The sequence below is a fragment of the Pseudochaenichthys georgianus genome, chromosome 3, assembly GCF_902827115.2.
Source record: "Pseudochaenichthys georgianus chromosome 3, fPseGeo1.2, whole genome shotgun sequence".
NCBI lineage: Eukaryota > Metazoa > Chordata > Actinopteri > Perciformes > Channichthyidae > Pseudochaenichthys > Pseudochaenichthys georgianus.
The window spans coordinates 22,785,117-22,857,205 of NC_047505.1; the positions used below are offsets into that span (position 1 = coordinate 22,785,117).

Here is a 72,089-nt window from a genome sequence, read left to right on the forward strand (position 1 = left end):
TCAGGGTTTCAAATAAAACCATGTCATCTTTTTAATTCATGGCCCTGAAGCAGTGACGGCTTAATCTAATGTGATGGTCAAATTAACATTATCTCTGCAGAAGAAGTTCATACCAAACACATCCTCTCTTCTGTCTGGGTTTCATTTGGAAATCAAAACCCTATTGTCCTTTTAATTATTTTTGCCCCTTTCTAATTAAACTCGTTGTTTCTCTGACCTTGTGCAAAGAAGCTTAATTAGTGTAATTCTAGCTGAAGAAGCTCATTGTACTCTTCATAGGTTTACGTCATAAAGATCAAATAAAACCATGTTAGTGTTTTGTTTCTCTGGCATGGCAAAAGTTGTCTCCTGAACTTACATTACATAGATCCATATCAGCATAACATTAATAAAATAAATATATATATAAGAATAATAATATAAATATTGCGATTCAAAAGTCCAGAGTGATTAATACAACATGTGTTGAGAAAGGTCAGCACATTAGTGGTCTCTCATACATGACTTGTCCATCTTGAGATCTTGAGTAAAATTCTAAAATTACACCTAAACAATCTGTTGCATAAATATTAGTAGTGTATATCCAAGTAAGGGGCTCCTTTGCTTTTTTTCTTCATCTCCATTGGCACATACAAGGCCATGGCCACCTTCTTTTGACTCCACCATAACCCAGAGGACACACCCACACAAAGTTATCAACACCCTAACAACCCAAAACATACAGTCCAGCCCCTGGAAGAAAATCAAAAGCCATCTGGGGAAACCACCTTGGAGAAGGTCTGAACACCTCAGGAATCATGCAGAATGTGATGTGACCCGGAAGAGGAGGAGGATGTCGAGCCAGATGTTGAGGCACTATGCTTCAGGGAGTCAGCTCTGGGCAGCTGTGAGCCTGAGCGAACAAGTGAGTGACAGGCAGGGCGACGTATGTGGACGATGTTACTGTATTCATATGCAGAGGGATAAGAGCCATGTGAGGCCTGTTGTCAGCACACTGGAGCTTTACCCTGATGTGCATCCTGACAGGTGCTCCTTCTTTCTCCCCCCAACAGATGCACCAATGACATGTCTTAAGAACTGAGAGGCAGCTCAGAGAGAGGTTTTATTTCACACGGCTCCTCATAATTAATCAGAGGGGAGCTTGAAAGCTATACCGAGGCTCAAAGTATCTAGGTTCGCTGAGCCAGTCACTCTTAAATTGGAGGAAATGTAAATGACTTACATAATCAGCACACTACTTCTACACCCCTCCCCAAAAAATGTGAAGTTAGCGCTTAACAACCCTGTTGATAACTGGGTAAAACATAGTCAGTAATGTTCTGCAAGTCAATTTACAGTTTAACCAAGTGAGCAGAATACATCTGACATTTCATCTGGCTCCTTCTGCTGCATAATGAGGCTCATCCTTAACCCAGAGTCATCAGCATCACTCGAGTGAAGTAGACGCTGTTACTCTGTTTTATTGCATTTCAGCATGTTAACGGCTGCTTCTTAAAAATGTACATTTGGCCTGTATATGTGCACAGGTGGAAACAACTGTTCCTGGTAAAGACTGTGGATTTATTTGTTCCAACACGCTGGATTATCCCAATTAATTTCAATTTCAGTTGGCAGCCCTTGACCGCCAAGACAATAGACTTTTTCCATTTTATTGAGACAGATTGACCAAGAGTGTTGCTGCCATCTACAGACTCATGATTAGATCTGTTAACCCCCCCCCCCCCCCCCCTCCTGACACAAACACACACACAATGTAAACAGCCTTGAATGAAAATGACCTGAGGTGTCTGAGTCGGCTGCAGAGGTTTTAATGCAGAGCATTCATACAGCTATACATGAGAGCAAGATATTTTTCACTTCCGTTATTCACACCCAGTCCCCGGTAAGCTGTCTGAAAGTCACAGCTAATTTCTGCCTTCAGAATAACCTGTGGCGCTTTCCTGATGTAATGTACAGTCGCTCTGTAACCTTTTTGGCATGTGACCTCTTCACACGATGCAATGTCTATTTTCGGACCCATGTGAAAGTTTGGCATACCTCCGGACAGTTATCAAATACATACAGAATTATTTAATTGTTGATGTACTTGAGGAAGTCAAATAAACCACAGAAAAATGGCAACAAATTGGAACAAATAAATAAATAAATATGCATATTTTTCCAATTCTATTCATCATCAGGACTCTTTAGGTGGTCCTGACCCACAGGTTGGGAATCACTTGTGGTGTACAGTCATTTCCATATACAGTAGGTAACCCTAAACTAAACCATAACTATACTTACCTAACCTTAACCTCTACCCGACCCGGTGACAACAGGAACCGTTATAGCTCATGATAAATGTGACTGTGAAACCAAATCAGAAACAACAAATTCTTAACCTCAGCAGCTGACGTGTCCTGCTTAAACTAAGGGAAATTATGCAAACTATATCTAAAATAAGACTCATGTCCCCTGCCTTTGGGTGACCCTGCATGTTCCTGCAAGGGTTACCAGCTGCAGATGAAGCACAGCCCCCTGTTTGTCGGCACATAAATCACCTGTCAGGAAAAGAAAAAGCTGGAAGGCTGTACTGGATAGACAACTGAGCATTGTGGGAGATATTTTGAAAATGTCCTCCTTCAACAGCAAGAGCGGCAGGCAGGCCCGCACGGCCAGCAGGGGTCAGGGGGATTTATTATGGCTTCCATCAGCGGGGCACGATTGGTCGGGACTCACTGGTGGATCAAAGGCTCGTCATAATTTCTGTCATCTATTAAAAGTCAAATTCAAGCAACTCCCGAACCGAAGGCGACGACTGTGTCAAGAGCAGGACTAGCATTCCGCAGATGTCTGCTACATGGAAAAATGCCCTGTTAACCTCTTAAAATTGCCATGTGCTGAACTACTTTCACTCCAATGGAAACATTAACTACGGAACCCCCCACCTCCCTTGTGAGGGGAAAATAAATTAAAACGCGACTCTCTCGTTTTGAGGGATGACTCAGCTTTCACACGGTGTGCTGAGAGAGCACTTCCAAGGGGTATTATGACAATACACACAGATTTATGTTGTTTCATTTTATATTGTGCGCCTGTTACACAGAGGGGAAATGTTTTTTACTCTGACATATTCACGCACAGAGAAATAGAAACCAATATAGGATCATGCCATTTCATTTTCCGACCATATTTTAAGATGAACATATTCAATGTTTTTCACAGATTACAATCAGATGAAGTTCAATGTCTAAGTGACCTTTGTTATTGTGACCATGCTTACAAATCCCCATTCCCCCCTCCCCCTCCTGACACTTTGGGCGACCACATTAAAGCTTTTCTGCCGTTTTGAATGAGAAGAGTGTGTTTAGGGAGGGGGTAATCCTCAATAGCCTCTGGGTGTTATTGCTCACACTCTTACCAGCTGTTTTCATCAGTGTGGTGTTGTGGTGCTGAAAGCCTGGCGGGTGCTGCCCCCCTGTGTTTGCACGCCGTAACTGCTGCGGCTCACAGTAATGATGCACCCCAAACAAATACAAGGGGTCAAATGAGGAGGGCTTGCACTGAACAGCAGAATAACTCCCATTACAGACTGTATAGCTGTCATGCTATAGGTAATACACTCCAGTAGTAGCCGTGGAGAATATGGCTCACATCCTAAACCTCCACAGTACAGCAACATTAGGGAAATGACTTTGGGTTAATACACTAATGCACCTGTAAGCTGGTACCAATTGTGTAAGGGCCACTGGTTACAGACACGGGGGGTTGTCTTTACACAAGTATTGTATAGAGTTTTTGGGATTAATTGCCCTGACAAGGTGAGGTGAAGGACGTTTGGGCAGTTACGATATTGAAAATAATATCAGTTGTCTCAATGAATGAAAAATGGAGATGCTGTTTGTTACACCGTTCATGTTGCAAAATCCCACTTGACTTTTGCTGAGAAAGCACCACAGAAGCTAAATGTTATTGTTAATCAATGTTTATTCAAACTAAATTACATCCAGGATTATCACAAAGACAGAAATACAGCAGATTAATTTAGTGTCGTCTTTGAGGCACATGGGAAACAGTGAGTGACTATCATGTGTCCTTTAAATACAATCATATATTCATGGTCTATAGAAAAGTGAACAAATGTTAATTTATAAAAACAATCTAAAAAGAGAGACATCAATAGAAATGTGAATAAGGCTGAAAGAGAGACAGTAGGTCTTTACACAAAGTTGACAACTTTGGCATCAGTGGATAAATCCCTTGTATAAAAAAGGCGCAAACATGAGGCACTTCCTTATGAGCAATATGAGTGGCGCTGCTTGAATGTAACATTATCATAATGACTTTATTAAGATCAACTTGAGTTGTCTCACAGAGTTAAAGCAGGTCATTAAGGTGGCAGAAATGATATGATCAAACATGATAGGACAATATGAAGACACATAGGTAACAATTATAGCTCACAAGAAAGCACCTCTAATGTTGAAAACAACCATTTACAAAATATAAAAACAAACAGTGTAAAAGTTTAAAAGCCACTAATGAACAGATATTTGAAATGCATGACTGGCTAGTTAAAGAGGAATCAAAATGCTGTTGCAGTTTAGGGGGCTCCAGAAGGTGGGACTCACTGCTGGGACCAGGGCTTACATTTTGACTGCACTGATCCCAACAGCACTCTGGGGTGTAGCTCCTGGTCCACAAACTATTGCACATCCAGGGGATCGGAGTGGAAGAAAACTACAACGTTTCAGTCCCTAAGAGGCTGTCCCACACTCATTTATCTCTGCTAGAAATCCCATCAGTTTCTCTCTGAGGGTTTCGCTGTGATCTTGAAGATGGAGCTGAGGCTGCAAATGGTGTGCCTAATTACTTCAAAACCTTGTAGTGTTTTCCACCCTTTGTTTACTAAAATGAGTTCCTCAGATGTGCAATTTGATCCCTCGCCAAAATGTTCCTTCCCCTATGTGCAAGGGAAAGAGAAGTACCTATGGGCTATTTGAGTATGGCATGTGTTGTTGGAGTACCTCCCTCTCCCACACGTTTCTTCTTCTGCTTCTCTCTTTAGTACGGCTCTGCCTTTAGACTCGATATAGGCAGCATGTAAACACCATCCCTATGACCTGGGGGTTGGATGGTAGAGAAGAAACATTTAGCAAATTCTCCATGGATATACGTTTATTGAATCTCTATGTATGTTGAGCAAACTGTAAAAAGAGTTGACTTTATTTCTCACCTGTACGCAGGCTATCCCAACACCCACTGCTCCGATGATCTTCAGATGGTCCAGGATGAATTTCTCCAGTTTGGAGATGCACCCCCCCTTAATGAAAACAAAGAGTCGTCATGTTGATGAGGGAGTCGCACTGCAAACAAATGTTGTGTATACTGCTCAGATATTACATTTCTTCTAACTCTGTTGTTCTTATACAATGTTGAAATGTTGCTAGGTACAAGTACCTACACATACTACTGTACACATTGAGGAAATACTGTACTTTTGCATACTATACTTCTACTGCACTACTCCAGAGAGTGATATTGTACTCCACTACATGTATCTGACAGCTTTAAATGGAGATTTCTGCATTAAAAAAACACGTAAAACGTTTATAAAATGTATTTTGTGATGATTTAAATTATCCAACAACAGCACAACCATTAGTTAATAATGTGTCGATTGATCAATCAGTCAACTGAGGGTAAATTAATTGTCAACTATTTAGTCCATTTATGTTATTTTTCAAGGGAAAACATTTTATTTTTTATGATTTATTATATAATAGTATATTATGCACATACACAGAGGACACTTTTCTGCATTAAGTATTTATACTTTAAATACTTTAAATACATTTTCCTGGCTAAAATTGCATATTTGTACTAATGTAACATGACTCCTATGGTGTGGTATTAGTACGGTTATTTAAGTGTAGGATCTGAATACTTCCTCCATCACTGCCATCACACCACCCATCTCAGTGCTGACATGCTGAGACATGACAGAAATACTGATCCCCCCGCTGTGTAAAGCCCCCATCCTGCTCTCACCTCCACCTTGTAGATGTTGGACGGGTGGTCCCTGCGGCCACAGAACGTGGTGAGACTCTTGCAGCAGCTGTCAGGCACCACGCGGCCCTCCGCCTCTCTGGAGCGGATCCACACGCTCTCAGCCCAGTCCGACGAACTGTTGCTGCCACAGCACTTAAACTGAGGGAGACACACGAACACATTGCCTATCTTTAGACCACTTTGATGGTAGCAAAAAAGTATACAAAGACATTGTTCAATTCTTTTTATACAAAATGGGTATTTTGCTGGAGAAATAGTTTGACATTTTGGGTTAATTAGCTCTGAGATCTGTATGGTTAATAAAGAGCTACAGCGAGCAGTTGCTTAGCTTAGGGGCGTGAACCCTTCTGTATCTCCAGAATCAATTTCAATCCTTTGGCTCATGATTCATAAATAACATTATTAAGCTTGTTAGTGTTTACCTAGCTGCCTTTTAGTTTATCAGAAACACTCACACTGTAACCTTGGACAAAACGAAAGACTTGTTGAGTAGGATTACTGTCCCTGAGTAGCAATATCTGGGCTGTTTTGTAGAAGAAAATAAACATTTATTTAACCCTTAGATGCACGAGTGACTGGACCCTACACTCTTCCATAAGTGGGTCAAAAAGGACGGGTATTAGAATAATGTGTTTTTATGCCATTTTTGTCATTTTGGTTAAGAAAAATCACTTGTATAATATTCAGTATTATATTTTGGATCACACTAGAAATATTTTATATTTAATTTTTCACTATTTTTTTTTTTATTTATTTTTTTTACATTTTGAAAAGAAACGGAATTCCATAGAAAATGCATGCGGGTCATTTTTGACCCACTTATGGAAGCTTGGGGTAGTAATACAAAAACTACAATTCTTAAAATTTAAAATTTGAATGGCATGATATCCAAAACATGTTTTTTGAGGAATAGCTGGAATATGAAATGATAAAAAAATGTAATTACAAAGATACTCTAAGAAAACCACCTCACCGGGTCCAAAAAGAACCACTTATGCATCTAAGGGTTAAACATATTTTTTGGGAAGTTGTGAATGGATTAGGAATCACAGAAAATAAATCTGGATTCTTACAGTAGTCTATCTTTCCCTCACCCCTAATTTATTGGAGTTGGAGTAGTAAACTTCCTTGACGTCTAACAGCCCGGGGTAGCTCATATTTTAAAACTGAGAATAATACATGAACCTAACTGAAGTCTCGACTGCTGCTCACATTTATCCGTTCCTTCATGTGCTGTCGTCTTGTATAAGCATCGAGAAGGTGAATTACAAAACAGGATGAAGACAAGTCCATCATGCTTAGCTGAAGACTGAGAGACTGGAATCGGATTTGTTTTTGACTCGCCCTCATCACCGAAATCTCTAATCTGATGGGATGATAGGGTACCAAAACCAATCAACAGGCCTCAAGAGAGTCAATGAGAATCTCACACGTAAGCTGTTCGCTAAAAATAATGATGGTGACCAATGTATTTTGGGCCAGAAAAAAACTGCACTCTTTACAATCGGTTATCATTTAAGAGCTTATGTTAAAAATACAATTCAATGTACCTCAGCTACAGACGCTATGACACATTCATAGTAAAATTGCAAAAAATGCAGTTTTCCAGCCCCTCCAATAAGGAGACTTCCTGCTTCGTCTGTTGGGGAATGTCCTATTTTAAATCTGGACTGACAAAACGAGAAATTTGAAGCTCTACTTCGAGAAACTTGGATGGACGTTTTCACGAATTCTGACCTTTTATAGACCAAACCATTAAAAGACTAAATGATAATGTAAATAATTGTTGGCATCAGCCTGAACCTCCACCTTGTTATATTGTTAGTTGTATCCACGCCACTCTACATCCTGGTATTTAGACTCTTACCTCCTCCTGCAGCTTGTCCACCGCACTGGTGATGTGCTCGTGGGTGCTCTGCTGATACTTCTGGGTCATGGTCTCCCTCAGGTTCTGCTTCAGCTCCTGATTCAGCTGCCACACAAAACACACACATTATATTCACTAACAGCCAACGACATAGCAACACAGAAATCCTAGGCCAGCATGGAGCATGAGCAAGTGATGAAATGAGATGATGTAATTGTTGACTGAGGAGATGTATCGCACACAGGATTTTAAATTCCCTCCTGACGATACACGTCATGGACAGCAGGTTAACAACACAGGAGCAGAGGAGAGTCTGTATGTTTCTTTGTTTGGTCTCGAGACCAGCGGCAGACACTCCAGGAGCGGGAGGTCTGGGGGGGCTCAGTTTCTATGGCAACAAGCCAGCTGGGAAACCACTGTAAATCAAAGCATGAAGGAGATATCAAGGGAATGAATGATGAAGGGAGGAGGGGAGGGCAGAGTGAGATGAGAGACGGGAGGTGAAGACAAAGAGGGAGGGAGAGGACGAGGGGAGCATTTCACTTCACCTGTTGATAGTCTGGGAGACACTGCGGCAGTGTGAAATGGCTCGGTAAGAAGAAACAGCCAGAGTGTGAGAGATCAGCTTGATGTGGCATTAACCATAAATACATGCTAACCTGAGTTTAAGCATCTATTAGGAGCCATCGCCCCAACACTGCAGCTGGCCTGGGAGTCTCAACAAAGTAACAGCAACATTGTGCACCACCTACAGGTAAGGAAGGTAATAGCATCTGCTGTGTTTAAAAAAAGAAAGCTATTTCTGGGCTACCACGAGTGCCTTTAATCGAGTGAAAGGGGAAACAGAGGGGATGCAACTCTGCAAATGGTCCAAACAAACGGAGCTATACAGCGGCCCGGCATCTGCTGATTTGACTTCGACAGCTGCAGAAATCTTCTATATGGCTGCTACTTGACCTCCTTTTTTAAACGTACACATGTATTACTATTGAAATCTTTTTACATGCGTTTCAGGTCACCAGAACTGTACTATAAACAAGCATTTTTCTACACACACACAATTGGCGTAACTCTGTAAATCAAGTGTGTGATTAAGTTGATCTCAGGCCATACTGTACAAAGATAGAAGCACTTTTAAAGAAAGCAAACCTTACACATGAAGAACAGCTTCATGACATAGATGTAATTGCAGATATAGCTGTGATTGCCTTCAAGTGATGAAGTTCAGCAGCTATTACTTTCTTTCCTAAAGGAAGGAAATGTGTTAACGTTTGCAAACTGCTGCTGCTGTCGCTTCCCTTTACTCTAGGTGACGAGTGTGGAGAACCTGCAGCTTCAATAAGTGTGTTTGACGTCTCGCAATTAAAAGCAATTGTTACGTTTTCACGACGAATTAAGAAATCAGGATCAGTTAACAAGGGAGGAAGAGTAGAGGGAGGAAAGAGAGTGGCTTTAAAGCATTTAGCAACACAGTAACAATCTGTTGAAGCTGGTAAAGGGTCTTTAGGAAACAGCAGAGAGCTACTGAGAGACAGCTCGTGTTCAGGAGATTGTGTATTATGAATGAGGATGTTACAATGAAGGCAGTGCAGCTCTAGACTGAAAAGTCCTGTTGCTGAGCTACAAGCCACCAGCCTTAAAGACAAGTCGAGGAGGGGGTGACGCTGCTGCAGAGCCGTGTCAGATTAATATTACACGAGAAAAAAAACCTTCTCATTTGCAACTACCTGCCCTGCAGTCAGTCATAACTCACACGCTGTCGGATTTAGTCAACTACAGCACATGAGAAGAGACAGTTATCACACATGTGCATTTTGTAGTGGTTAGTACTGCAGTTAAACCTGTGGTAGAGAAGTAGAGTTTAATGAGTTTGAGTGTAATTCAATCCAAACACTAATAAAAAGCATCCAAATCATCTGACACAGTATTCATTAGATGTTCCCAAAGTAAAATAGTTCAGTGTGATATTTGTTTGTTATAAATCCACACACTCATTTATCATGTTGGTTTTGTGGTGGTTCAAATCACAGCAAAGGCCACGGGACTATAATCAGTCTTGAACTCTTCTGACTACGTGCTCAGATCAAAAGGCACGTAACAAGTGTCAAGCATGCTCTATTGATTTTCCAGTAAAGTCCTTCACAGCTTTTACACACATAGACATGTGATCATTACTATGAGGACAGGCGGGTGTCCACCAAGAGGTTAAACAAATATCAGAAGTCAAAAAAAGAGTAACGAAACAAACGCAACTCAGCGAAGACTGTATGTGACTTCAAATATATCCTAACATCTGTGTCCAATTTAAAATGACTTTTTTTGTCATTTGAAATCAATATCTAATCTTCCCATATCTGTCAGCTGCTGTTCCATCCTTGCAACCACCTACCAAACAGATCAAATCCCCAGGTGCCTTGCCAAATATATTGGAAAGGACTTTTTGGATCGTAAAGGGGATTACCTGCTGGTAGTAGATATAAGCCAGGACGCCAGCCAGGATCTCCAACAGGAAGATACACAGCAGCAGGACGAAGTACTGAGGACAGAGGGAAGAAGAAGAAGAAGAAGAAGAAGAAGAAGAAGAAGAAGAAGAAGAAAACACAGTTAGTGGAGGGTAATGTGATGAGGCGACAGGTGGCTGAACAAAACCATGGGGGAGTTTAAAGTCTAACGCTGCTAGAAGCTGGTTTGAACAACATAAAACACATAGTGGCTAAAGTCTGGTCCAATGATATAAAGACCTTAATTAGAGATTGAAATATGCGAAGGTCGATCCACTGCAGAGCAGGTTTGTGAAGACAGTCGATAAAAGACAACAAAATGAGAAAAACAATGCTCATCAAAGTTAGACTGCCTGGGTTGTTTCTTTTGCTGATGGCACAAATAAAATAAAGGAGCTCCTGACAGCGAGAGAAAAATGTGTTAATTGTAGACGTGAGCTTAAAAATGATTTATTACATTTCATTAGGCTGATGCTTTCATCCAAAGAGGCTTACAATAAGAGCAGAAACAATAGAGAACAAGAAGGAAAGTGCTGATATATTTACTTCAGCAAGTCATACCATTGGAAGTGCGAGTGAATTAGTTACAAGTCATAAGTTAACTTTGTGCTGCTTTTTACAGCTACAATTAAAAACAGATGCGTTTGCAGTTTGCGATGGAAGATATGCAGAGTTCCTGCTGCCCTGATGTCAATGTGGAGCTCATTCCACCGTTCAGGGGCCAGGATAGCAAACAGTGCTTCTGAGGGGTACCTGGGTCCCACTCGCAGAGAAGGAGCAGCAAGCCGATTAGCTGACGCCGAGTGACGTGCACATGCTGGAGAGTATGGTCTCACCAAGGCCTGGATGTAGATTGGTAGATTTATAAAAGTAAGATTTATTACAGGGCTGATGTTGAGGATTGATTAACTAAATGTGTGTTAATAGTATACAAATACTCAGAGTTGTTGCTCAGTGGTGGATCTCACACTGTATAATAATAATAATATATAATATTTTTATAGCGCCTTTCAGGAAACCCAAGGTCGCTTTTAGTGAACTTAATAGTATAACAATAACAATATAATAACATTGCTAACACAGATTTAAAAACCTACATTTAGGCAACGCAAGTAAAGCTGCTCCGTGATATTTATGGTTGTAGATGAACATCCAGCTCTTTCCCACAAAGTTGATTTAATAAAGCGTGAAAGTGCAGAGCTCAGAGTTGTTGCTCGGAGGTGGATCTCACACTGTGTGCCCTTTGGAGAGGTCTGCTGTTCAGAGTTTATCTCCAGTGTCTGAGTCGTGACCGTGAGAGCTAAGAGTGAAGGTCTGCAGGAGTGTCTGCAGCATTAAAGACAAGACCATCTTCTCAGAGTAAAACCTTGACCTAAATTCCTCCGGCCCGCTGCGATCAGAGGGAGGAAATCAGGCCGGGTAAAGTGGACCTGCTCTTTGATTCGATCGCTCGGCTGATTCGATCTCTCACACGCTCTGAGACACACTTTGATGCCGTGTTGACATGGCAACAGAGAGAGATACTAAATTCATACTAAGGGAAAGATTAACTAAACTATTTAACTTGTGACAGTAAACATTATCTGTGAGGTTTTGATCTGATCAGTTGTACTGGTTCCTCCAAAAAGCAACTTCACTGATTAAACAAAACAACATGACTCACAAAGGGAGATTGTGGTTCATACTTACACTTTGATGTATCGATATACACATATTAGTTTTTTATCTAGTTATTCAGAATAACATGAATTTCTTGAGACAATTTCCATTACAACTTTATCACAACTATTTAATTGTAATATTATACAAATATTTATGTTCATCAGCAAATTTGGTATAACACGTTTACTTGATATTTACGGCCTCAAAATCGCATTTTCTGTCGGGCATGAAATGTGTGTTTTAGAGATGAAGCAGGAGGACAGTCGACTATACTGCTATACTTTTTTTTGGTGCAATGTATTGATTTCAGTATGACTCAACGATTGTTTATTTATTTTCGCTATTTTTTCTCAGTAAGAAAACTTCTCATCTGTACATAAGATATTTTCACTTGTAGCCAAAAAACAACAACTGGGTGAGTGAGACACTTTTTCTACCGTACTTGTATTTTTCGCCCACGCTTTCTCCTTCAGACAGTAACGCTTGCTTCTCAGACCGATATCACACGGGCAGTGGTGTGTACAGAGCGTGGCAGAGAAAATGTTGTTGGCGGGTGGAGAGGTGGCTGAGTTTCAGACTGCAGTAACTCCAGAGGACTCCTTCTGATCTCAGGCACACACTCTCTCTGTGTCTCTCTCACACACACAGACTTATTATACGTCTGAGCTGCTCCCAGGTGACTTAAGACCACAGTGTAATTACTGCCATACGCCTCTCAGCAGCTTCATATGTACAGAGTCTGCATTGACTGCACTCTCCCTGGCTGAACTACAAAATGTCTAACATCCCATGGTAAACAGACTCGTTTTGCTGAGGTTGTTGGAAGATATTTGAACAGTTTCTATGTCCGTCTTTCATACCACAGTTTTCCCTCCAACATCAAACTGCAGCACGATTGCCAACACATCAGTATGCAGCTCTGTGTTTGCATTTCTGACTTCATCAGAATTGTCCCGCCGCCTTTAACAATTACTGAGCGAGTAGAAGTCACGCTGAATGTGACTTTGATCCGACAGAAAACAGTTGGACACGTGTTGGCTTTTGAGAGGAGTCATCCTGCGACCTTTTTATGAAGCACTCTTTGGCCACATGCAGCTCATCAAATGGAACTTTAAATTGACTTCAACTTAAAGCAGACTCCATTATCCAGCAGCTGGTGATTATCAAACTAACTTCAGCTAAGAGTCCGTCTGATGGGCAGTGATGCGTTTCTTCACTGCAACATGCTGCTCTTCATTACATGCGAGGAACGTGATCAATCTGTCCCCTGCTGGGCTGAATCAGAACTTCTCAACACTTGAAGTTAGTGAAGGAGTGATGGTTTCAATAATCACATCACTCCTCAAATACGACTCCTTTGCAGTTGGTCCTATCATTTCTTTAAAGACTTGTGTACAGTGCCGTGGAAATGAATTTCCCCCTGGGGACAATAAATCTAATCTAATGTGTCATAAAAGCGTATTCATTTCTTCAGACATTGATATTAAAAAAAAAACAATGATTTTTTACGACAATTATTCTGCTGATCATTTTTTTTTTATATTGAATAAATTATTTTGTGTATTAAAGGTGGGGTAGGTAATTTTGGAGAAACCGGCTCGAGTGCGCTAGAATTTGAAAATACCATGGATGAATAATAAGAACTGGATACAGCGTGGGAGGCAGGGCCTCATTCATTCCTATGAGAGTTGCTCATTAGCGCATGATGATTAAATGGCCCAACTTTTGAGAGAGTGAAACGTCACAGATTACCCAGCATGCCTGAGAAGTACCCGTATGTGCGCGCATAGAGCATGCGCAACTTTAACCAACATGCTCGTTCACATCAAGCACGTCAATTTGCGTACACGTAACAGCACCGTGCGTTCATGACAGCACGGTACTGGATTTATATTAACGAGGCGGCAGCAGTTAGCAGCTAGCTAGTAATTATGCTAATGTACACATCAATCGTTATGTACTTATATTACGCTTCAACCGGATCTAGAGATATCCAAGCAACAGAGCTTCATTTAGCATGAAAGAATGATTGCACTGTGTATATATATATATATATATTAACTTTATTTAATACAACATTTACGGTACAAGATTTAATCATACAGCCCATGTAGCATGATAATGAATTACAGCAAACGTGTGCAATATATCCATTATTACAGCTCTGTGGGATGGCAGTAAGACGATATGGGTCCGTTCTTATTGTGCATCCATGGGTAAAGATAAACGCAACTCACATTGGTTTTTCAAACAGCATCTCTGTAAACTACGTGTATTCACTGAATTTCACTCTCTGCCTTTAACGGCTCGTTGGAGCTCCAATAGCTCCAGCCCCCACCCTCCCTGTGAGCACAGTGTGCTCCGATTGGTCGGGACACGTAACATGAACGTGCCGGGCGGCGCGGTCCCGTGTGTTAGATGCGCGTTCATAATGCAGAGGGAAATAACTCAGAATAACGTTATTAGCACATTATTACAACTTGAGGAACGAATGTTTTTAATAAGGGATATACAAGTGTTCATACTGGGTAGTTTATTTAGTTTAAAAAATCCAACGATTTACAGACCACTCTTTCCCCATGTAAGTCAATGGGAAAAAGTGTTTCCGGGCCTGGCAACCAAACGGAAGTGTAGTACCGCCGTTTGGCCAGCACGAATATTTTCATCTGAGTCCGGCGCACTTCCTGGGGGCTTGGAAAATACACAGCCGGAAAAAATCTGCCACTTCCTTACAGAGCCCCTCCTCCAACACACAACGCGCACATGACCAATGAGGGCACGAGATAAGTTTGTGCACAGATGGAAGGCTGACAGGCAGGTAGGCCATCCAGTTATTTTAGCCGGGCCGGCTAAAATGATTGGTCGTGCTTTTTACAGTGCTACGGCTTCCACAGATGGAATTTTTTTATGGATTTTTTGTCAAAGCACTTAAGATATTCATTGCTATCGGGATGTTAAGAGCATTCCATGAAATATAACAATAAGTGTATCTCGAGCCGGTTTCTCAAACTTACCTACCCCACCTTTAAATAAATAAACAGTTAAAGAATTGGACGTCACAATTTCCTGATGTCAAAGTAAACATTTCAAAAATATATATAAAACATAGAAAAGCAGAAATTAAAGTGTCCTTTTTCAGTCTGTATGAATTCTATACTTTGAATCATTTTAAAAATAGAAAAATAGACAAAGGTTGCAATTAGGCGTGTGGCGTAGTGGGTTGTCCGTAAGTGTTGGGATCAGGGGGTCACAGGTTCAAACCCCACTGCAGTCAGCATGTCGTTGTGTCCCTGGGCAAGACACTTCACCCCAAATTGCTCCTGTGGGGATTGCCCACAGTATTGAGTATGTAAGTCGCTTTAGATAAAAGTGTCTAACCAGTGACATGTCATGTAATTAATTATCGTTTTTTTTTGGGACATTTACATCCTGCAAAAGTTGAATATTCTATGCAAATGACCTAATGTACTTCATTTACATTAAGTCCTAAATTAGAACTGAAATGTTAAGTCTATAGATTTACAAGTTATTCAATCCAGGACATTTTTATAAAGTTGAAAACCTAATATTGTCTGATTTAAGACGTTTGTTTGGACAAAGCAACACATCGAAGACGTCACCATGGGCTTTACAAAAATATGTTTCTGTGATAAGTTAGTCTTAAATATTAATCAGTTTATTTAATAAACAATATTCAGTCGCAGCTCTGTTATTAATACATTCAATTGTAACTTTATTTAATATGAATTTGTTTCATTAAATGGCAGAGAAAGTGAAAAACAAATACAAAAATACAGACTTGACAGACGTTTTTTTTTATGTTATTCGGTTGATTTCTTTTATGCAACAAATGTCCGTGTGAATGAACAATAAAGTTTTGTATTATGTCTTAACAAACGGATAGTGTGAAAGACACAGAGATATTAAAAGATTCAAGCATATTCTTATCATTCTTTATGAGCATAGTAACGGTAAGGTATCTAATTACTTATTTATTTAGAATTCCATAACTTAATAACAGAGATGGTCAAGCTAAAGTGGAGACAAGGCAGAAATCCTACAATAAAGCGGGACAGTGAAGTGTTCTCCGTTAGACGGGCAGGAGCCAGGGCAGGCGTTTGGTGTGATCACCATAGCCATATGACGTTGGACTCGGAGGGCTTTCCTTTGCTTCCAGCTGTCAGATTGTAAACAAAGTCACGTGACTGGGGGCAGGCGGACAAGGTGTGTTTCCCGCAGCGAGACGCTATAATACTAATTGTGGGCTTATCATGTTGATTCGGCCACAATGGAAAACAAAAAAAACTCTTGCTCTCTCCAGAGGGGCAGGTCAGGCAAAAATGGCCGTACCTGTTAGCCCGTACCTGTGAACGTCCCTGGCCGGTAACCTGTCCCATGCGCCGAATACTAAGGAATTAGCCACAAAACAGGATTATTCCGTCAATGTCCTCCTCAATGTGATAATTGGAAAACGCTGACAGGTTCTATTTTTAATCCAAAACTAAATGACAGCAGCTCAGTGGAGTTCATCCAACAGCAGCAAAAGTTCAAACAGCCCGCCATTTTGAAAAAGGTGCGTTTGTTACGTTACAGCCGGTGGAGCGGGTGGAGATCAACAGAGGTGGGAGCCCAGCTAGCAGGGAACGTTCTCACAACGTTTGCTAACGTAACCTACAGGTTCTAATAAGGTTTTAAAGATTTTTTTTAATCTGATGTTCAAATAACCTTTTTAGGATGTTTATTTTTTCAAATAATGTTCCTATAAGGTTTAAGGTTAACTATAACGTTTTAACTGCAACATTCAGAGGATGTTTTGAGGATGTTATTAAGGCCTGAGATGACAACGTTTTTTTTATAAACATTCCTTTAATGTGATATGTTAACAAAGGTGGAACGTTTTGCCTGCAACATTCTAAAGATGTGTTTTGGACGTTGTAACACATTAAAGATGTTCTTTATAAAATGTTCCCTCAATGTTACATGATAACAAATGAAGAACATTCTCCAAGCAACATTCTGAAAATGTTTTCAGGATGTTATTGAGGCCTGAGATGACAGAAAGGGTTTTATAAAATGTTCCTTTTTAATGTTACATGATAACAAATGAAGAACATTCTCCAAGAAACATTATGAAAATGTTTTCAGGATGTTGTTCTTTTTTTATAAAACGTTCAAACGTTATGGCAAATATTAACACGGTCATGGTCAACGTCAGATTTATTTCTAGAGCGCTTTAAAAAACAAACTTGTTGCATTTGTTTGAAAATGATGTTTTAAAAAAAATCTGATGTCACTATATTTTCCTTTTGAAAAAAACAAACAAGCACGTAATTCATGGTAAGCTGTAAACAGATATAGCATGTTTGCGGTGGCATGTGTGAGTTCCCAGCTAGAAATGTTTGTTACCATCCGTTGTTCAAGGAATGTTTTCAGCGGGACGTTTTATTTTGGTTCCCAGAATGTTCTTCTGAAAGGTAGGATAACGTTATTTAAAAACATTGTTGAAATGCTTGGTGATAACCTTCTTGAAATGTTTTTGATAACCTTCTTAGTATGTTTTTGATAACCTTCTTAAGATGTGGTTGATAACATTGTTAGAACATTATGCCCTACTATTCTTAAAACGTTTTTGGCGGGAAGTTTTATTTTGGTTCCCAGAATGTTCTTCTGAAAGGTAGGATAGCGTTTTTTAAAAACATTCTGGAAATGTTTGGTGATAACCTCCTTAAGATGTTTTTGATGACTGTACTGTTCTCACTAGATGTTCCTGGAATCTAGCTATTCAGTCAGCATAAACATGAACTTCAAATAATTCCAGGAGAACGGGATTCTGAATTGGAGATTACTGAAGCTCCTGAATATTCTTATATTCTTTATTGTAAAACTGTAACACACAAGAAAAATACATTGTTTTACAGTTGCAATGAGATAAGTATACATGACAGGTATACAGAAACACAACTTAAATGACCATGTTATGGTAATGCTAGGCTAGTTAGACAGTTTAGAAGGCTAACAAACTAATCTATTTTATAAGTGAAGAGAAAACAAGAGTTTAGCTAAATGCTAACAGTGCTAAGCTAACAACGAGCTAATATGCTACGCTAACGACGAGCTAGTATGCTAAAGAGGCTAAGCTAACGACGAGCTAATACGCTAACAGATTACATTGTCATTGACATGAGGCGTTAGCTTAGGCCTAGTGGTGCAGATGCAGTTTAACGTCACATAATAAAGGTATGAAATACGATCCATCCATCCATCCATCTTCTCCCGCTTATCTGTGGTCGGGTCGCGGGGGTTGCAGTTCCAGCAGAGAGCCCCAAACTTTCTTTTCCCTGGCCACATCAACCAGCTCTGACTGAGGGATCCCAAGGCGCTCCCAGGCCAGCGAAGAGATATAATCCCTCCACCTGGTCCTAGGTCTACCCCTTGGTCTCTTCCCAGCTGGACGTGCCTGGAACACCTCCCTAGGGAGGCGCCCAGGTGGCATCCTTACTAAGTGCCCGAACCACCTCAACTGGCTCCTTTTGACGTGAAGGAGGAGCGGTTCAACTCTGAGTCCCTCCCGGATGACTGAACTTCTCACCTTATCCCTAAGGGTGACACCAGCCACCCTGCGGAGAAAACCCATCTCGGCCGCTTGTATCCGCAATCTCGTTCTTTCGGTCATGACCCATCCTTCATGACCATAGGTGAGGGTAGGAACGAAAATGGCCCGGTAAACAGAGAGCTTTGCCTTCTGGCTCAGCTCTCTTTTCATCACAACGGTGCGCGAAAGTGACTGCAGTACCGCTCCCGCTGCTCCGATTCTCCGGCCCATCTCACGCTCCATTGTTCCCTCACTCGAGAACAAGACCCCGAGATACTTGAACTCCTTCACTTGGGGTAAGGACTCATTCCCTACTTGGAGTGGACAGTCCATCGGTTTCCTGTTGAGAACCATGGCCTCAGATTTGTTCCAGTGAGTGCTGAAGGTCGCAGACCGATGAAGCCATTAGAACCACATCATCTGCAAAAAGCAGTGGTGCAATCCTTAGTCCACCAAACTGCAGACCCCCTCCCCCACAACTACGCCTCGAAATCCGATCCATGTACATTACAAACAGGATTGGTGACAAAGCGCAGCCCTGGCGGAGCCCAACCCTCACCGGAAACGGGTCCGACTTACTGCCGAGGACCCGGACACAGCTCTCGCTTTGGGAGTACAGAGATTGGATGGCCCTGAGTAGAGACCCCCTCACCCCATACTCCCGCAGCACCTCCCACAGTAACTCCCTGGGAACTCGGTCATATGCCTTTTCCAAGTCTACAAAACACATATAGACCGGATAAGCGTACTCCCAGGCCCCCTCCAGGATCCTTTGCGAGAGTAAAAAGCTGATCCTTCGTTCCACGACCAGGACGGAATCCGCATTGTTCCTCCTCAATCTGAGGTTAGACAATCGGCCTGACCCTCCTTTCGAGTACCGTAGAGTAAATTCTCCTGGGGAAGCTGAGTAGTGTGATGCCTCTGTAATTGGCACACACCCTCTGATCCCCCTTTTTGAAAAGGGGAACCACCACCCCGGTCTGCCACTCCTTCGGTACTGTTTCTGACTTCCACGCAACGTTGATGAGACGTGTCAACCATGACAGTCCCTTAACACCCAGAGCCTTCAGCATTTCTGGGCGGATCTCATCCACCCCCGGGGCTTTGCCACTGTGGAGTTGTTTGACGACCTCAGTGACCTCCCCCCGGGAGATTGGTGTTGATCCCCCGTCATACTCCAGCTCTGCCTCTAACATAGAGGGCGGAGTTGTCGGGTTCAGGAGTTCCTCAAAGTGTTCCTTCCAACGCCCTAACACTCCATCAGTTGAGGTCAACAATGTCCCATCCTTACTGTACACAGCTTGGATGGTTCCCTGCTTCCCCCTCCTGAGGTGTCGGTCAGTTTTCCAGGACAACTTTGGTGCCGCCCGAAAGTCCTTTTCCATGTCTTCTCCGAACTTCTCCCACACCCGCTGCTTTGCCTGGGCCACGGCTGAGGCTGCTGCCCTTCGGGCCTGTCGGTACCTTGCAACTGCCTTGGGAGTCCCCCGGGATAACAAATCCCTGAAGGCCTCCTTCTTCAGTCGGACAGCTTCCCTGACCACCAGTGTCCACCAGGAGGTTCGAGGGTTACCGCCCCTTGAGGCACCTAAGACCTTGAGACCACAGCTACCCGCCGTGGCTTTGGCAATAGAGGCTTTGAACACCGACCACTCTTGTTCAATGTCCCCAACCTCCACAGGAATGCCCGAAAAGCTCCGCCGGAGGTGTGAGTTGAAGGCCTCCTGAACTTGGGCCTCCTCCAGACGTTCCCAGTTCACCCGAACTACATGTTTGGGCTTACCAGGTATCCAGAGGGCTTCCCCCACCACTCGTCGAGACCCTCTGCTTTCACTGCCACCCTTCTTGCAGCGCACCCGACCCCATCGCTGTTTCCCGTAGGTGGTGGGCCCGTGGGACGGAGAAGCGGAGGTGTTGCCCACGTTGCCTTTTCGGGCTGTGCCCGGCCGGGCTCCGTGGCAAGCCCGGCCACCAGACGCTCGCCGGCGAGTCCTCCTTCTGGGCCTGGCTCCAGACGGGGACCCCGGGCTTCCTCCGGGCCAGGTATCCTCACTTCCTGTGTCGTCTTTCATCAGGTCTTTTGAACCAATCTTAGTCTGGCTCCTTGCCTGAGACCAATTTGCCATGGGAGACCCTACCAGGAACACAAGGTTCCAGACAACACAGCCCCCAGGTTCATCAGGGCACACAAACCTCTCTACCACGGTAAGGTGCTGGTTCTTCAGAGAGGACAATACGATCAAATGATGAAATACGATCAAATGATGAAATAAACACTGTTCTACATTAATATAGTTTCAACTAACATATTTACTTACAGACAATGCGCTTAACAAGTCTCCAGAAGATGGATGCAGCCAGATTGTGGAGCTAACAAAACGAGACACATGTAATTTCCCAATCTGACTGACGCAACTCCTGTCAGACTATTTCCTGTGATAGATAAGGCCCTGCGCTATTATCACTCGCCACTAGGGGCTCCCACTAACACACAGCTCTATACACAGAACACAACAATGACATTATTAGAACATTATGCCCTACTCTTCTTAAACGTTTTCAGCAGGACGTTTTATTTTGGTTCCCAGAATGTTTCTTCTGAAAGGTAGGATAACGTTTCTCTAAAGACATTCTTAACATTTTTGGTGATAACTTTCCTAAGATGTATGAGCGCATTGAGACAATGAATAGGACATATACAACATGCAATTATAATCACACTAAGGTATGTAGGCCCACAGTATTCATAATATCATTTGTGTAAAATATCCAAAAAATAATCACACTTTTTTCTGACTATAAAGGTTGTGTCTCGTATGCAGGTTCTAACTGTTTGCATAAGCTATCTGGCGTGTGTGATTTGTGAGGGCTGTGTATACAGTAAACAGTGTCCGCTGTTTATGCATATTGGATAAAAAATCGTTATTGCACCCTTTAGATTTGAGACCGACAGACATATAGAGGAACGGACCGACTGTCACTGCCCGTCCCTGAAACCCTGTTAGTGTTTGTATGTGTTTTGTTTCTACTGTGTGTCTCTCTCTCTCTCTGCCTGCTGGTCTGCTCGACACGCTTGGGAGAAATCTCCAATCAACCACACCTGCAACCTGCTCATCAGCCACACTATGAAAACCTGCAGCCTGCACTCATTCCCCTACCGGATTGTTGCCGTGAACGGTTTGTTGCCTGCTGAACGGTTTGTTGCGTGCAGCTCTAGCTTTTTACCAGCATATTCTTTGAACAACTTTGCCTGCTTTTTGCCTCACACTCATTGTTATGTCTCTCCCAGGAGGAATCCAAGGCCTTCCACATTCCCAAGACCAGCCAGGCCTCTCTACCCACCCTGGAACAACTGTTTCCCACTGCCGCCAGAGCCCAACCTCCACTCCCAGCTCACCCTTTTCTAATAAACAAATGTTACTTTCACCAACTGATTCCGAGTCTGATTCTGGGTCTCCTCCAGTACATGTGATACCGACAGTGACTTGTACTAGCTGCTGGTCGCATTTATAAAAAAAGAAAAGACTTCTGATAAATCGGAACAATAAAGCATGTTATCATACTCTAAAACAATAACATTCTAATAAAAAAGTCTAACTTGCAGCTGAAAACGTTTTAAGAATAGTAGGGCATAATGTTCGAACCAATGTTATCAAAAACATCTTAAGAAGATTATCAAAAACATCCTAAGAAAGTTATCACCCAAACATTTTAAGAATGTTTTTAGAGAACATTATCCTACCTTTCAGAAGAACGTTCTGTGAACCAAAAGAAAACCTTCCCGCTGAAAACATTCCTAGAACAATGAATGTAACATTCTCAGAATGTTTTTAGAACCAAACATTTCTAGCTGGGAGGGAGAGAAGTACTCAGATCTTGTAACTTAAGTTAAATGAGAAGTGTAGGAATACTCTGTTTACAAGGAAAATCCCTGCATTCAAAATGTTACTCAAGTAAAACAACTATTAGCATCAAAATATACTTAAAGTACAACCCAGTCTCATGGCATTTTGTGTAATAGTCACGAAATTAATTTAATCTATTGATTTGTGTCACACAGAACGACTTTAAAAGCAATGTATTTCTATTGGTAGGCTAGTGCACCACGTCTTTTTGTCCGGTCGGGTCTTGGAAGACCGGAAGCTGTGTGGTTCATAAACAATTTTCTTACTCAATATCAAGCCACGATTATGTTTTTTTTTATTATTGTATAATGTCTGACTTTTTTTGCCATCCCACAAGGAAAAGAAATGGGGCTCAGAGCCTCAGCATACTGAAATCTGTATTTTTTAAATCTTTTTTCCTTCTAATTTGTTATTATTTGGTGGCAGGCACGAAACATAACTACCAATAGAAATACATTGCTTTTTAAAAAAATGGGGAAATCGTGTTGGTGACACGAATCAATAGATTAATTTCGTGACTACAGTATAACACGAAATGCTGTGAGACTGGGTTGCAAAGTACCAAAAATAAGTACTCGTTATGCATTTTTCCCTTTCAGAATAATATTACATTTATTGATTAAGATTATCAATGCATTAATGTGCTTATCAAAGCTGGTAAAGGTGCAGCTAATTTGAATAACTCTGTGCTATTGTAGGGAAGCATGTGAGTGTTACTCCAGGTGTAACTAAAGTCTTTAAGTGTTTATATTTGATATCATTAATACAAACCTTCCAAGTAACTATGTATCAAATAGATGTAGTTGAGTGAAAGTACACTACCTCCTAGCTGTAATGGGGTAGAGTAGCAAACATTACTTTACACCACTGCTAAAAGTTTAAAACAGTATAAAATACTCAAGAAAAATGCTGCAATAAGAGTTTAAACAAGTAAAGAATATGAGTATTCATCGGAATGGCCCTTTTCTGAATAATTGGCCTATACAGTTATGTCCCTGGATTATAATTAGCTGCACTTAAATAAACTCAAAGGCATATTTTGTTACTCCTGATAGGGCCATATTTTATTATATTTTGATAGTAGGCCTACATACAGTATACAGTGTGCTAGTAATCACAGTAAGTATATTGATCAGTGAATTAGCAGGGTTTGGATAATCACCTGAAAGTCACTCTGAATAGGATAAAGACAAATGTAATAATCCCACTGCAATTACCTCTTGAAAAAAAGGAACCCTTGTTCTGAGCAGGGAGAATGTCCCAGAACATTGACTTTATAATTGTGCCAATATTCAGACGCCCTGAGGGGTTTCTGTATCACTGCTCCTCAGTCCTCAAGTCTAAATGAAATAATTGTATCCACTTAGTTTAATAAAAGTAGTCATGTACAGATCATTTACCATGTCATAACTATATATTGAAATATATAAGATATTGTTTTATGGTTTATGTAGTGATGCATGGTGGCCAGATTAATCAAAATGTACATTTGATCTGAAAAACCACACAAAAGCTTGTGTGTGCAGGCTCTTCTTTAATTAGGATGTTACCTGCATGAGCAAAGTTATTAAAAATATATCTACATCCCTATCTCGCCCCATGGTCTAATCCAAGTATGTCAATGAGCATTTTATTATGCACTTTAGAGAATCATTAATGTCCGAGTCACTGACCCTCAACACTGGCGAGATCATCTCAATTAGATAAATCAAGAGCAACTGCAGCATTTAAAACCCTCAAAACTATAACACGCACGCACGCAATGCCCTGTTACTGGAAAATATAGAGTGTAGTTATATTCCTCTTCATTCCTATGTCAAGTTAATGAAAAAAGACCCCGGTTTAAGCTTGTGATGATTTATTTTGTACTTCTTACTCCATTCTATTTATTCACAAACAATAGTTACATATGTTACAGATTAGAATTTCACATAAAATAAATTATAATCAGATAACAAGTATGATATTTGTTATAGATTAATCTACCAAACACAGGTAATAGACAAGGTCATTCTGCATTTTTTAGTTGCCACTTATTTTTTCCACGTATCATTTAGAATGCTAGACTTTTACTTCCAACTTGTTTCAAGTTGATTGGTCTTGCAGTTTTACCACTTGATATAAATAACTTTAATAATTATTAAGGTACTGATAAAACCATTGTGTCATTTTATTTAATTACTTTACCTCCTTTTACACATGTTGAATTTTTTTCGCAGACTTCCGCAAAGACATTAAGCTAATTAGCGTTCAGAAGGTCAATATTTAAATAATCTCCTCCTGTCAGGGTTTCAAATAAAACCATGTCATCTTTTTAATTCATGGCCCTGAAGCAGTGACGGCTTAATCTAATGTGATGGTCAATTAACATTATCTCTGCAGAAGAAGTTCATACCAAACACATCCTCTCTTCTGTCTGGGTTTCATTTGGAAATCAAAACCCTATTGTCCTTTTAATTATTTTTGCCCCTTTCTAATTAAACTCGTTGTTTCTCTGACCTTGTGCAAAGAAGCTTAATTAGTGTAATTCTAGCTGAAGAAGCTCATTGTACTCTTCATAGGTTTACGTCATAAAGATCAAATAAAACCATGTTAGTGTTTTGTTTCTCTGGCATGGCAAAAGTTGTCTCCTGAACTTACATTACATAGATCCATATCAGCATAACATTAATAAAATAAATATATATATAAGAATAATAATATAAATATTGCGATTCAAAAGTCCAGAGTGATTAATACAACATGTGTTGAGAAAGGTCAGCACATTAGTGGTCTCTCATACATGACTTGTCCATCTTGAGATCTTGAGTAAAATTCTAAAATTACACCTAAACAATCTGTTGCATAAATATTAGTAGTGTATATCCAAGTAAGGGGCTCCTTTGCTTTTTTTCTTCATCTCCATTGGCACATACAAGGCCATGGCCACCTTCTTTTGACTCCACCATAACCCAGAGGACACACCCACACAAAGTTATCAACACCCTAACAACCCAAAACATACAGTCCAGCCCCTGGAAGAAAATCAAAAGCCATCTGGGGAAACCACCTTGGAGAAGGTCTGAACACCTCAGGAATCATGCAGAATGTGATGTGACCCGGAAGAGGAGGAGGATGTCGAGCCAGATGTTGAGGCACTATGCTTCAGGGAGTCAGCTCTGGGCAGCTGTGAGCCTGAGCGAACAAGTGAGTGACAGGCAGGGCGACGTATGTGGACGATGTTACTGTATTCATATGCAGAGGGATAAGAGCCATGTGAGGCCTGTTGTCAGCACACTGGAGCTTTACCCTGATGTGCATCCTGACAGGTGCTCCTTCTTTCTCCCCCCAACAGATGCACCAATGACATGTCTTAAGAACTGAGAGGCAGCTCAGAGAGAGGTTTTATTTCACACGGCTCCTCATAATTAATCAGAGGGGAGCTTGAAAGCTATACCGAGGCTCAAAGTATCTAGGTTCGCTGAGCCCAGTCACTCTTAAATTGGAGGAAATGTAAATGACTTACATAATCAGCACACTACTTCTACACCCCTCCCCAAAAAATGTGAAGTTAGCGCTTAACAACCCTGTTGATAACTGGGTAAAACATAGTCAGTAATGTTCTGCAAGTCAATTTACAGTTTAACCAAGTGAGCAGAATACATCTGACATTTCATCTGGCTCCTTCTGCTGCATAATGAGGCTCATCCTTAACCCAGAGTCATCAGCATCACTCGAGTGAAGTAGACGCTGTTACTCTGTTTTATTGCATTTCAGCATGTTAACGGCTGCTTCTTAAAAATGTACATTTGGCCTGTATATGTGCACAGGTGGAAACAACTGTTCCTGGTAAAGACTGTGGATTTATTTGTTCCAACACGCTGGATTATCCCAATTAATTTCAATTTCAGTTGGCAGCCCTTGACCGCCAAGACAATAGACTTTTTCCATTTTATTGAGACAGATTGACCAAGAGTGTTGCTGCCATCTACAGACTCATGATTAGATCTGTTAACCCCCCCCCCCCCCCCCCCCCTCCTGACACAAACACACACACAATGTAAACAGCCTGAATGAAAATGACCTGAGGTGTCTGAGTCGGCTGCAGAGGTTTTAATGCAGAGCATTCATACAGCTATACATGAGAGCAAGATATTTTTCACTTCCGTTATTCACACCCAGTCCCCCGGTAAGCTGTCTGAAAGTCACAGCTAATTTCTGCCTTCAGAATAACCTGTGGCGCTTTCCTGATGTAATGTACAGTCGCTCTGTAACCTTTTTGGCATGTGACCTCTTCACACGATGCAATGTCTATTTTCGGACCCATGTGAAAGTTTGGCATACCTCCGGACAGTTATCAAATACATACAGAATTATTTAATTGTTGATGTACTTGAGGAAGTCAAATAAACCACAGAAAAATGGCAACAAATTGGAACAAATAAATAAATAAATATGCATATTTTTCCAATTCTATTCATCATCAGGACTCTTTAGGTGGTCCTGACCCACAGGTTGGGAATCACTTGTGGTGTACAGTCATTTCCATATACAGTAGGTAACCCTAAACTAAACCATAACTATACTTACCTAACCTTAACCTCTACCCGACCCGGTGACAACAGGAACCGTTATAGCTCATGATAAATGTGACTGTGAAACCAAATCAGAAACAACAAATTCTTAACCTCAGCAGCTGACGTGTCCTGCTTAAACTAAGGGAAATTATGCAACTATATCTAAAATAAGACTCATGTCCCCTGCCTTTGGGTGACCCTGCATGTTCCTGCAAGGGTTACCAGCTGCAGATGAAGCACAGCCCCCTGTTTGTCGGCACATAAATCACCTGTCAGGAAAAGAAAAAGCTGGAAGGCTGTACTGGATAGACAACTGAGCATTGTGGGAGATATTTTGAAAATGTCCTCCTTCAACAGCAAGAGCGGCAGGCAGGCCCGCACGGCCAGCAGGGGTCAGGGGGATTTATTATGGCTTCCATCAGCGGGGCACGATTGGTCGGGACTCACTGGTGGATCAAAGGCTCGTCATAATTTCTGTCATCTATTAAAAGTCAAATTCAAGCAACTCCCGAACCGAAGGCGACGACTGTGTCAAGAGCAGGACTAGCATTCCGCAGATGTCTGCTACATGGAAAAATGCCCTGTTAACCTCTTAAAATTGCCATGTGCTGAACTACTTTCACTCCAATGGAAACATTAACTACGGAACCCCCCACCTCCCTTGTGAGGGGAAAATAAATTAAAACGCGACTCTCTCGTTTTGAGGGATGACTCAGCTTTCACACGGTGTGCTGAGAGAGCACTTCCAAGGGTATTATGACAATACACACAGATTTATGTTGTTTCATTTATATTGTGCGCCTGTTACACAGAGGGGAAATGTTTTTACTCTGACATATTCACGCACAGAGAAATAGAAACCAATATAGGATCATGCCATTTCATTTTCCGACCATATTTTAAGATGAACATATTCAATGTTTTTCACAGATTACAATCAGATGAAGTTCAATGTCTAAGTGACCTTTGTTATTGTGACCATGCTTACAAATCCCCATTCCCCCCTCCCCCTCCTGACACTTTGGGCGACCACATTAAAGCTTTTCTGCCGTTTTGAATGAGAAGAGTGTGTTTAGGGAGGGGGTAATCCTCAATAGCCTCTGGGTGTTATTGCTCACACTCTTACCAGCTGTTTTCATCAGTGTGGTGTTGTGGTGCTGAAAGCCTGGCGGGTGCTGCCCCCCTGTGTTTGCACGCCGTAACTGCTGCGGCTCACAGTAATGATGCACCCCAAACAAATACAAGGGGTCAAATGAGGAGGGCTTGCACTGAACAGCAGAATAACTCCCATTACAGACTGTATAGCTGTCATGCTATAGGTAATACACTCCAGTAGTAGCCGTGGAGAATATGGCTCACATCCTAAACCTCCACAGTACAGCAACATTAGGGAAATGACTTTGGGTTAATACACTAATGCACCTGTAAGCTGGTACCAATTGTGTAAGGGCCACTGGTTACAGACACGGGGGGTTGTCTTTACACAAGTATTGTATAGAGTTTTTTGGGATTAATTGCCCTGACAAGGTGAGGTGAAGGACGTTTGGGCAGTTACGATATTGAAAATAATATCAGTTGTCTCAATGAATGAAAAATGGAGATGCTGTTTGTTACACCCGTTCATGTTGCAAAATCCCACTTGACTTTTGCTGAGAAAGCACCACAGAAGCTAAATGTTATTGTTAATCAATGTTTATTCAAACTAAATTACATCCAGGATTATCACAAAGACAGAAATACAGCAGATTAATTTAGTGTCGTCTTTGAGGCACATGGGAAACAGTGAGTGACTATCATGTGTCCTTTAAATACAATCATATATTCATGGTCTATAGAAAAGTGAACAAATGTTAATTTATAAAAACAATCTAAAAAGAGAGACATCAATAGAAATGTGAATAAGGCTGAAAGAGAGACAGTAGGTCTTTACACAAAGTTGACAACTTTGGCATCAGTGGATAAATCCCTTGTATAAAAAAGGCGCAAACATGAGGCACTTCCTTATGAGCAATATGAGTGGCGCTGCTTGAATGTAACATTATCATAATGACTTTATTAAGATCAACTTGAGTTGTCTCACAGAGTTAAAGCAGGTCATTAAGGTGGCAGAAATGATATGATCAAACATGATAGGACAATATGAAGACACATAGGTAACAATTATAGCTCACAAGAAAGCACCTCTAATGTTGAAAACAACCATTTACAAAATATAAAAACAAACAGTGTAAAAGTTTAAAAGCCACTAATGAACAGATATTTGAAATGCATGACTGGCTAGTTAAAGAGGAATCAAAATGCTGTTGCAGTTTAGGGGGCTCCAGAAGGTGGGACTCACTGCTGGGACCAGGGCTTACATTTTGACTGCACTGATCCCAACAGCACTCTGGGGTGTAGCTCCTGGTCCACAAACTATTGCACATCCAGGGGATCGGAGTGGAAGAAAACTACAACGTTTCAGTCCCTAAGAGGCTGTCCCACACTCATTTATCTCTGCTAGAAATCCCATCAGTTTCTCTCTGAGGGTTTCGCTGTGATCTTGAAGATGGAGCTGAGGCTGCAAATGGTGTGCCTAATTACTTCAAAAACCTTGTAGTGTTTTCCACCCTTTGTTTACTAAAATGAGTTCCTCAGATGTGCAATTTGATCCCTCGCCAAAATGTTCCTTCCCCTATGTGCAAGGGAAAGAGAAGTACCTATGGGCTATTTGAGTATGGCATGTGTTGTTGGAGTACCTCCCTCTCCCACACGTTTCTTCTTCTGCTTCTCTCTTTAGTACGGCTCTGCCTTTAGACTTCGATATAGGCAGCATGTAAACACCATCCCTATGACCTGGGGGTTGGATGGTAGAGAAGAAACATTTAGCAAATTCTCCATGGATATACGTTTATTGAATCTCTATGTATGTTGAGCAAACTGTAAAAAGAGTTGACTTTATTTCTCACCTGTACGCAGGCTATCCCAACACCCACTGCTCCGATGATCTTCAGATGGTCCAGGATGAATTTCTCCAGTTTGGAGATGCACCCCCCCTTAATGAAAACAAAGAGTCGTCATGTTGATGAGGGAGTCGCACTGCAAACAAATGTTGTGTATACTGCTCAGATATTACATTTCTTCTAACTCTGTTGTTCTTATACAATGTTGAAATGTTGCTAGGTACAAGTACCTACACATACTACTGTACACATTGAGGAAATACTGTACTTTTGCATACTATACTTCTACTGCACTACTCCAGAGAGTGATATTGTACTCCACTACATGTATCTGACAGCTTTAAATGGAGATTTCTGCATTAAAAAAACACGTAAAACGTTTATAAAATGTATTTTGTGATGATTTAAATTATCCAACAACAGCACAACCATTAGTTAATAATGTGTCGATTGATCAATCAGTCAACTGAGGGTAAATTAATTGTCAACTATTTAGTCCATTTATGTTATTTTTCAAGGGAAAACATTTTATTTTTTATGATTTATTATATAATAGTATATTATGCACATACACAGAGGACACTTTTCTGCATTAAGTATTTATACTTTAAATACTTTAAATACATTTTCCTGGCTAAAATTGCATATTTGTACTAATGTAACATGACTCCTATGGTGTGGTATTAGTACGGTTATTTAAGTGTAGGATCTGAATACTTCCTCCATCACTGCCATCACACCACCCATCTCAGTGCTGACATGCTGAGACATGACAGAAATACTGATCCCCCCGCTGTGTAAAGCCCCCATCCTGCTCTCACCTCCACCTTGTAGATGTTGGACGGGTGGTCCCTGCGGCCACAGAACGTGGTGAGACTCTTGCAGCAGCTGTCAGGCACCACGCGGCCCTCCGCCTCTCTGGAGCGGATCCACACGCTCTCAGCCCAGTCCGACGAACTGTTGCTGCCACAGCACTTAAACTGAGGGAGACACACGAACACATTGCCTATCTTTAGACCACTTTGATGGTAGCAAAAAAGTATACAAAGACATTGTTCAATTCTTTTTATACAAAATGGGTATTTTGCTGGAGAAATAGTTTGACATTTTGGGTTAATTAGCTCTGAGATCTGTATGGTTAATAAAGAGCTACAGCGAGCAGTTGCTTAGCTTAGGGGCGTGAACCCTTCTGTATCTCCAGAATCAATTTCAATCCTTTGGCTCATGATTCATAAATAACATTATTAAGCTTGTTAGTGTTTACCTAGCTGCCTTTTAGTTTATCAGAAACACTCACACTGTAACCTTGGACAAAACGAAAGACTTGTTGAGTAGGATTACTGTCCCTGAGTAGCAATATCTGGGCTGTTTTGTAGAAGAAAATAAACATTTATTTAACCCTTAGATGCACGAGTGACTGGACCCTACACTCTTCCATAAGTGGGTCAAAAAGGACGGGTATTAGAATAATGTGTTTTTATGCCATTTTTGTCATTTTGGTTAAGAAAAATCACTTGTATAATATTCAGTATTATATTTTGGATCACACTAGAAATATTTTATATTTAATTTTTCACTATTTTTTTTTTATTTATTTTTTTTACATTTTGAAAAGAAACGGAATTCCATAGAAAATGCATGCGGGTCATTTTTGACCCACTTATGGAAGCTTGGGGTAGTAATACAAAAACTACAATTTCTTAAAATTTAAAATTTGAATGGCATGATATCCAAAACATGTTTTTTGAGGAATAGCTGGAATATGAAATGATAAAAAAATGTAATTACAAAGATACTCTAAGAAAACCACCTCACCGGGTCCAAAAAGAACCACTTATGCATCTAAGGGTTAAACATATTTTTTGGGAAGTTGTGAATGGATTAGGAATCACAGAAAATAAATCTGGATTCTTACAGTAGTCTATCTTTCCCTCACCCCTAATTTATTGGAGTTGGAGTAGTAAACTTCCTTGACGTCTAACAGCCCGGGGTAGCTCATATTTTAAAACTGAGAATAATACATGAACCTAACTGAAGTCTCGACTGCTGCTCACATTTATCCGTTCCTTCATGTGCTGTCGTCTTGTATAAGCATCGAGAAGGTGAATTACAAAACAGGATGAAGACAAGTCCATCATGCTTAGCTGAAGACTGAGAGACTGGAATCGGATTTGTTTTTGACTCGCCCTCATCACCGAAATCTCTAATCTGATGGGATGATAGGGTACCAAAACCAATCAACAGGCCTCAAGAGAGTCAATGAGAATCTCACACGTAAGCTGTTCGCTAAAAATAATGATGGTGACCAATGTATTTTGGGCCAGAAAAAAACTGCACTCTTTACAATCGGTTATCATTTAAGAGCTTATGTTAAAAATACAATTCAATGTACCTCAGCTACAGACGCTATGACACATTCATAGTAAAATTGCAAAAAATGCAGTTTTCCAGCCCCTCCAATAAGGAGACTTCCTGCTTCGTCTGTTGGGGAATGTCCTATTTTAAATCTGGACTGACAAAACGAGAAATTTGAAGCTCTACTTCGAGAAACTTGGATGGACGTTTTCACGAATTCTGACCTTTTATAGACCAAACCATTAAAAGACTAAATGATAATGTAAATAATTGTTGGCATCAGCCTGAACCTCCACCTTGTTATATTGTTAGTTGTATCCACGCCACTCTACATCCTGGTATTTAGACTCTTACCTCCTCCTGCAGCTTGTCCACCGCACTGGTGATGTGCTCGTGGGTGCTCTGCTGATACTTCTGGGTCATGGTCTCCCTCAGGTTCTGCTTCAGCTCCTGATTCAGCTGCCACACACAAACACACACATTATATTCACTAACAGCCAACGACATAGCAACACAGAAATCCTAGGCCAGCATGGAGCATGAGCAAGTGATGAAATGAGATGATGTAATTGTTGACTGAGGAGATGTATCGCACACAGGATTTTAAATTCCCTCCTGACGATACACGTCATGGACAGCAGGTTAACAACACAGGAGCAGAGGAGAGTCTGTATGTTTCTTTGTTTGGTCTCGAGACCAGCGGCAGACACTCCAGGAGCGGGAGGTCTGGGGGGGGCTCAGTTTCTATGGCAACAAGCCAGCTGGGAAACCACTGTAAATCAAAGCATGAAGGAGATATCAAGGGAATGAATGATGAAGGGAGGAGGGGAGGGCAGAGTGAGATGAGAGACGGGAGGTGAAGACAAAGAGGGAGGGAGAGGACGAGGGGAGCATTTCACTTCACCTGTTGATAGTCTGGGAGACACTGCGGCAGTGTGAAATGGCTCGGTAAGAAGAAACAGCCAGAGTGTGAGAGATCAGCTTGATGTGGCATTAACCATAAATACATGCTAACCTGAGTTTAAGCATCTATTAGGAGCCATCGCCCCAACACTGCAGCTGGCCTGGGAGTCTCAACAAAGTAACAGCAACATTGTGCACCACCTACAGGTAAGGAAGGTAATAGCATCTGCTGTGTTTAAAAAAAGAAAGCTATTTCTGGGCTACCACGAGTGCCTTTAATCGAGTGAAAGGGGAAACAGAGGGGATGCAACTCTGCAAATGGTCCAAACAAACGGAGCTATACAGCGGCCCGGCATCTGCTGATTTGACTTCGACAGCTGCAGAAATCTTCTATATGGCTGCTACTTGACCTCCTTTTTTAAACGTACACATGTTTATATTACTATTGAAATCTTTTTACATGCGTTTCAGGTCACCAGAACTGTACTATAAAACAAGCATTTTTCTACACACACACAATTGGCGTAACTCTGTAAATCAAGTGTGTGATTAAGTTGATCTCAGGCCATACTGTACAAAGATAGAAGCACTTTTAAAGAAAGCAAACCTTACACATGAAGAACAGCTTCATGACATAGATGTAATTGCAGATATAGCTGTGATTGCCTTCAAGTGATGAAGTTCAGCAGCTATTACTTTCTTTTCCTAAAGGAAGGAAATGTGTTAACGTTTGCAAACTGCTGCTGCTGTCGCTTCCCTTTACTCTAGGTGACGAGTGTGGAGAACCTGCAGCTTCAATAAGTGTGTTTGACGTCTCGCAATTAAAAGCAATTGTTACGTTTTCACGACGAATTAAGAAATCAGGATCAGTTAACAAGGGAGGAAGAGTAGAGGGAGGAAAGAGAGTGGCTTTAAAGCATTTAGCAACACAGTAACAATCTGTTGAAGCTGGTAAAGGGTCTTTAGGAAACAGCAGAGAGCTACTGAGAGACAGCTCGTGTTCAGGAGACTTGTGTATTATGAATGAGGATGTTACAATGAAGGCAGTGCAGCTCTAGACTGAAAAGTCCTGTTGCTGAGCTACAAGCCACCAGCCTTAAAGACAAGTCGAGGAGGGGGTGACGCTGCTGCAGAGCCGTGTCAGATTAATATTACACGAGAAAAAAAACCTTCTCATTTGCAACTACCTGCCCTGCAGTCAGTCATAACTCACACGCTGTCGGATTTAGTCAACTACAGCACATGAGAAGAGACAGTTATCACACATGTGCATTTTGTAGTGGTTAGTACTGCAGTGTTAAACCTGTGTGAGTAGAGTTTAAAATGAGTTTGAGTGTAATTCAATCCAAACACTAATAAAAAGCATCCAAATCATTCTGACACAGTATTCATTAGATGTTCCCAAAGTAAAATAGTTCAGTGTGATATTTGTTGTTATAAATCCACACACTCATTTATCATGTTGGTTTTGTGGTGGTTCAAATCACAGCAAAGGCCACGTGGGACTATAATCAGTCGTATTTGAACTCTTCTGACTACGTGCTCAGATCAAAAGGCACGTAACAAGTGTCAAGCATGCTCTATTGATTTTCCAGTAAAGTCCTTCACAGCTTTTACACACATAGACATGTGATCATTTACTATGAGGACAGGCGGGTGTCCACCCAAGAGGTTAAACAAATATCAGAAGTCAAAAGAAGTAACGAAACAAACGCAACTCAGCGAAGACTGTATTGTGACTTCAAATATATCCTAACATCTGTGTCCAATTTAAAATGACTTTTTTTGTCATTTGAAATCAATATCTAATCTTCCCATATCTGTCAGCTGCTGTTCCATCCTTGCAACCACCTACCAAACAGATCAAATCCCCAGGTGCCTTGCCAAATATATTGGAAAGGACTTTTTGGATCGTAAAGGGGATTACCTGCTGGTAGTAGATATAAGCCAGGACGCCAGCCAGGATCTCCAACAGGAAGATACACAGCAGCAGGACGAAGTACTGAGGACAGAGGGAAGAAGAAGAAGAAGAAGAAGAAGAAGAAGAAGAAGAAGAAGAAGAAGAAGAAGAAGAAGAAAACACAGTTAGTGGAGGGTAATGTGATGAGGCGACAGGTGGCTGAACAAAACCATGGGGGAGTTTAAAGTCTAACGCTGCTAGAAGCTGGTTTGAACAACATAAAACACATAGTGGCTAAAGTCTGGTCCAATGATATAAAGACCTTAATTAGAGATTGAAATATGCGAAGGTCGATCCACTGCAGAGCAGGTTTGTGAAGACAGTCGATAAAAGACAACAAAATGAGAACAAACAATGCTCATCAAAGTTAGACTGCCTGGGTTGTTTCTTTTGCTGATGGCACAAATAAAATAAAGGAGCTCCTGACAGCGAGAGAAAAATGTGTTAATTGTAGACGTGAGCTTAAAAATGATTTATTACATTTCATTAGGCTGATGCTTTCATCCAAAGAGGCTTACAATAAGAGCAGAAACAATAGAGAACAAGAAGGAAAGTGCTGATATATTTACTTCAGCAAGTCATACCATTGGAAGTGCGAGTGAATTAGTTACAAGTCATAAGTTAACTTTGTGCTGCTTTTTACAGCTACAATTAAAAACAGATGCGTTTGCAGTTTGCGATGGAAGATATGCAGAGTTCCTGCTGCCCTGATGTCAATGTGGAGCTCATTCCACCGTTCAGGGGCCAGGATAGCAAACAGTGCTTCTGAGGGGTACCTGGGTCCCACTCGCAGAGAAGGAGCAGCAAGCCGATTAGCTGACGCCGAGTGACGTGCACATGCTGGAGAGTATGGTCTCACCAAGGCCTGGATGTAGATTGGTAGATTTATAAAAGTAAGATTTATTACAGGGCTGATGTTGAGGATTGATTAACTAAATGTGTGTTAATAGTATACAAATACTCAGAGTTGTTGCTCAGTGGTGGATCTCACACTGTATAATAATAATAATATATAATATTTTTATAGCGCCTTTCAGGAAACCCAAGGTCGCTTTTAGTGAACTTAATAGTATAACAATAACAATATAATAACATTGCTAACACAGATTTAAAAACCTACATTTAGGCAACGCAAGTAAAGCTGCTCCGTGATATTTATGGTTGTAGATGAACATCCAGCTCTTTCCCACAAAGTTGATTTAATAAAGCGTGAAAGTGCAGAGCTCAGAGTTGTTGCTCGGAGGTGGATCTCACACTGTGTGCCCTTTGGAGAGGTCTGCTGTTCAGAGTTTATCTCCAGTGTCTGAGTCGTGACCGTGAGAGCTAAGAGTGAAGGTCTGCAGGAGTGTCTGCAGCATTAAAGACAAGACCATCTTCTCAGAGTAAAACCTTGACCTAAATTCCTCCGGCCCGCTGCGATCAGAGGGAGGAAATCAGGCCGGTAAAGTGGACCTGCTCTTTGATTCGATCGCTCGGCTGATTCGATCTCTCACACGCTCTGAGACACACTTTGATGCCGTGTTGACATGGCAACAGAGAGAGATACTAAATTCATACTAAGGGAAAGATTAACTAAACTATTTAACTTGTGACAGTAAACATTATCTGTGAGGTTTTGATCTGATCAGTTGTACTGGTTCCTCCAAAAAGCAACTTCACTGATTAAACAAAACAACATGACTCACAAAGGGAGATTGTGGTTCATACTTACACTTTGATGTATCGATATACACATATTAGTTTTTTATCTAGTTATTCAGAATAACATGAATTTCTTGAGACAATTTCCATTACAACTTTATCACAACTATTTAATTGTAATATTATACAAATATTTATGTTCATCAGCAAATTTGGTATAACACGTTTACTTGATATTTACGGCCTCAAAATCGCATTTTCTGTCGGGCATGAAATGTGTGTTTTAGAGATGAAGCAGGAGGACAGTCGACTATACTGCTATACTTTTTTTTGGTGCAATGTATTGATTTCAGTATGACTCAACGATTGTTTATTTATTTTCGCTATTTTTTCTCAGTAAGAAAACTTCTCATCTGTACATAAGATATTTTCACTTGTAGCCAAAAAACAACAACTGGGTGAGTGAGACACTTTTTCTACCGTACTTGTATTTTTCGCCCACGCTTTCTCCTTCAGACAGTAACGCTTGCTTCTCAGACCGATATCACACGGGCAGTGGTGTGTACAGAGCGTGGCAGAGAAAATGTTGTTGGCGGGTGGAGAGGTGGCTGAGTTTCAGACTGCAGTAACTCCAGAGGACTCCTTCTGATCTCAGGCACACACTCTCTCTGTGTCTCTCTCACACACACAGACTTATTATACGTCTGAGCTGCTCCCAGGTGACTTAAGACCACAGTGTAATTACTGCCATACGCCTCTCAGCAGCTTCATATGTACAGAGTCTGCATTGACTGCACTCTCCCTGGCTGAACTACAAAATGTCTAACATCCCATGGTAAACAGACTCGTTTTGCTGAGGTTGTTGGAAGATATTTGAACAGTTTCTATGTCCGTCTTTCATACCACAGTTTTCCCTCCAACATCAAACTGCAGCACGATTGCCAACACATCAGTATGCAGCTCTGTGTTTGCATTTCTGACTTCATCAGAATTGTCCCGCCGCCTTTAACAATTACTGAGCGAGTAGAAGTCACGCTGAATGTGACTTTGATCCGACAGAAAACAGTTGGACACGTGTTGGCTTTTGAGAGGAGTCATCCTGCGACCTTTTTATGAAGCACTCTTTGGCCACATGCAGCTCATCAAATGGAACTTTAAATTGACTTCAACTTAAAGCAGACTCCATTATCCAGCAGCTGGTGATTATCAAACTAACTTCAGCTAAGAGTCCGTCTGATGGGCAGTGATGCGTTTCTTCACTGCAACATGCTGCTCTTCATTACATGCGAGGAACGTGATCAATCTGTCCCCTGCTGGGCTGAATCAGAACTTCTCAACACTTGAAGTTAGTGAAGGAGTGATGGTTTCAATAATCACATCACTCCTCAAATACGACTCCTTTGCAGTTGGTCCTATCATTTTCTTTAAAGACTTGTGTACAGTGCCGTGGAAATGAATTTCCCCCTGGGGACAATAAATCTAATCTAATGTGTCATAAAAGCGTATTCATTTCTTCAGACATTGATATTAAAAAAAAAACAATGATTTTTTACGACAATTATTCTGCTGATCATTTTTTTTTTATATTGAATAAATTATTTTGTGTATTAAAGGTGGGGTAGGTAATTTTGGAGAAACCGGCTCGAGTGCGCTAGAATTTGAAAATACCATGGATGAATAATAAGAACTGGATACAGCGTGGGAGGCAGGGCCTCATTCATTCCTATGAGAGTTGCTCATTAGCGCATGATGATTAAATGGCCCAACTTTTGAGAGAGTGAAACGTCACAGATTACCCAGCATGCCTGAGAAGTACCCGTATGTGCGCGCATAGAGCATGCGCAACTTTAACCAACATGCTCGTTCACATCAAGCACGTCAATTTGCGTACACGTAACAGCACCGTGCGTTCATGACAGCACGGTACTGGATTTATATTAACGAGGCGGCAGTTAGCAGCTAGCTAGTAATTATGCTAATGTACACATCAATCGTTATGTACTTATATTACGCTTCAACCGGATCTAGAGATATCCAAGCAACAGAGCTTCATTTAGCATGAAAGAATGATTGCACTGTGTATATATATATATATATATATTAACTTTATTTAATACAACATTTACGGTACAAGATTTAATCATACAGCCCATGTAGCATGATAATGAATTACAGCAAACGTGTGCAATATATCCATTATTACAGCTCTGTGGGATGGCAGTAAGACGATATGGGTCCGTTCTTATTGTGCATCCATGGGTAAAGATAAACGCAACTCACATTGGTTTTTCAAACAGCATCTCTGTAAACTACGTGTATTCACTGAATTTCACTCTCTGCCTTTAACGGCTCGTTGGAGCTCCAATAGCTCCAGCCCCCACCCTCCCTGTGAGCACAGTGTGCTCCGATTGGTCGGGACACGTAACATGAACGTGCCGGGCGGCGCGGTCCCGTGTGTTAGATGCGCGTTCATAATGCAGAGGGAAATAACTCAGAATAACGTTATTAGCACATTATTACAACTTGAGGAACGAATGTTTTTAATAAGGGATATACAAGTGTTCATACTGGGTAGTTTATTTAGTTTAAAAAATCCAACGATTTACAGACCACTCTTTCCCCATGTAAGTCAATGGGAAAAAGTGTTTCCGGGCCTGGCAACCAAACGGAAGTGTAGTACCGCCGTTTGGCCAGTACGAATATTTTCATCTGAGTCCGGCGCACTTCCTGGGGGCTTGGAAAATACACAGCCGGAAAAAATCTGCCACTTCCTTACAGAGCCCCTCCTCCAACACACACAAACGCGCACATGACCAATGAGGGCACGAGATAAGTTTGTGCACAGATGGAAGGCTGACAGGCAGGTAGGCCATCCAGTTATTTTAGCCGGGCCGGCTAAAATGATTGGTCGTGCTTTTTACAGTGCTACGGCTTCCACAGATGGAATTTTTTTATGGATTTTTTGTCAAAGCACTTAAGATATTCATTGCTATCGGGATGTTAAGAGCATTCCATGAAATATAACAATAAGTGTATCTCGAGCCGGTTTCTCAAACTTACCTACCCCACCTTTAAATAAATAAACAGTTAAAGAATTGGACGTCACAATTTCCTGATGTCAAAGTAAACATTTCAAAAATATATATAAAACATAGAAAAGCAGAAATTAAAGTGTCCTTTTTCAGTCTGTATGAATTCTATACTTTGAATCATTTTAAAAATAGAAAAATAGACACAGGTTGCAATTAGGCGTGTGGCGTAGTGGGTTGTCCGTAAGTGTTGGGATCAGGGGGTCACAGGTTCAAACCCCACTGCAGTCAGCATGTCGTTGTGTCCCTGGGCAAGACACTTCACCCCAAATTGCTCCTGTGGGGATTGCCCACAGTATTGAGTATGTAAGTCGCTTTAGATAAAAGTGTCTAACCAGTGACATGTCATGTAATTAATTATCGTTTTTTTTGGGACATTTACATCCTGCAAAAGTTGAATATTCTATGCAAATGACCTAATGTACTTCATTTACATTAAGTCCTAAATTAGAACTGAAATGTTAAGTCTATAGATTTACAAGTTATTCAATCCAGGACATTTTTATAAAGTTGAAAACCTAATATTGTCTGATTTAAGACGTTTGTTTGGACAAAGCAACACATCGAAGACGTCACCATGGGCTTTACAAAAATATGTTTCTGTGATAAGTTAGTCTTAAATATTAATCAGTTTATTTAATAAACAATATTCAGTCGCAGCTCTGTTATTAATACATTCAATTGTAACTTTATTTAATATGAATTTGTTTCATTAAATGGCAGAGAAAGTGAAAAACAAATACAAAAATACAGACTTGACAGACGTTTTTTTTTATGTTATTCGGTTGATTTCTTTTATGCAACAAATGTCCGTGTGAATGAACAATAAAGTTTTGTATTATGTCTTAACAAACGGATAGTGTGAAAGACACAGAGATATTAAAAGAAAGAAAGTAAGGCGGAACTACAAAGAACGCACTCAGACTTGTAATGTGCGAGTCAAACTACATGAAGTAATTTTCTCCAGCCTCTGTTCGGACAGAATTTCCATTTAGCTCAGTCATTTGGAAGGAGAAACGTTCTCCTCCTTTGCTCAGGTCATATCACTGTTCTGTCGCTTTTTTCTCCCCTGCAAAACAATGAAGCTGTGTGCTGCAGACACACACCACACCCCTCTTCCCGTGGGAAGGTTTTCTTCCTTTTCTCTTTGTCTGACTGACCTTGCTCATACTTTGTTTAGTACAATCATCACTAACAGCCTTGCAAAGTCTGATATGGCCCTCCCTTTAATCTAAAGGTGAGTGCAGTAAGTTTATTCAGGCCTCACCGCTGCAGATGTTATGGCTGGATCAGCTTTTCTTACAGGACAGACAATCCCAGCTGCTCTCATGTACTGTCAGCAGGTAGCAGGCTCTCTCCACATACAAGAAAACAATTACTCTACCTCCTCCCCTCTCACCTGCCCTTATCTTTGCCCTCTTTAGCACTCACGATAGCATCTCTCCTTGCCGACAAGTTCATTCCTTCTCGGTGATTCATCGACCCAATCTCAGCTCTTCAGGATGCACCGAGCGTTTCAAAACTACACGCAGGACGAGCTGGTGAACACATCCCAGTCCCTGCTGGGTTATAAATCAAATCATCTGGACAGTGAGGACTTCATTTAGAGTGTACCGAGAGGTCTATAGACTTCTCAATTCCCCACACTGGCTGCCCTGGGGTCTTTCATAATTAAAATGGACAATAAGAACTTCTTTAAAATACCAAAATATAAAGCAATGTTGTCTTGTTTGTGATCATATTAGCACCATTATTGACAAATGTGTTTATCGACTACTGTCTTTCAAGATTTCCACTCATCCAGAAGTAGGATATTAAGTTGTACGTCAAATGAAAGTGGTTTTCCAATGTCGCTTTTTAAAATTTAAATAAAACACTTGAGGAAAGATAAGAAATGTTCCCAGGCCTTGAATGAATGATTATAATTTGTTGTTGATTGTTTTACTTTCCGTCCCAAACTTAATAACAGCACACAATGAAAATATTTGTTCCCGTTTTTTTGGAAAAAAAATTGGGTTGTTTTGGTGTGAGGCACAAAATGGTTGTATCATTTAAATGTAACTGATAATTAATAACCAAAAACTACAATACTTTTCTTGTTTGCGGTGTGAAAAGTAAAAATAAAAGTGCCATTACTTTGTTATCTAGCTTTCCCTGCCCTCTCCTTGCCCATTCATTAATGACACATAAAATAGACTAGGTGGATACTGGCTGGAGGAGCCACATGTGAAGTATTTTTCTGTGTTTATTACGATACATGTTTTTGAGTCAGTAGGCTTGTTTGAGACAAGCAAGACCTGCGCAGTTGCGATCAACGTCTTGCTCGTGAGTTGCATGATGGTTAGTCATTTTGTCCGACTTGCTCTGGAGGCTCGCCCACATGAGACTTTGAAATCTCGCGGGATAAAGACGCCCGCAGCCTTGAGAGCGAGGCGGCGCAGTTCCTCTCCACGGGCGGCGGAAGCGAAATGCTTGATGGGAAACGGCTCGCTGGTATCTCGAGCTGAGCGCTCATTGGTGGTTTTTACCCCGCTGGTGATGAAACTCTCCAATTGGCTGGCAAAAGTTTGTTGTTGTTTTGTGTCAGTTTTACGTTGCCACATCCATTCCCATTTTTCATCATTGTTCCACAATGTTTATCATCATGAAATTAATATCTATATATTTGATACTATACTTGCACCGCTTACCGTGTTCATACTTTATATATCTTAGCATATTCATACACACTGTTCATACTGCTCACAGGCTGATATCTAGTGTATTCATACCTCACTGTTTATTCATCATTCAATTCATTCTATATGTTACTCTGTCTATTGTGTACATTACTTTCCACTTCACTGCTTGTTGCACCTGGTTAGAAGCTAACCTGCATTTCGTTGTCTCAGTACCTGTAATCTGTGCAATAACAATAAAGTTGACTCTAATCTTGAGCAGGAACAAATGTATTAACTGAGTACATATCTGACATTAACGATTAAACACATGTGTGCATTCTTTATAAATGCAAACCGAGTTAAGCCGACTCCGGAGGTGGCGGTATGCACCTTAAAGTTGTTTGCAATCCGCCAAAAAACCGAGAGGAAGAAGAAGAAGAAGAAGAAGAAGAAGAAGAAGAAGAAGAAGAAGAAGAAGAAGAAGAAGAAGAAGAAGAAGAAGAAGAAGAAGAAGAAGAAGAAGAAGAAGAAGAAGACTCCGAGCTGTCCGACTTCAGGCGAGCTTTTTGAGAACTCCCCCGGCTGCGATCGGCTATTCTCGTCTACTTTCGAGGCGAGCCAAAATGACACATGTTCTTGAAAAGCTTAAACAACACAAACACTTGAGCTGCGCCCACAGAGGTGTGCATGCATACATTGGCATGTGTGGATGAGAGCTGAGCTGTGTGTGTGAATAGTACAGTGTTTCTGCAAATGTATCGCCATTCTGGTTGGCAAAATCCTGTGCTGTGTGCAGCGAGTGCCAACACACACACAATGTTTGGAGTTTTTGTTTCGTCTGAACTGAACCCAGTCAGCCTGACATCTCGGGCGGTGCTGTGTGTGTGTGTGTGTGTGTGTGTGTGTGTGTGTGTGTGTGTGTGTGTGTGTGTGTGTGTGTGTGTGTGTGTGTGTGTGTGTGTGTGTGTGTGTGTGTGTGTGTGTGTGTGTGTGTGTGTGTGTGTGTGTGTGTGTGTGTGTGTGTGTGTGTGTGTGTGTGTGTGTGTGTGTGTCATATGTCCTTCTAACAACCTATTATTTTTGGAAGTTATATAAGGTTTTCCCACATTTACTTTTTGGCTCATACAGGGTGGAAAAGCTAAATCCATTCACATGCCAAGAACGAACTAACGTCAATTGATGTGCATCCTACTGAAGAATATGGAATTCTGTGCACAGAATCAGTCTGAGTATTTCCAATATAATCAAGTCAACGCAGAACACACCAATACATCGATTATTAGCCATCTGGCTGAAGACCAAACTGAAAGTTAGCCAGAGAACAAGTTACTGCTTCACTGAAAGAAATGTGTGTGATACCAGGGTTAACTTTGTTTTTACCCAGGCTGGTGGAGAGGCTGAGCAGCACAGCACATTCCCTGAAAAGAAATACATTTCCTCAGGCTATCTTTAAGGGATTTTCAGTTCTATTTATAAAAAGGCTTCATTTAGTATGCTGTGCTGGCCAGCCATAAATATGTGTTATTAATGGGAATAAAAGTCAACTCAACATGAACAAATATCAAAAACTGGTGTTATTCATTTATCTTATTATTCATAGTAGGTATGGCTGGCATTTTAGCAATATGTTTCAGCATTAGGGTTGATTACCCCCCCCTGCATAACCAATTAAGGTTTCCTGTTCCCACCCAACGATTTAAAGGTCACCTATTATGCAAATTCCCCTTTTTCATGTCTCTTATACATAGACATGTGTCCCCTTGGGTTTTAAGAGATTCTGAAAGTTTCAGGAAAAAAGATTCTCTCTCTTTTTGTCCTGATCCATTTATACAAAAACCTGTGTAACCAATCACCAACCAAGGTAACACCCGCCCACCTTATCACCTGAATCTCCTAACGCACCATTGCGTAATAATAATAATATTACTTTTGTCGGTAACAGAGTAATGTAACGCGTTACTTTTATAATTCAGTCATCACAGGTTTATATTTACGTAACATTTGCGCGACTTGCGCGTCCACATGCAGTGCATAAACGTGGCTGAGTCAACAGCGATGACTTTCGAGGGCTGGAGGTATGCCCATTATTTTGAGTTCGTCCGAAGAAAGGACAGGAATGTGACGGTGAGGTGCAAACTGTGTCCAGGCCAGAAGCTTTTATCCACCGCTGCAGACACAACGTCAAACCTCAACAAGCACCTGCAAAGACAACATGCTAACGTGAAGCTAATAGCTAAGGAGGACCTCCGAATCCAGAGTGAGGATGTTGAGTAAGTAACGAGCAACACTGTAGGTGCGCCGCATTTGCGCTTCAGATGAGGCTCCCTCCGCAAAATGAAGCACCCTCCGCAGTCTGCGTGATCTGCCTGTAGGGAGGGGCGAGTAAAGTATCGAGTAAAGTAACGAGTAAAGTAACGCGTTTTTAAAGTAATGTGTAATATATTACTTTTTTTGAGTAACGACCCCTTCTCTGCTCATTAGCATTTAAAGCTACAGAATCAGCACTTCTGAAACGGGGCTGAAACAGAGGGGTTTATGGGTAATGCTACAATGCATGATCTGTTTGGTATTTCAGCCAAACACTTCAGAGACATGTTTTTTTATTTATCTCAATCAATCAATCAATGTTTATTTATATAGCCCAATATCACAAATGTTACATTTGTCTCAGTGGTCTTCACAGTGTGTACAGAATATCAGTATGACAATACGACACCCTCTGTCCTTAGACCCTCACATCGTACAAGGTATCTGAGACCTATAATATATTTTTGAAAAACAGTATAATAGTGGACCTTAAAAAGATCATTTCATAAAACTACCATTGGATGTGATAACAAAGTTGTCAGCCAATGGGGAGCGGTGGATGTGATTGGAATGAATAATATATAAGGAAAAAATAAGCATATATATGTAGCAAAGTCCCACTCTTTGCTTTCATTGTGTCTAGGTAGGAGAGTAGAAAGGATTTCTGTTTCACACACTTCAATATATTTAAATGTGTGCGTTGTGCAGCTTCTATTATCTCCACCCTGACGTGATCTCTCACCACTCGCAGTAGCCTCCTCTGCTCCTTGAAGGTGGCACAGCAGCCCAGCACGCCTGTTACCATGACGATGGCTCCAGCCAGGACCAGTATGTAGGCGGAGGCAGCGTAGGTCTTGGAGGAGAGGAGGCTGATGTAGTCGCTCTTCTCAAGCAAGGTCCAAACACCCACCCCCATCACTACGCCGCCTGCCAGCTGGAAGAAGAAGAGCACATGATGAGAGTCTGGTCTGTGAGAGAGGGGCCCGGTTCAAGAGGAGCCAGAATCTGTTAAAAACCAGCACACAGACAGTACAATGCAAAGAGACAAAACCTGAGCGGTACAAAGGGGTTTCTATTATCTATCACTCAAGCAGGATTCAATGTGACAAAGGAGGAGAAATTAATGACTGTCGATGGCTTAATGTGAAATGATAAAATGGACCAATTGCTTTTACAGGAGATAATGTGATCCTGAATCAGTTTATTCTGCATGGTAATTGTGCAGGAGCTGATAGCTGAAAAGCTTAGCTACAGCAGCAGCAGTCAGTTGATAGGAATACTATCAATCTGCAACTATCATTTGAAGTAATCCCCTGTAATCGTCACAAACATGTACATGTATGAATGCATTTAAGGACAGTGAGCAGCTATTATACAGCACCTGGGTAACTGGCACCTCCACCTGGTTCCAGTCCACACTCAGTTTTTGCCCGTTCTGGGACTTCCCCATAAGACCTACAGACTGAGCTACTGCCGTCGTCAATATTATGATGATGGGTTGGCAAAATTGCCAAACGTGCTCTGTTTCCAGCTTCTCAAAGGAGAGGATTTACTACTTTTTTTTGTCATATATGGAAGTAATCTTAATAGGTTTGAGTATAAGGTGGGGAGGGGCTTCCTTTAAAATACTTATATAGACTTAATTAATTATTTAGTCAGCAACTGGCTCGCTATAAATTAGGTTAATCACAGTCGTATAATCTGATATTTTTCAGCAATTATTTTGTTGGGGAAGAAGCATTTTAAAAATACTTTGAGATGCAAGACAGAGAAATAACATAGATAAAGTCTGAGGGTTTATCAAGCACCAAGTAAATCCTTAAGCCCTGAGGATAGACTAGGCAAGCATATAAATCAATGCTTCCATCCAGCATATAACTGTCCCAGTCTGACATCTTCAGCATTATCTAAGAAAACTGTTTTGGGAAAATTAAATCAGTGAGATATCAACAGTGACGAGTCAGCAGATGGCACAGCGCTGCAAGAGAAATCTGTCATTGCTCCAAAGCCGTAAATCTAACAGCTGTCCTAATTTAGATTTAATTTATACAAAGACAAGGCGACGGCTTCAGAGGCTAGACAGTGAGTGGGATTGTACGACACACCCAGAAACAGTGAGGCAGGAACACACAGCAGAGAGAAACCAGGAAACACTCTTTACTTAACATTTTAATGTAGTAACACAGTGGTATAATGGTGAATGAGGAGGACTAGTTATTAACTTATGCTACAATACTGGTAATGGTCATTTTGTTTAGTGTTTTGTTTTAATGTTGTAGTGCATATATGCAGTTGAACTATCTACACATGCACACTGACTTGATGTTGAAGTTTGTTTTTATCCAGAGGGAAATTGTAGTGTAGCAGTTTCAGTAGGAGTGCAAATATAAAATAAAGTATATTCTCTTAGAAATATAATCAATAAAGTGCAAACCAGTGGTTGTCAACGTTTTTCTCATAACCACTTGAGTCTAAAGTTACATAAAATCAAAGTTCAGTTAAAACATGTGTCCGTTTAAGATGTTTGCCCTCGATTTACGAAACAATAATGGGTGAATCATGTCCAAGTGTCATCAAAAGCTGCACAAGAGAAATGGTGACCTCTAGTGGCAGCCATAGGTAATCACTGGAACATTTTTTTTTTTAAAAGTCTAAAAGGACCATGAAGTGAATGTTTGACGTTTATGTCAGGGTATATTACTATTCATGAAACCTACAGATGTATTTATGTTTGAGCAGGAAAACAGGGTGAAGATGATGGAATATAAGTTATTTGCAATGGTACTACATTGCTTTAGAATTCTAAAATCATGTTAAAAAAAATATGCTTAAGCATTTTATTCTAAAGTGTATTCAATATCAATGCAAGGCAGTGTGCTGCACTGCTCACTCAATCGTAACTCCTTGACTTTCAATACTACAAGATTATGTGCTCAAAAACAGCAGATATGGATCTATGAACTTACTTTAGCAGTAGGTGCAGACAAATATCTGAAACCTTTTTTTAAACCTAAACCATGTGCTTATTTGTCAATGTAAACCATGACTGTAGTTTTGAATTATCAACAGGTCTAATTAAATGACTTAGCGAGAAATATCCCTTAAGAAGTCGGCATGAGACAGAAGGACAAGCAAAACCTCATCTTGCTGAAACTTCGATAATGCCAACACTTTTAAAAAACAATTCTGTGTCATAAATCAAAATCCTACCAAACAACATAAATAGAAAACAGGGCATGCAACATCTAGAGGTAAACTGACTACTGCCAATCAACACAAATACTTGTAATAAAGCAAAGCGTTCGGCTAATTTCCTTTTCTGACTGATTGCTGTGATTCTTGTACCTCTGAGTATTTTGGAAAATGCTTTTTATAAACTAAATGCCTAATCGCAAACATCTATGAAAATAACTGCAATATCCTGAAATATATATTTGGTTGTCATTCTGGCATCTGTCACAGAAAAGGCACAGTATGGTTAGTCTGCCAGTTTGAGAGAGATCTGATTCTTTGACAGACAGATGATTATCACATATGGAAAAGATGTAACTGTGATTTCACAGCGAGTACGTGAGAGCAAGAGAGTCACTTTCCCTTTGCTTCAGTGCTAAGATTTGATTCTTTTTCCACACAAAAGATCCAGATGATGGAGTTATTTGTAGTGCTTTTCTCCTGGAATACCATGTTCTTGATACTGGAAAGTTTTGGGTGATTGGGCTCTGAATGAACCGTCTGTGTCCTCTGTAAAGTATGCAGCTTGGCTTTGATTCCATGAACTGGAAAAGCAGCAGGCCTTCATCTGCTGCCTGAATACAAAGTCTCTGTTGAAGAGTTTTATCTGCTATGTATTCCAGATATCATAGAGGTAAATGGAACATCTGGATTATTACCATTTAGTTCACACATTTTTAATTTTGACATAATTTAAGTTGTCGTTTTTGATCAAATACTAAGTTAAGTTATGCTGAAATCTGGAGATCAGGTCTGTAAACTGTGCAAATAATGGACACTTTTTTAAATTTTTCTCCCTTTGTTTGCTCTTCCAAACACAGTACATTTGAGCAGCGTATGCTTTGTTTAAAACCTGATTGTCTGACTACTTGTGTTTCTTGCCCTCCCCACCGACTCCCTTTTAGCTTCGCTGTGTTTCAAGGTCACAGCATTTATCTTTGTTATTATAACCCAAATAAAACAATGGAGAAATCAACAAAAAAGAGATTGCATGAAAAGTTATATATCCTGGTCATAAGTGCATAACGGAAAGCATGAATGTGCTTTAGGAGCACTTTAGACCAGCATAAGCACTTTGATAATTAAACTCCCTGTGCAGGCTCAACTAGGCCAGAATGAAACGTACCCAAAAGAGAAAGTTGAAGGCAAACAGGAGGTATTTCAGGCAGATGGTTCCACATGTTTCCTTCTTCTCCTCATAGACCCCCATGCTGCAAAAGAAAGCAGATTTCAGATCAGTTATGACAATAACACACAGAAAGAGTTAGTTTTATTCAATACATTTCATACTACTGTACACTCAGTTTGATGTTATGTGACCATGAACCAGATGGTGAGCTCTCGCCCTAAGTATTGTGTTGACAAAGATGATGGAGACCAAAATGACTCTTCTGCCGACTGCGTCCTTTTTGGTGCAGCATATTAAAAAAGCAAGCATTAGTTTTAATTGTGATTATCAGTGCCAATGTGCACAACGTTTGGAGCCAGTACGATAAATAAAGAACAGTGAAAGTCAGACCGAGGCTTTGCTCATCAGCTTTTGGAACTCTTTATACAATTTCCCCCAAAAACATTTGATGTATAGGCCTTATTTAAAAAGTGTAAACACTACTGATTTAAGAGATAAAAGATTAGGTTTAAAAAGGTTGCTATTCTGTTTAAGGTCATGAATTCAGGAATATCAGAATGTGTTTATTAAGCATTATAAGCGCGAAAAAGTTCAGTATACAATGAATATACACTTTGTTAAAGTACAATAGGGGCTTGTAGTTGGCACAGAGGACACAGAATTATATTATAGCTTGAAATAAAGCCAACTTTCGTTTTTATGGTGAGGCGCTGTTAACAAATGAGAAGTTACAAGGCGGATGCAGAACGTGGGGGAGTGAGTATTAGATCAGCAGTGTAGGCAGAATCAGTGAGCTGAGTTATTACATGTGTATGCAGAGAGATCCATGACTAAGCACTTAGTAGGAGCTGAGAGTCAGCCAAAAGGCTGGAAATTAGAAACCACCCTCTTCCCTGAAGCATGGTACCAACAACAAACACTTTCCAGAAGCTAAACCTTCTTCTTTTAACAGAATTTACATATTGTTAGTATGGTGTTTTATCGACTAAGTGAATGAAATGGAAAAATTATAGTTGGTTACAAAAATTCCCTTTTTAACAAGAAATGAAACAGATTGAAGCGTATCCAATCAATGTCTTGTATTGTAACCGCAGAAAATGATACTATAGTAACATTTGACAGGTTTTCCCATGATCCTATAGGTTTGAAGTTAGATTTATAGAATAAGATGTATAGATCACATCAGAGCAACACTTGTCTGCATGTAATCTTTGGTCTCCCAAGTCTCACATCCATTTTTTTAGCCCCACAATTTTCTTAGCTTACTTTTCTGTCAAGCCCAGACTTGCCCTCCTCTGACTGTCTGTAATCAAACCGCCCCCCCACCCCACCCCGCACCCGCACCTACTACTGTCAATACAGATGAGTGTGTCTGGGCTCTGTCTGGTGACCATCTGTTAGTGTTATAGTGGGACCACTTAGTGGGACCTTGTTAATTAAATTCAAACAAGACTCAAATGACAACTCCTCATTTTACTGTTTAGAGACGGAGAGGAAACAGCTGAGACAAGACAGCAACCAAGAACTTTCTGCAAGGAGGGTTAAGCGTGAAAAAGAACAGTTGAGTTTCACAATGATGCATCTTATTAAAAGCTTTAGCTAATTTTAGGATGTGATATTCTTACTCAAGTGCACATTAAACAAGACTGTTGCTTGCACTCAGTATAAATTGCATTAAGTAGGATAATGGTTGTCTCGTCTACTCTAAGAGATTACAGTGGTGAAATACTTGGAGCAGGTCCAGGTATCTTTTTTTCATCTGTATAAGCAAAAAGAAACTGTGATGGACATTTTAGATGACTTCTACCATTGTATACACAAACCACTAAAATAACCCACTGAGTAGTCACACATTTGATGTTTCTCCAAAGTAAGGACCCTCATATGGATACTTTGAATATCTTCTTAAAACAACCGGAAAATACCACTGTTTGACTTTGACCAATAATTAAATGTAATGTTTCCACTAAAGTCATGGCAGGTGTAGTACTAAGTCTACTGGGATCTTCTTTTGGTCTAAACAATTACAATTCTAAAGAAACAATTCAAAACTCCAACTTATTTGGTAGACAAAGATCTAAATAAAATATATTTTCTGTGTGAAAAACATACTCTGCTTACGTGATGTTTTACAATACTACAGGAAACAGTATTTTTAGTCCAGATTTGGAAAACTAAATAGTCTGATTTGGAAGTAGGTAGATGTGTGCAACAAGATTGAAGTTATCATTTAATAATTATGTCATGACAAACTAATGTTGAAAACCAAGTTTGGATTGATATAACTCATTTATGAATCCACAATAATACATGTGGTGTTAATAAACCAACTGATAATAAAACACAGTTGTTTGAATAGCTGCTATGTAAAATGTAAGTTTTTTTAATTATTAGCAGGTATAGAGGTGGAAAAGGTACTCAGATCTTGTACTTAAGAAAAAGTAGAAGTACCAAAGTGTAGGAATACTCTGTTACAAGTAAACGTCCTGAAATCAAAATGTTACTCAAGTGAAAGTACAAAGTATTAGCAGCAAAATAAACCTAAAGTAGGCTACCAATAGTAAAAGTACTCATTATACTAATTTCATAATAATAAATACAAATAGTATATGTTTTGATCACAATTAGTGATGTATTAAAGTGTTATCAAAGCTGGTAAAGGTGTAGCTAATTTCAATGACGTTGTATGCTGCAGGGTAGCTTCTGAATTTCACTCCAGGTGTAACTAAAGTCTAATTTTAGTGTTGATTATATTTCACACCATTAATCCAAATCTGTTAAGTAATTTAAGGTAATAAATAAACATAGTGGAGTAAAAATACACTATTTACCTCTGACTTGTCGGGTAGAAGTACAAAATATCAAAACATTGAAATACAGAAATAAAGTACAAGTATTTGAAAATTGTTCTTGAGTAGAGTACTTGAGTAAATGTTCTTATTACTTTACATCATTGCAGGTATATTACCTAGCTAGCTCGGACTACAACGAAAAGTGAGCTAGCTGAACATCATTACAACCCGTCCTGACAACGGCTCAGCCGTTAAACCTCTGGAAAGTCCTATGGTTTGTGTAAAAGGTTTGGGTTCACAATAACCATGTATAAACCTTGTTTTGGTACCACAGGATAAGCTCTATTATGTATAAGTTTACAGTACCGCTCACTACAGTGTTTTGTAGGTTTCCTCGATGATTTTCAGATGACGCTACAGCGCATCTCTGCCCGGTGTGAGCTAACGCTAAAGTTATACGACTCACCGCTGCTATGATGGAAAACACATGTGTTATCAAAACGACCTACTTTCAAAAGAAACCAACAACACGTTGAACACATGTCTGATAACGTAGCTTTGAAATACAGCTGTAAGATGTCTTAACTACATGGTAAAATCACAGTAATGCTTCATGTCGGCTTAATGCGACACCGTAGTGTGGAGCTAACCACTATCAGGGCACTTCCTGCTTTCACTTACCTGCCGTTTCTGTGATCTTCCGTAGAATAAAGCGATTCAATGTTTAGGAAATACTCCTAAAGGTCTTCTGTTTCCAATCCACTTTTTACTCTGATAAAGGTCTCTCGGATAGCCGTGTGTATCTGGAGGCCAGAGAAATCACAGTGAGTTCAAGGACTGAGGCGGCTGACTCCACCCCGGGCTACCTTGCGTGTTTCTGGGTGTTTTTTCTGTCCTGGGGCAATGCTTCTGTGATGCAAACAGATACAGAGGAGGAAGCAGGGGAAATGAAAGAAAAATCACGATTCAAAGAAAGTATATGAGAAAAATCATGATTCAAGTATTATGTATTTTTTAATAATGATCAAAGGGAGTGGCTATATACAGGACGGTCCTGTATATAAGTTCTCTGAAATGGCTATATACAGGACGGTCCTGTACACAACGCCAAATGGCTATATACAGGACCGTCCTGTTCACAGCTCTCTGAAATGGCTATATTCAGGACGGTCCTGCACAGAAGCCCTGAAATGGCTTTTTATGTAGTCTACAGAAATATGGATATAATTGGTGTACAATTAACGTTTACAGCAGGATAAATTACAAAAATGTACAGCATACTACATACAATTCAAAAGACGGTTTCTCCGATTTCTAAAATAAAAATGCCGGCGTAGCCGATAAATGATTTGTGTTGCTTTCAATGCAAAATCACTACACGTCAACGAAATGTCGGCGTATTCTTTAAAAAAAACCTTCAGTTTTAATAAAACCGAGTAGTCTTTAAAGTATGCAGTGATATCCTTTACAAGTAAAACATTGTGCATTGGAAAATATAAAGTAGAAAATGATTGAAACAACATAAAAAGATAAGCCAAAACAAAGACTGAAATCAGCATAAAAAGCTAAGCAATTGGCATGGAAAGAGATATAATTGTCATAATTTTATATTAAGGGGAAACTCATTGAAAATAATGTTGTCGTGAGAATATTTATCTGTGAATCCTATCCCTACATTACCACCCGCGAAACTTGCTTAAGCATGCTATAATAGCCCGGTCTGTATATAGTCATTTGACGTTAGCTGCAGGACGGTCCTGTATATAGCCATTTCAGATATCTTATCCACGACCACAGGACCGTCCTGTATATAGCCATTTCAGAGACCTTATATACAGGACCGTCCTGTATATAGCCATTTCAGGGCTTCTGTGCACGACCGTCCTGTATATAGCCATTTCAGAGAGCTGTGTACAGGACGGTCCTGTATATAGCCATTTGGCGTTGTGTACAGGACCGTCCTGTATATAGCCTCGGCCATGATCAAACTACAAAAATACTGATGAAGGGATTTTCTACCAATTATCAATACAGTATCACTATCAGCATTACAGCAATTGCACATCTTCTACAACCCCTATAGAGAGCTCGGCTATTTTTGAAAGGATAAAGGAAGAAAATAAATAATATCTGCTTCATCTTGTAAAGATGTTGATGAAGTAGGCATACGGTTTGTATAAAGTTAATTATTTGGATTAAAAAAGCTTTTAACATTGTCCTCCATTACTTTCCCTACGTCATGGCTCTGGTGGCACATATTATGGAGTGTCATGTAGTAAGACATAAGGTTCAGAGGAGCTCCTTCATTTTGTATCATAAAAACTATTAGAATGTAGGCTACATGTAATTACCTAAAACAACTGACACTGCATTTCCATTAAAAAAAGTCAATAAAAAAAAGTCCAAATGTGTGATGTTTGATATTGGCCTACATAAATAAAGAGTAACTTCACTGTAAAAATATAAACTAGACCACTGCCCAGGTAGATGCAGTAGATTGTTGTGTGTGTTTGTAGTAATTCACATTCACCACTAGATGACAGTGGTTTATTTTGGCTCGCCTCCAGATAACCTTCCTAGAAGCATTACCGTAATCTGGAAATGTGACTGAAGAAGCCTTTGAAGAATCTCAGGAAACTTTTATCTTCAACTACTACGCCATGTTACACTGACTACATCTTTATTTTTGGCATTCAAATTCATTTTTGTTGTTGTTAGAAAAGTGAAAAATCCTCATATTATTTCGGTTGGCATATTGAAAAAAAAGTAATAAGCAAAATAATTCAATACATGTACGAAAGTGAGAAATTCAGATGTCATCCACAAACCTTGTGCCTGTCTATTAGAGAGGTGGGGGGATAAACCCTGTTACTAAGAAGGACGTAAGCTTTCAATCTGTGCTGCACACTTGAGTTGTTTGGACAGATACTACTCCAGCCTCTGATATCATTCTTCATTTACAGGTACTCACGCTTTGTCATTTTGGCAGCCATTTGATGAGTAGTTATAGATCATTTAAAACAGTGTATTATTGAAGATGTATCTCGTCTGTGTAAAGAAACAAGCTGTTAAAGAATTTCCTAAGAAGATTACATGGCACTAAGAGCTAGAAGATGAAGGGACAGGAGAACACCAAGGCTTTTAAAATTAAACCAGTGTTATTTTCAAAGGAAAGCTAACTTTCTGAAATGTTTTGAAGGGCATTTTATAAGAAAAGGGAGAAGAAATGTTTCTTCTTTACTGGAACACTTTAAAGGAGATTCTTCACCTTGAAATGTTTGTTTAGAAATATTTTCTGTTGGCTAACATCACTGGTTCTCCAGTTTCTTTGCCAAGGAGCTAGACGTTATGCTAACCAACAATCTCAGTCTTTAAAGAATAAATAGTCTTCTGGTAGGCCATACACTGTTTAAAAGGGGTCTTGACCTTTGTCACACCTACCAAGTTATAAATAGATAAATACGGGATACATAATAGGATCCACCTAGTGACAGGCGGAGTGAAGAGGCCATGTTGGATAGTGATCCTGCTCACAAGTGGATCCAAGGCAATGATGAACCTGATTTACTTACCCAGTGGAGACAAAAGTTGTGAAAGGAAGACCTCAGGATTTGTTTGATCATTTTCTGTAACTTTGGGATGTTATTACATATCACCAGAAAAAATGCTCCTTTGAGAGAGAAGATGCCTTTCTACTCGACGGTAAACTGTTATACATGTCCTGTTGTAGGGTTAGCTTTAATTTAACTTGTGTTGGATCTGGAGGTTTCAGTACCACCAGCTGTATATGGATAACTGCAAAAAGTTATATTCATTTATACAGTATATTCTTGCTGTGCTTAAAGGTTTGGTTCAACCAAATTCTATACAAATCAGTTGCTTTCCTCTTTTGGCATCTAGCTGTGCAAATAGTTTGGGTTTTCTTTGTTCGGATTTTAAGATATCAAACGAGTCAAAACAACAAGTGTGAAAGAAGTTTATTTTTATATATTTTAGTAGAAAAGTAGTTCCAACAAAACCTAAAAGAGAGAGGCAGGAATCTCAGAGTATAAACCCATACTCGATCAACATGCACAATGCCACTAGAGGTTAGAAGATGTATTTTGTATAGGTGAACTGACTCTAAAAGTATCAAGCAGGCCAGTCCTAATCATTTGGCAGGCACAGTTTCTCCTTGATCGGTAATGTAGTCTGCTTGTAATGACACTGTGTGAATGTATTCTTCCAACATGTCCGCCCATGTCTTAGAGCAGCCCAGGTTACTCATACTACAGTCACTGATGCACAGGGTCACTCCCTTACCCAAGTGATTTACCATGTGAGGGTTTATTTCCTCCAGTTCTTCTTAATCATTTCACAGGAGGACCATTATGGGATACTTCTCAGATCTTTAAGAATCAACACTAGGCAGCTAAATGGATTCATTTATTATAGAACATGTCTCTCCTCTGAGTGCACATACATTTACAACCAAAAGAGAGTTGCAATGGACAGTGAGTTGTGAGACTACTAACATGTCTCTCATGTTTCTTTCCTCAGAATGTCTGATGGATTTATTTGGTTCCTGATGGTCACTATACATGTGATATGAGGGTGAAAGGAAACCTGGATGCTTTTATCACTCCCTGGATTGAACTGCGCTACTACATCCGTTAATGTTCGAGCAGTAAAACTCAACACCTATGACATGTTGACACCTGTGATCTCCCATGGGCTCATCCCAAAATGCGTCCCTTTTTCCTATTTTAAAAGGTTTCCCCAGAGTAAACAGGACTTATTTTAACATCAGAAAATGGAGCCTTGATCGTGTATCATTCAAACTTCAGAGTGGAGTTATTTGAAGGCCTCGAAAAAGTGGATTGATGTTTCTATGTAGCGAGTGTGTGAGTGCAGTGCAGCCTTGGATCCATCGTGGAACCACCACAGTCCCCCCGGGCGCACAGCCTTCGGGCCGGAAGCGCTCAAAACCAAAAACTACTCTCTGGTGTTGCTGATCCAGCTCAGCCTGCTCTCCTTCGACCTCTTCGTCAACTCCTCCAGCGAGCTGCTGAGAACTGAACCCGCCACCATGCTGGTACTCTTCATGTAAGCCAGAATGACATCCTGTTTTTCAAACCATGTCCCAAGGGGGAATCTAGAAATACTACGCTTTGGTTCTCTCACTGAGTCATATGGAAATGATTTTAAAAACAGCACTATACTATGACAGTAAACTTGGAAATCTTTCTGATCCTGTCACTAATTTTCTCCTCTTTCCTTGCATGCTTTTCTCTCGACAGAATCCAGGACATATCAATCCTGTTCAACCTGATCATCATTCTGCTGATGCTGTTTAACACCTATGTGTTCCAGGTCGGCCTGGTGGCTGTATTACTGGAGCGCTTTAGAGCTGTGCTAATGCTCTCTGCTCTCTATCTGACCTTCAGTATCATACTCCACTCCTGGCTCATGGTACGTGCTCTACTTGCACAAATAGGCAGAGATATATTATATGAAATGTATTATGAATGTTCGTTTTTTCACAACTGTACGAACCAAATAGTTTTTAATTGATGTATTTATGTCCAACTCATAAAAAGGCTGAAATTATATTGTTTAAAGAGAAACTTCTTAAGGGGGCAAAACCCACGTACTTCATAAACTAATTAAACTATAAATAATGGAATAACTACATAAGAAAGGGAATTATTTTCCATCTCTTCTTGGGGAAGAGCAGCCCAACTCGACAAGTTTCTCCCATCAGTCTTTTTTTAATGAGTTCATCCAAATAAACAGTGTTTTGCCTCCTTTTAAAAAGAAACATGTTATTAAAAGTTCAGACATTAAAATAACCATTAAATATTTCTGTATATTCTTTCCAGAACCTGCGTTGGATGAATACCAACAGATTTGTTTGGACAGACGGCCTTCAGGTGCTGTTTCTGGTCCAAAGAGCTGGTAAGATTACATTTTCATTTGTTATCTATAACGCCAAACAGATGGATTTATTTTGAACGCTTAATACTGTCCTTAGAGCTTTGTTAAGGATGTTAAAAATCTGCTTCTTTTAGAAGAAAGGAGCCACTGTCTATCACCTCGTATTTCTTTAGATTGACATTTAGTTGTATTTTCTCAATTTAAATAAAACAAAGGAAGCTATCAAGGCAGTACTATTAAAATAAATACAGTGTTCAGATTTGAGACATGCTTGGTTTTCAGAAGTAAGAAGAGATTAATGAGTGAATAATTGCTTGTCAGAGTAGAGCCTCTGGGCTTTTCTCCCAGCTGGATATAAGAAGGAGGTGAATTTCACTCTCAGAGCACAATTATTTAGAGTGAATGGTTTTAGATAAAACATAATTTGAAGTATTAAGTAAACCAAACCATCATTCCCCTCACTACTCACAAGTAACATTAAGTCACATTATTACTTTTACGTTTATATGCTCTATAAAGAAATCTCCCAACGTGCTCCAGGCAGAGATCTAACATCATCATGCGGGTGTAATTGTCATACACGTATAAGCTCATAAGTGGATAATTGGATTTATTTTCTAGGTATTGTTATTAAGTATTAGAAAAGAATGTATCCATGTTTTTTTGTCTCTGTTTTGTCTGAGACCCACCCAGTTTGTGCATCACTGCTGAATCACAAAGATCCCAAAGTCTCTCATCATGAGCTTTCCTTCAGACACTGTAAACTCTGCTGGGCTGAGTTGTAAATGCTGGTGGGATTTTCACATTTCTCTGCGTCTACAATCACATTTGAGGTTTTAAGTGCCTTTAATCATTGTTCAAAGTCTACAACAGGAGCCACACACACTTGGGAATGGCTGATCAATTATGCAAACTCAAAAGCACCATTGAAATATTTATTTACACAACTGAACGTTTTTATGCAGTTGGGTTTTAATTTGGATGTTAAGTTATAATAATGATGTTGATGCAGATTTGTTTGAAACAATAACTGAAGTGATTCTCACGTTTTTGCAAGTTGATTCTCATGACAATATTTAAAGTTGATGCAGCGTTCGTTAGACAAGAGTTTACAGTAATGTAATTAATGTATGATTTGTTGTAATTGAGTTTAAAAGACAGGGCGACTGTGGCTGCGAGGGAGTGCGGTCGTCTTTCAACCAGAAGGTTGTGGGTTCGATCCCAGCCCATGCAGTCAACATGTACTTAACCCTGAGTTGTTCCCGATGGCATGGCCAACGGTGTGTGAATGTGTATGAATGTTAGTTCCTAGAGTAACATACACTGCTCTGTGTGAACGACATGTAGTATGTAAAGCGCTTTGAGGGGTCTTAAAGACTGGATAATATAAGTCCATTTACAAAACATTAGAGTGAATATTGAAATAGAACAACTATACTGGTGTATTGGAAATTCAACTGTACTTTATTTGTTTTTTATTTACTGTTTTGGATGTGTTTAGTTGCTTAGTTGAGCATTGGATTAGTAATGCCTTCAGGAATTAAATATTTCTAAAGGCAGACACCTGTAATTAACTAACCCCTAAGTCATCGCTGTTTATCAACAATTATTTTAATCCTCTCAGCCATTTCATAGCTCCGGATTTTTGACAGTCTGATTCAGAGCTCCATGAAATTGAGTGTATTTTTGTTTTGGTGTTTTTGAACGATAATTTCTCCTCACATGTTTGTTCTTTCACAGCTTCAGTGCTGTATTACTACTTCTACAAGAGGACCACTGAGTATCTGGGCGACCCTCGCCTCTATGAGGATTCACCATGGCTGCGAGAACTGTTCTCTCGGGTTAGACAGTGATCTCACCGTAAACAAATATTGGACGTAAAGATGCTTCAATAAAATACAGTTTGTAAATGGATTTCAGATGCTTTTAAAACAATCAAAACACAACATTACATTTCCAAAGTTTAAATAAAAAATACATTCCGGCCTGAATTCCTTTTTTGAACACATGCTTTTTAAGTAAATTCTGCAGAAATTGTAGTCAAAATATATATTCCACTTTACATCGTCTTCCAGTGCAGGAAGGATTGTGCCAAAATCTGGTAAGACATTTCCGAACAACAATAAAAACAGCGTCTTATCAGGCTTTCTTTGCTGTTCAGTTTGTAGAAATGCTATGGAAAAAGTGAGATGATGATTAAAAGATAATCTCTTGATAGCAGTCACCAGATGCCCTTGTTCTTGTTTTATGTTAATATGTACTTTCTTTTTAAAAAGAATATATTGACCAAATTTAAGTTGTTTTGTATACCTTTCAGACTTCTGTGTTGCTTGAGTTTATTTTTAATGTGGGTATTGGACTTGGTTGAACTTTATTATGGCCGGATACTAATCTGCACTCTCTGTAAGATCTTTGACTATCATGTGCATCTGAGCTGGCTGCGTTTCATCTTCAAACGACGTGTAAAATACAATAAAAATGTTTTCTAAAATGTACTTGGTCATGTGATTTATGAGCTTGTTCCGAAGCATGACTGCAGATGAGAGAAGCGGAGCTGATCCTTCAGCTCACTGAGCTCTTTGAGGAGTGATTCCTTCTGCAGGTGGAACTGCAAACCAAGTCATGAGAAACGGTTTTTGTTATACTGTATGGGTGTTACTTTTTGTGAATTAAAAAGAGATATGACTTTCATAAAACATGTGATGGATATTTTTGTGAAATAAAAATACATGGTGACAATGGCCTAGGTTTGTTTGTGTAATAACTTAACAAAAGTAACTAATCTATTTAAAAATATCTCCCTTGAAAAAAAAATTAAATGGTGCAGGAAGGACATATTTTCCTGACTCAGGGAGAAATCTAAAAGCTTTTTGTGTGCTGAGTTTTATTGTGCTAGTTTTAATTTGAATATTTATTTTTGAAGCAATATTGATAACTACCAATAAAATCAAAACAGTCCTAGCCCTACTTCTGAATTTAAAAATAAAAACACACTCACCCGTGTTGCATACTTATAAAACTGCTCTGCCTCCTCTTGTCTGCCAGACTGAAAATATAAAGTTAATTCCATGGTTAGTTCAGGTCCCTGCAGCATGCCTTGAAAAATGCAGTTGCAGGTATTAAAATGTGAGTGTGTGCTGAACTGTGTCCCCCGTCACAGCCTGAAGGGAAATAGGTCACACACTGTAGATGTATCCTTTGTTGGACCTTAAGCTGAACCCATTCTCAAATGAAATCCAGCCTCACTGAACAATATGATAATGTCATGTGTGATTTGTGAGCAAAGCATCATGCTAAGGCTAAAGGATTCAAAAGGTGTGCCCCCCATTTGTTTGAGTTGAGGGTATATTTCTTGGTGTCATGCATTGTATGTAGGAATGTAGACATAAAGGGAGGCAGAGCTTGAAATGGTACGGGGCCAGTGAGTGTCCCCATCACTCACCTTGAGGCAGATCAGAGACAGGTAAGCCCACACATCTGCGTTCTGAGTGTTCAGATGGTTGGCCTCGGTCAACGCTTCCTCAGCTACACACAGCTCCTCCAGCTGCACACACAAACACAACTAAGGATAACTTCCTCACAAAGTAAAAAAAAAACAGAGCATTCTTGTTAACATGAACTAACTATATAGTCCAGTGGAATAACATCAAATCTTCACAGTAGAATTAGGACAGAACTTAAACCCCTCTGTGAGGATTTTTCACAAGTATTGCTGACGTTAACAGCCTTTAACATTGTGAAGTCACAAGATACAAGTAAAATTGACTTCCTTTTTTAACTTTTAAAAAACTGAATTCAATGTGCATTTAATATACTTTCAGGTTTCTAGTCATTGGTCTGGAGGTAGAGTTTTACCCGGTAACAGGCGATGCCCAGGTTCAGCCAGGTCAGGCAGGACGGAGACTGCTCGCAGGCCTGCAGGTAGACCACTTTGGCTTGCTCAAACTAAACATAGAAAACACAACAAAAAATAAAATATGTATTTACACTGTATTTGTTGTACTTAAACGTAATGATAATAATTGTTTTGTCTGCCTGGTATCTACAGCGCAATGATGTTATTACACATAGTTAATCACATTTAGGTATAGCAATAGAACATCAGCCCTATCATAACTTGTACACAAAAAGCCAATTGTTTCATGGCTTTTTCACCAATTTAGCTATCTATTTAATTATTACATTACATTACATTGCATTTAGCTGACGCTTTTATCCAAAGCGACTTACAATAAGTACATTCGACCAGGAAGACACAACCTTGAAGAAAACAGAATCATATAAGTATATCAGGTTTTATAGAGCCAAGCATTTAAAGTGCTACTCAACTGGCTATAGATAAGCCAGTCCTTTATTAGTATATAAGTGCTCTGTTAGCAGTTCTTTGTTAGTAATTCTATCGCTCGAGGTGGAGTCGTAAGAGATGAGTTTTCAGTCTGTGCCGGAAGGTGTGTAAGCTTTCTGCTGTCCTGATGTCAATGGGGAGCTCATTCCACCATTTTGGTGCCAGGATAGCAAACCCACGTGTTTTTGCTGATGGGAACTTGGGTCCCCCTCGCAGCGAGGGCGCAGCGAGTCGTTTGGCTGATGCAGAGCGTAGTGCACGCGCTGGGGTGTACAATTTAACCATGTCCTGGATGTAGGAAGGGCCAGATCCATTCGCAGCATGGTATGCAAGTACCAGTGTCTTGAAGTGGATTCTAGCAGTTACTGGAAGCCAGTGAAGGGAGCGGAGGAGCGGAGTGGTGTGGGAAAATGTAGGAAGGTTGAAGACCAGACGAGCCGCTGCATTCTGGATGAGCTGCAGAGGTCGGATGGCACATGCAGGTAGACCAGCCAGGAGGGAGTTGCAGTAGTCTAGGCGTGAGGTGACGAGAGCCTGGACCAGAACCTGCGTGGCTTTCTGGGTCAGCTGGGGACGTATCCTCCTGATGTTGTAAAGCGTGTATCTGCAGCAACGGGTTGTAGCAGCGATGTTTGCAGTGAAGAACAGGTTGTTATCTAGGGTCACACCCAGATTCCTTGCAGTCTGAGTCGGGGAAACAACAGAGGTGCCGATGTTGATTGTCAGGTCAAGAGTGGGACAATATTTTCCCGGAAGGAAAAGCAGTTCAGTCTTGTCAAGGTTGAGCTTGAGGTGATGAGCAGACATCCACTGAGAGATGTCAGCTGGACAAGCAGAGATGCGTGTGACGACCTGGGTCTCTGAGCGGGGAAAGGACAGAATTAATTGGGTGTCGTCAGCGTAGCAGTGGTATGAAAAACCATGCGGGCCAATGACTGATCCGAGCGAGTTTGTGTACAGGGAGAAGAGGAGGGGACCAAGAACAGAGCCCTGAGGGACCCCTGTAGTACTGCAGATCATTACAGATTTCGGAGTTCCTAATTTTTCCTGATGAAGTTTGTGGTATTTTCTTTCAAAACCAGGCTGATTCATAAACAGAGTAAACTGCCTGACTGATCAGAGAGCAGATCCAAAGAATTTATTTGTGGAGTTTGTTTCCTTATTTGCAGATCATTTTTATGTTATAAATCTGTTTTTGTATTTTCTTTACATTAACAGAGTACACATTAACACAGAGCATATTTATCTGTTCACACACATATATATAGACAAATCTTCCATAAGAGCTCATGGTTGTGGCCCCAAAAACACTGCTCCGGAAGGTTGGAGATCTCCTCCTCACCATCGATGGCTGCTCCATCCACCCTTCCCCTGAGGTTCGCAGCCTGGGCGTCACTCTGGACTCTAGCCTCACCTTCAACTCCCACATCAGGTCTACTGTCAAAACTGCGTTCTTCCACTTTCGAAACATCTCCAGACTCCGGCCCTCTCTCCCCGACCCCGTTGCAGAAACATTCATTCATACATTCATCTCCTCACGCCTGGACTACTGCAATGGAGTCCTGTTCGGGGTCACCAGCAAAGCCCTGGACAGGCTCCAGTACGTCCAGAACTCTGCAGCCAGGCTCCTCACCCACACTAAGCCCTGGCAACACGTTACCCCCACCCTCATCCACCTTCACTGGCTCCCGGTCAAGTCACGCATCCAGTACAAACTCCTCCTGCTAACTTACAAATCTCTCCACTCCCTAGCCCCTGCTTACATCTCTGACCTCCTTCAGCCCTACGCTACACCCCCCTTCTCGTCAACTGCGGTCCTCCGACAACGGGCTGCTCTCCATCCAGCGCTCCAAGCTAAAAACCTTTGGCAACAGGGCTTTCAGTGTCGCAGCTCCCACCCTCTGGAATGCTCTCCCCTCTGCTATCAGGAATGCCGACTCTCTGCTAAAATGCAGTACCCAGCAACCGGTCATTTATTTGTTCTAACCTGTGTATCCTTGTGACTATTATTATTTTTGTTGTTTTGTTTCCCATTGTAAAGGCGCTATAACAATTATTATTATTATTATTATTTAGTATCTGACCTTTCTCTGTTGGAGGTAGATGGAGCCCAGCTGGAGGAGGACCAGGTGGGGGTCTGAAGGCTGCTGCAGGAAGTTCAGGCTCCGCTCATAGCTCTCCTGGGCATCACTGACCTCTCCCCGCAGATGGAGACAGTGACCATTCAGCGCCCACGCATCCACATCCTGTTCACCATGTATATGTATCATAAAATGGAAAAAAGTGCAAGTATGTCAAAATAGCACCTAAGTACAATAGTTGAGTAGATGTTCTCTGTTACTTTCCACCACTGTGCAGTAAACACATTTTATCATATTACAATATATTTTTTTCTGGCTACAAACAAAAAGGACATGGTTGAGGAAGTGTATAATTCCAAACTTAACAGAACAGTACAGAGGCAGTAAACCATCCGGTCCATGTCACATTATCCACGTGGTGTTGCAGTAAATAGTTAGAGTTCAGTACCTGCTCTCTGTGGATCAGCACCTCCTGCAGGCTGGCTGCAGCACTGCAGTAGTCTCCTCTGAGCATCTGCAGCCGGGCCAGATGGAGAAGATAGGAGCCGCTGCGACCCCCATGTGAGCACAGCAGCTGCAGGGACAGAGCCTGCTCCGCCATCTGACCGCAGGAACACAGTGACAACTATAAGCAACTACAACTTTTTGTTTTCTTTAAAACTGTTCATTTGAGCAAGCCAATGAAAGACGACAGGAATGTGTAGTCTAAGAAAAAACTTGCAGATTATGATTGTTATATTGTCTTATTCTCATAATTAGTTTTGACTTCCAAAAGTCTTTCAAACAGCTTTCAACAGGTAACTCTGATTTTCCAGATATTAGAGCACCAATTGTGGTCATAAATCCCTTTTGCAGCATAACACACTTAACTTGGGGACACACAATTTATTTACAGCAGTACTGCACACTGTTGTTGTTGTTGTTGTTGTTGTTGTTGCTGTTTAAACCACCAGCTGCTCAGTGTTTGTACCTGCAGGGCAGAGTGCTGCAGCAGGAACTGAACTGTCTCTGTGTAAATGGAGGAGGAGAGTTTAGCTGAAGCTGATCTGGAGCTGACACTCTGTACTGCAGGCTCTCCCTGCCCCTCTGGGCCCTGCTCTCCAGCCTCGGGGTCTGAAAGGAAATGAGGGTAACATTGTCAGGTAACATTAGCTGCCATTATCTTAAGGCTGAATGAGCGTATATCAAAGTTACAGAAGATGAGACAAGTCCTATTTCTAAGTGAATGTGGCCAACAGAGTGTGTGTTTTACTTATATTGTGTATCTTATCATGTTAACATTTTCTTTTCTTAGTCACTGCTGGCACACAAATAATACCAGAGTCCCATAGCATTTCTGCTTTTCTCTCCAAGAACAGCATTTACTCGTGTGACGAGAGAAAATGACATTACACTCTTCTGTTGCCTCTGACCTTTCTTAACAGCAGGAGCCGGACATGCAGGCGGGGCCACGTCCTCCTCCTCTCGCTGGTCATTCTCCTTCTTGTTTTTCTCCTCCTTGTCTTGTTCCTCCTCCTCACTCTGTGTTTGCTCCTTTGCTTCTTTTGCCCTCAGCTGCTTTCTGGCCTCCACAAAAGCCCTCTCTGCCAGGATGGATTCGTTCTGGCTCTCATGAATCAACCCTGGAAAATATTCCCAGTAAACATGAAATGGGGCAGTACAATTCCCAGAGACCTTAAACACTCACAGCCGGGTCATTTAGGGTCAGAGGATATGAATGTTTTTCAACCAAAGTTATTAATTGTTGATAATTCTCTACATTTCATACATAGGCATTTTTGATATGTTGTGGAGTCTTATTATTTTTATTTTTTATTTTACAAAAAGCCTCTGAAACTCTGTTTTATTTTCACCAACACTACTGCACTGAAACAGACCAATACATTTGAAAAAAGACGATTTCCTCAGATATTTATTTTTTTGTCATTGGTTTTTAAACTCCCAAGGAAGTGCAGCGTTTGTACCATAGGGTTTGTACTCATTGCTGTTTTGAGATTAAGAATGGGGGGGTAATAATATTCATACATAATATCATTTAAAGAGAATCCATCATACTGGGAATATACAAAACTGACATGCTGATAACAAAGATACTTTGTGTATAGACTTTATAAAATGTGTCAGAAGTGATATTGTGTACGGTATGTGTTCACAGGGTAAGGCAAGGCAAGTTTATTTATATAGCACTTTTCAGCACAAGGCAATTCAAAGTCTTTACACAAATTAAACACATTAAGAGCATTAAACACATTAGGGTAAACAGCAGTGAGAAACAGACTATAATCTCACCCAGCAGCGTCCATGCCACCACACTGTGTGGGTCTAAGCTGGCAGCTCTCTCCAGGAAGATCTGAGCCTCCTCGTGATGCTCAGACATCGCTGCCAAGACCCCACACATCATCAGGCTGGGGAAACGCACACAGGCTTTCAGTGTTAACACCTTTTTTTATCCACATCACACTGTTCAAACATAACCATTGAGTCACCTTCAGTAGACGTAAGCAAATATTTCACATATCCAGTTATAAACAGTAGCTGCATGGTGGAGGACGACGGTGAAGTGGGAGTGGTGTCCGGTTACAGATTTGAAATCGACACATGACGATTTTATTCCCAATAATAGAAAAATAATTATGATAAAAATAATACACTTAAGATTTTAGTATTGAGCTCATGGCTCCTCTTAATATGTAATTGTTCATTCTTATAAAGCAGAAATCATTTGTTCACCTTCTCTTGTAAATAATAATTCACTTTTTCTACAGATATTTTTTGTTGAGGGTTTCTCACCTTGGTTGGTGCGCCTGCTGGATGGCAACAGCGTCATGGTAACACTCTCTAGCCTTCATGTAGTCTCCAGTCCTCATGTAGAGGCTTCCCCACTCAAATGTGTGGGATGGCTCACCGGGATGCCTCACCACCAGCTAGAGGAAAATAAGAGTGAATACATGCATTTTGATTTTATACCTTTATGCCTTTATATATACAGTCTATGCTGAACACCCTGCTCTGTTTCGTTTTTATACATCTTGTCATGAGTATAGTATAGTATACAGTTGTAAAAAAAAAAGTTTTAAGGAAGTTCTTTTCCTAATTTACTGTAAATTAAGTGCTTAAGTATCATGAGTATGCTCTGGTACCTCTTGGTAGTACTGAACAGCATGCTGATAATCCCCAATTAGCTGAGCCTCTCTGGAAAAATGTCTGAGCTGAGAAGAACTCAACTGCATCTCATCCGGGGAGTCATCATTGATGTCATCGGAATAAATCTGGAGAGAAGGAGAAGAGAAAATAAATATATAATGTAGAGTTCATAAACACATATACTATAGTATTTATATACTATATGTGTGTGTGTGTGTGTGTGTGTGTGTGTGTGTGTGTGTGTGTGTGTGTGTGTGTGTGTGTGTGTGTGTGTGTGTGTGTGTGTGTGTGTGTGTGTGTGTGTGTGTGTGTGTGTTACCTTGTTGATAGCTGTGTGCATCTCGTCCACCAGGTACACGTAGAGCTTGCTGACAAAAGCCTTCAGCTCCTGAGGGTCAGTGAATGGTTCTGTCCTCTGCATTTTGTCTCGTACAATCCTCACCACTGCATGCTACACACACACACACGCACGCACGCACGCACGCACGCACACACACACACACACACACACACACACACACACACACACACACACCACAAGTGTCAAAACCTAAGGGGCTACGGATCCAGAAAACAATTTTCCTCCACCAGGGATGTGTGCAGTTGTTCTGACCTTCAACTGTTCCTTCAAAGCGAAGTATCTCCCAGAGACATTGAGCGACCCCATCAGCTGAACCATCATCTGCTCCCGGCTGCTGCCTTCAGGCGCCTTGCATCTCGATCCGAACAATTCCTCATGTTGATCAGAAACATGGGTCACCACGCTGCCTACCTGCCTGTGAAAGTCCAGCACTGCCTGAAAGAGCACAGAATCATGAAGAGAGTTCAGCAAGTAAACTGATCTCCACTTCTGTGTGTTTTTACTTGTGTCTGTGTGTGCATGTATACAAGCTGTAAACCCAATAAATGCTTTACTCTCTCTGCTCTGCTATGACCCGGTGGAAGTGGAGATCTGGGTGGAATCAACGCTTTCACCCTGCAGGAAATAGAGACACATCTCAGAATTCGTGTTCAACATAAAGTCAAAGTCAACTTTATTGACAATCTTCCAGTTTGTGTGTACAGACAGAGAGATTGAAATACCGCTTCCCACAATCACGAATATAAAAACAAATGTGTATAAAAATTTAAAAAATATGTGTGCAAATATGTATATATATATATATATATATACACAGTCAAAGACACAATTCTTACATGTGGACACATTAAGACCTAAATAAAAACACAACAATCAATATGTAAATAACAGTGACTTCAATATTATGAGAATGTACATTAGTGCAAGATTGTCCCAAGGGGCAACAGCCAAATGTAATAAATAGACCATAGAGCGCCATCGGATGGAATTCTGTCATATTAGAAATGTTGCCTTTAAACGAGTAGAAGACACGTTTACATGTCAAATAAATGTCTCAGTAACCAGGGGACCCTTATTCTTACATTACATGTTACTTGTTCGACACTTTTACTCAAAGCGACTGACTCAATACTGTGGGCAATCCCCTCAGGAGCAATTTTGGTGGTGAAGTGTCTTGCCCAAGGACACGCCCAGATGCTGGGATACAGTGGGTATCAAGGTGAAATTGAACCGGTGCTTCTCTGATCTGAAGATGAGCGCACTTACCCACCAAGCCACACTCTCCCTATTATTTAAGACCTTACCTTCTAGAGAGCTCCTCCGAAGATGTTTTGGGTACCAGCGGTTTCTCCAAGGCTATATCAATGATAATATAGGTTCTGGCCTCCAAATACATCTGTCACAAACAATTCAACTGGATAAAGATGCGGGAGATTACAGTATTAAGCATTCATGTTAGGAGTTTGTATTGCTGCTGCTCTAACTGGATCTAAAACAACAACGGCAGTTTGAAAAAAATGGTGCTTTCTGTATAATACAGTACAGAGTTGTGATGCTGTTAGTTGAAGCTTACATTTCTCTCCATATTGACGTGGGGTTCAGTTTCAGCCAAAGTGTCGGCCACGCCGTCGGCTGCAGACGTCCTGCTCTGATTACCAGGTTGCTGACATAATAAAAACAGGCTACATTAGGGCCCAACCTTCACAAACATCACCTGGACGTAAAGTTTGAAAAGTTACATTTTGGTGATAACTAAATGCTGAAATCCTGTTACAAAAAATGACTTTTCTTGCTCTACATGTCCTATATATGATTATCTTAATTAAAGTTTTATATCAAATGTTATCTCTCCTGACCATCACAACCTTGCTGACCTTTTTGGCCGGCTCCTTGGAATCCTTCGCTCCCCTCCCATCAGAGTTCCTGCCTGCTTTGGCCTTGTGGGAGCCTGCAGCGGAGGCAGCACGAGCTTGGCGCTGATTGGCTGCAGCCTTGGCCTGCTCCTTTAACACACTGACACTCCGCTTGGCCTTTAAGATCAATGACAAACTCACTTTAATAGAGAAACAACAGTACATTCCACCATGGTACCAAGGTTATTTACTACACCTTATACATTAAAGTATTTTGTGACTATTTGAGTGACCTTTTTCAGCAAATCAGCCTCGAAGAAGGGAAGTATGCTGTATGCTCCCCGGATGCGGCTGACTCCAGGATACAGCAGCCGTCCCATGTCTACATACGCAATTCCATGGAAGGGGATCTCTTGGGCCTCCTCTGCTAGCTAAATGAACACACACACACACACACACACACACACACACACACACACACACACACACACACACACACACACACACACACACACACACACACACACACACACAGACAGACACACACACACACACACACACACACACACACACACACACACAGACACACACACACACACACACCACACACACACACACACACACACACACACAGGCTGGACAGTTGACACATGATCAATACAGTAGAGACAGAGAGGGGAGACATTTCTGAAGTGAACCTTTGATATCACAGCCATCTCACCGTCTTGTTCTCTGCTGCCTTTGTCATGGGAGCCAAAGACCTCGTAATCTCCAGCGGCCACAGTCTGCTCTCAGTGATCTTCTGCCGCAGCCTGAACATCGATACACATACTTTTCAGATCTTTTTCTACCTCTATCCTTCTCTGTATTTTCAGGGACAGGTTGTCTGAAAGGCTATAAGACTGTTGAAGTCCAACTACTCACATATTGTATTTTTACAACACATTTATATATCATTATAGTTCACAGTATTTATTCAAATGTACAGTGTTTAATTTGAACTCTGCTTCATCTTATTCTATTTTATATGTATACATGTGTCTTAATCTGCAACTTACTTGCACCATTATGTCTATTACACTATTTGATTTCACTTTTTTTAAACTGTTAAGTATATTGTATGTTGCTTTGTTGGAGATTTAGGTTTTTCATTTTCAGATCAGACAACTTCCAGGACTTCCAGAATACCTTTCCCCTTGGCATAGATTGTCCAACTAATAATTAACTTTTCTTCTCCAGTATAATCTCTTTATGGTTATTGCCAACAGGTAGCATTATGATCAGAATGGAGCAGTGAGTTGTGTGTTTGGCTGACCTGGTAGTTCCTCCTGCATCCAGGAAGCAGCACATCTCAGTGTCCCAGCTCACCCTGCTCTTAGTGGACTCGGACTCATCACGAAACTCCCGGTCCTGTAGGAACATTCAGAACAGAAGTGTGACTGACCCTGTAACTGAGCCTGCTTCCATGCTCAATTATCTAGTTTGAGATGTTTCAATCTATAGTAATACAAACGCTACCCTATGTCTAATTTACTTTTTATATTTTAGTATTCTTAATACACTTCTAATATCAGTAGTCACTAGCCAAGCCTGTGTGCCTTATTATTCTCTTTTACTTCAAAGTCTGGTTGTATCTAAAAAATGAATAATATGAAATCCCTCACTTTCATGCATTTCCATGTTTTGAAAGTTACATTAATGTGCCATTCTGCTAAATCAATGTGCATTGCAGCTAACACAATCGGCAACACAACTAACTTTGTGGTTACCTCTACGCCAGTCAGCTGGCCGTCCTCCTGTTCGAAGTGCTCTTCCTTGGAAAAGACAGCAGGCAGGAAGTGATTCCCCGGGACCAGCAGCGCTAGATGGGGCCTTTTCTTCTGTCGGCCCGTTTCCTCCCTCTGTCCCCCTGCCTTCAGCTGCCCCTCACAGAACACCAGCACCTGATCTTTCTGGCAGTCAGAGAAACCATAGAGTCGTTATATTAAAATGTGTCGCCCCCCTTGAATAGTTCAGATTTGATCTTGGTCTGAACTGGGCAGCATGGGTTTCATTTTGGTCGAACACTGCTAGTACCATTGTGCACCATGACACTCTCATAGATAAGATATTCCTACCTTTTTTTTTCTAGGACAGCTACACTTAAAAGTTACAGACTGAATATTATACAAAGGTAATTGGTTCTGGTCATTAAAATAGCTTAAAGGAGTTACATGAGGATCAAAGAGTAACACCTGTGCAGTCAGCGG

The 72,089-nt window shown here is 40.6% G+C and overlaps 3 protein-coding genes and 1 pseudogene across 5 annotated transcripts in view; 1 reads left to right on the forward strand and 3 right to left on the reverse strand.

Annotated features, from left to right (window-relative positions):
• Positions 1–3,946: 3,946 nt before the first annotated feature.
• Positions 3,947–16,478, reverse strand: LOC117442266 (CD151 antigen-like; annotated as a pseudogene).
• A 12,332-nt stretch (positions 16,479–28,810) lies between these two features.
• On the reverse strand, positions 28,811–53,046 carry LOC117464331 (CD151 antigen-like). 2 transcript variants are annotated; one of them, XM_034106702.2, is made up of 8 exons: positions 52,822–53,045; positions 49,346–49,430; positions 45,731–45,922; positions 35,259–35,333; positions 32,783–32,887; positions 30,895–31,053; positions 30,080–30,166; positions 28,811–29,966 (listed from the first exon to the last, which is right to left on the reverse strand). In XM_034106702.2, exons 2-8 carry the CDS (start codon positions 49,427–49,429, stop codon positions 29,907–29,909), a joined length of 762 nt encoding a protein of 253 aa, XP_033962593.1. In that variant the 5' UTR covers position 49,430; positions 52,822–53,045; the 3' UTR covers positions 28,811–29,906. The 2 variants fall into 2 exon arrangements, with proteins under 2 accessions (XP_033962593.1, XP_033962600.1); XM_034106709.2 differs by lacking the exon at positions 35,259–35,333 and having other exon boundaries at positions 52,822–53,046.
• Positions 53,047–57,142: 4,096 nt separating this feature from the next.
• Positions 57,143–59,921, forward strand: LOC117442271 (transmembrane protein 138-like). The gene is made up of 4 exons (XM_034078275.2): positions 57,143–57,225; positions 57,420–57,591; positions 58,002–58,077; positions 59,797–59,921. The coding sequence occupies exons 1-4, from the start codon at positions 57,209–57,211 to the stop codon at positions 59,907–59,909; spliced, it is 378 nt and encodes a 125-aa protein (XP_033934166.2). The 5' UTR covers positions 57,143–57,208; the 3' UTR covers positions 59,910–59,921.
• Positions 59,922–59,966: 45 nt separating this feature from the next.
• cfap70 (cilia and flagella associated protein 70) overlaps positions 59,967–72,089 on the reverse strand; it is a 16,001-nt gene continuing 3,878 nt past the window's right edge. For both annotated transcript variants that reach the window (XM_034102693.1, XM_034102686.1), the window contains 22 exons: positions 72,075–72,089; positions 71,610–71,792; positions 71,156–71,250; positions 70,562–70,652; positions 70,134–70,271; positions 69,862–70,017; positions 69,561–69,650; positions 69,292–69,383; positions 68,542–68,602; positions 68,240–68,422; positions 67,946–68,077; positions 67,623–67,751; positions 67,273–67,406; positions 66,772–66,887; positions 65,895–66,104; positions 65,453–65,595; positions 64,931–65,083; positions 64,486–64,647; positions 61,912–62,001; positions 61,499–61,600; positions 61,055–61,102; positions 59,967–60,664 (listed from right to left, as the gene is read on the reverse strand). The exon at positions 72,075–72,089 is cut by the window's right edge and continues 177 nt beyond it. In XM_034102693.1, the coding sequence (XP_033958584.1) occupies positions 60,566–60,664; positions 61,055–61,102; positions 61,499–61,600; positions 61,912–62,001; positions 64,486–64,647; positions 64,931–65,083; positions 65,453–65,595; positions 65,895–66,104; positions 66,772–66,887; positions 67,273–67,406; positions 67,623–67,751; positions 67,946–68,077; positions 68,240–68,422; positions 68,542–68,602; positions 69,292–69,383; positions 69,561–69,650; positions 69,862–70,017; positions 70,134–70,271; positions 70,562–70,652; positions 71,156–71,250; positions 71,610–71,792; positions 72,075–72,089 (2,622 nt within the window). In that variant the 3' untranslated portion in view covers positions 59,967–60,565. The remainder of the gene's footprint in view (positions 60,665–61,054; positions 61,103–61,498; positions 61,601–61,911; positions 62,002–64,485; positions 64,648–64,930; positions 65,084–65,452; positions 65,596–65,894; positions 66,105–66,771; positions 66,888–67,272; positions 67,407–67,622; positions 67,752–67,945; positions 68,078–68,239; positions 68,423–68,541; positions 68,603–69,291; positions 69,384–69,560; positions 69,651–69,861; positions 70,018–70,133; positions 70,272–70,561; positions 70,653–71,155; positions 71,251–71,609; positions 71,793–72,074) is intronic.

What these genes read in the sequence shown, in the direction of transcription:
- LOC117464331 (XM_034106702.2), bottom strand. Translation starts at nt 49,429, where the DNA reads ATGGGGGTCTATGAGGAGAAGAAGGAAACATGTGGAACCATCTGCCTG. An exon ending in AGAGGAGGCTACTGCGAGTG is followed by an intron (nt 35,334 to 45,730) that starts GTGAGAGATCAC and finishes CTCTGTCCTCAG; the next exon opens with TACTTCGTCCTGCTGCTGTG. An exon ending in CCAACATCTACAAGGTGGAG is followed by an intron (nt 30,167 to 30,894) that starts GTGAGAGCAGGA and finishes GTTTTCATTAAG; the next exon opens with GGGGGGTGCATCTCCAAACT.
- LOC117442271 (XM_034078275.2), top strand. An exon ending in TACTCCACTCCTGGCTCATG is followed by an intron (nt 57,592 to 58,001) that starts GTACGTGCTCTA and finishes TATTCTTTCCAG; the next exon opens with AACCTGCGTTGGATGAATAC. An exon ending in GTTTCTGGTCCAAAGAGCTG is followed by an intron (nt 58,078 to 59,796) that starts GTAAGATTACAT and finishes GTTCTTTCACAG; the next exon opens with CTTCAGTGCTGTATTACTAC.